The sequence below is a fragment of the Plutella xylostella genome, chromosome 6 (assembly GCF_932276165.1).
Source record: "Plutella xylostella chromosome 6, ilPluXylo3.1, whole genome shotgun sequence".
Taxonomy (NCBI): Eukaryota; Metazoa; Arthropoda; class Insecta; order Lepidoptera; family Plutellidae; genus Plutella; species Plutella xylostella.
Window position 1 is genome coordinate 4,962,126 of NC_063986.1, and position 70,430 is coordinate 5,032,555.

Consider the following 70,430-nt stretch of genomic DNA (forward strand, 5'->3'; position numbering starts at 1 on the left):
CCCCTTACAATCGCATTGTTTAGCGTTTAAGAGTTTATCTGGTTAACTCGTTAAAATACTTAATCATATTTTATTACATATTTAAAAAGTCTCAGTAGCTACATACAAAGCATGTTGTAATATATTTAAAATAATATTGATATTTCTTATGTAGATTTTCACCGACTGAATTAAAAGTGTTGCATGTTAAGGTTGAGTTTGCTGTATTGGAACAGATTGCGATGCCTTGCTTTTAAAATTTATGTGGTTATAAAATTAATATTTTCTGATCATCATTGCTGATGTGTAAATCATATGGTAGCGAATAATAATTTGACTAGCCATGACCGATTAAAGGTTAGCCTGACTGCTATGCCATATTTTGTCATTTATATTAATGTTATTTTTTGATATTATTAACTCTATGATTTGCATTTTCTTGTTGATCTATCTATAAAATCAAATACCTCATCTTCAGTGGTCCAGACATTAGCTAGTAAACATTACTGTCTATATCTACTTGTACCGATATATCGGCGGAATATTTTCTATTTATTTGAAAACAAACAATAAAAAACCTAGCTTGATTCATATTTATGATTTATTTTATATTTATTTTCGTTGATTGACTTCTTCACAATTAATTTTGAATCTTATGAGTTTTTTTTGTACATTCTGTACCAAATTGTACTCGTATTTAATTGTATATACTTACCTAATTCATATAGCATTGCCAAAGTTGTATTAAGTGCCAGATTCTGATTACACTTTTGTACTGCTATTGAATATAACTAGCGCAAAAGTGTAATTTAGTGGTTTAATTCGTTGCAAAGTATATTTAAGTTTTACAATTTTCAAACTAAATAGTCGCAAACCGGTTGAAAGAATGTTTGTTTGTGATGGAAAGAAAACGGATATAATATTGTTGTAACAATATGAATATATTTTGTGATATATACTTACATATAACTCTAATCGTTCTATTTTTGATAATGCCTACGAGACATATTGCTGTCCTAGTCGGATTTGTGTAGCTGGATACAAGTATTATCACTAGAATGTCCATTTAATTGCAGCTTCATTTCCTAGTGCCACTTGGTCTGTGTGCGAATCACATCATCGGTTGGCATCGTTGCATGAAACGTTGGTTGGTTCACACCCAGTGCGTGCACCTAGAGCTTAAACTATAGAGAAAGGTCAATTGTATTAAATCCATAATATTAAAAAACATAGTTAATAGCATACTTTATAGAAACTTAAATGAAACTTAAACTTATTATATTTCTTTCCTGAAATCTTAGAGTGCTACATAATTTTAAATCTAATATAAATTGCATAATATTGTAAAATTTGTCGTTTAAATATGTAAAAATAAATCTTTTGTCAGCAAGGTCCTAATGTGATAGAGATAGCTAGTGCCAATCAATGTTAAATTGTAAAATTACGTAAAATAGTTTACATTAATATATTATCAAGAATAAAAGCAATTTTAAACAGTATCATTATGTTAGTATTTGCATTTATGATCTTCAAAAACGAAAATTAGATTCATAAAAAACGAGTATAACTAAGGTTTGGTTTATTGATTAGAAAACCAGCATAGTTTTTTGACACTCAACTGTATTTTGTGAACTAAGTACCTATATACTTCTATAGTTTGATTAAATGAACTATAAATTACCATATTGGACTAATGAATGTTCACTTACTTACCAAGAGTTACAATCTTTGGATTAAGAATAAAGTATTGCGTAAAATGATTGTTTTTTTTCCATAAGTATACGTAGGTAGGGTAAAAGTACTAGTAACTGGCAGTTTAAGCGACTAGCAACACAAAAAAATATATTAAAAATAAAGTATTGGCCTGATTTAAGCACTGGTAGGCTTGAATTACTGGCAATAAGATGACGAACAATTATAGGCATAAATGGTAAAGATATATGATTAATATTCGATTTTAATGAAGATTTTATCCACTACCCCCAAAAAACCTAGTAACTGGCAGTAAAAATTAGTAACTGTCACATGATGTTTCAGTAACTGGCACCTTTTAAAAAATCATGCAATTAGGTCAATAAGTACTCTAAAATCAATAATATATTTGATATTAGGTAATGTACAATTACCTGTCTAGGTTCTGTACCGGTAAGACTCAAAATCACCGTTGTAATGGTCGACTTCTACGACAAAATGACAGTACAAGTATGCGACGAATCGTGGGTCCATATGAATGCAACAAATCGAGAAACCCTTGGATTTGGAAACGGAAATGGAGAAAGCAAATGCTTGTGGACCTTGATGTATTCATTCAGCAGCTTGGGAGAAGTGACCTGGCTAAGTTGAAGACTGCTGACGGTAGTATAGTTGCCTCTAAGCTGAAATTTCTTGCGGAAATTGAAGGTTTTTAGGGCTTTCAGCTTCACATGCTCTGGGTAAAGACAGAATTAGTACAGCTCTTCTGAAAGCTATTATTATCCTCGAACAGCTTCAGAAGCTCTTTAACCAATTTTGTTTATAAGTCATGTTTTCAAGCTGTTTTATAAGGTCATCACGAACCATGTTTCTATCAAGTTCTTCAAGGACTATAAGAAAGCCTTTGATTCCATTTAGACCTGGAATTCCCTCGTTGTAACATGCATAGCGGCTTTAATGCAGCAACAGTATATTATGTCTACCTTGGACAGTCTATTCGACTAGGCAGAAGGAACTTCGAAAACGAAGCTGTAAGGTGCATAAAACAAAAAATGTATTACTGGATTGGACTGCATAAGGGAAGATTTGACAAATTTTCACATAAATGCCTGAAGGCCTTCAGTCAATGCGTCTTACTGGTGATGACGTATGGATCATAGACGTGGACACTGACGGTTGGAATGGTCCACCGATTCAAAATCGATCAGGGGGCATTGGAAAGATTGGTGGTTCTTTGAAGGACCATATCAGAAATAAGGTAATCCGTAAGAGAACTTGAGTAACCGATATAGCTCTTAAATTTTGTATGCTCAAGTGGCATTAGGCAGGCCATAGCTGCCGAAGAACCGATGACCAGTGGAGCCAACGAGCTCTAGAGTGGAGACCACGAACAGGCAAGGGTAGCGGCAGATACCTTAGGGCCAGCTGGACCAACGACCTTATAAAGCTGACCGGTAGTGGCTGGATGAGGAAGGTCGAGAACAGAGTGCAGTGTCACTGCTGGCGAGAAGTCCAGCAGTGGACAATTACAGACTACTGTAGATTGCCTTGATTTTAGTGATTTTTCTTAAAAGAAACATGAAAGAAATGTTTACCGCACCAGTAAGTGCCAGTTATTGGTGCGTAAAAAAATGTATGCAGATTAGTAACTGGCAGCCCCGTGCCAGTTATTGAAACAAAGCTGCCTAGACACTGGGGGTTTTTACAGTGCACTTTAAATCGTATTTTCTGTCGATAGAAGGTATAAAATAGCTTAAAATCACAAAACCCAAAATTTTAGTAACTGGCAGGGGGGTGCCAGTTACTAAGTGAAGATATAAATTACATTTCAGTAACTAGCACCCTCAAATATAACTCAAAAGCAACTAAAATCACAGTGAATCGGGCTATTATGATATTGTTTAGACCTTCCCCTACTTCCTTGTTATTGTCACACTATCAAAAACTTATTTATTTTCGCGAAAACAGGCCATACAAATTTTGGTGTCTCCTTAAGAAAAACTTAACGCACGTGCATTTTTTTGGCGATCTTCGCCGCTTTGACTGAGATAATTTCCAGCGCCGGAAAATACCCACCTAGCGCCGTAAAATTAAACTATAATATCAATGAATAATTGGAGATTTCTGTAAACACATCAAAGATGGTCTTACTATATCCAAAAGCTTAATATATTTAGTTTTATAGTCAAAGTGCCAGTTACTGACACATGCCAGTTATACCACGATTTACCCTATAACAAACTTGGAAGTTTATCACAGCAATCGATAGAATTTTAGTCAAAATTAAAGTCTTTTTGATTAGTGTACAAAAGAAACATTTTTTTTCGATGTTGGCTGTACTTACTAAAATAGAATGACCTACCAAGCATTCTGAGTTCACTGTAGACAACAACGAAAGGTCACCAAGTAATCATCGTCATACAATTTCTCCCAAATTACTTTTTCTCTCAATTAATTGAATAGCGCTGGAGACACCCGTGGCGAACAAAATTGAGCTCAGTGACGTCGAGTTTTTTTTTCTTGTTTAATGCGTAAATTTCGTAGAGGCGCTCCGTTCCGCCCACTGATAAAGTCGAGGCGGCGTTGCGGTGGCGTCGCATCGGAAATTATGTCTCATTTAACAATGTCAAGTTCTTGCCTGCACCTCGCCTGCGCCGCGACTCCACCTCGACTTATTCAAAAAGAAAAAATAGAGAAGGCGCACCTCTTTGACGCCGCCACGGTGACGCCGCGCCGCCTCGGCTCTTGTGGAGTGAGCGGAGCGCCTTAAATGAATTTTGCCCTAGACATTGGTCTTCCTCGTCAAGCCACTATTCAAGTAAAACCTATGACTATGGCAATTATATTCTTAGTGTTTCAGACTTAAGCTCTAAGTAGAGCTATACTAGAATTTTTCACCGTCGCGTCGTGAAAGGATTAGCCTGTTCAGATTAACATCAGTCAGAATTATACCTAGTTACTATATTTTTTTTGTTATATTCATTCAAGTTCTTATATAAATAAACATATTGAAGCTAAATCAAAGTAAAGTAAAGTAACACATTGGCGTTACACACTACATTAAACAGCGCCGACAAGGGTTGTCCATTAGCTTTAGCCTCAATTTTTCCGCACTTTTAGTCTCGCCTAGAAAACTTACTTTATTTTATCAAAGGCTCCCAGTATTAACAGTCTTAGGTACTAAGTAAGTTTATGGACGTTTTCGTAATATAAGGGTACCTACACTCTGAACTAGGTTCTCCTTCAAATTCAAAATGTCTCTTGTATAGGTTCTCTTTCATATTTTTCAATTACTTTGGTATTATTAACTTAGGAAACTGAGCTTAATAAAATTAGAAGTAACTACAATAGAATCATACGTTATTGATTTTGTTAGAGAGATGGTAGACATCGAAAACACGTAATTATTACATTCAAATTCCTTTGTCTTCAAACTCTCGCTTATCCCGAAAGCACGTTTTACTTAGATAGGCCTCTGTAACTCACTAATATCGTCTCTTTGTATGCTAATTACTATGATGATATGACGTTCGTAACTGAGACGAATATTATCTCTCCAGAGAGTCGGGGCTGTATAGTTCATTAGGGAAAGGGTGGGATGAATAATAAACTTTACGTAACAAGTTGTTAATCAGATTTTTATGAAGACTTGAAGGGAAAAGTTTATATACGACTTATAAAGGACATACTTTTGATAGAGTAGCTCTACCACTGGATGACCCTATGCATCTCCATAAGGTACTATTCACTATGAAAAAATACATGTACCTAGTCTTAATTAATTTTATTACAATATTTACAATCAGGAAAAATAAAGAGCCATTGTTACATAGTAAACACCAGTAGATTATTATCACCAATAAAATTACTTTTCTTAGACACATACTAAATCATTTCAGGGCGAGGCCGAGGGTGCTTCCGAATTATTTCTATTACGTCCAACATATAACACGAAACTGATGGCCGAATGTCCAGAATCCGAGAACAGCTTACACTGCACCACTAGAGACATGCCTAGAGTAAACTTGGTGAACTGCACGGCGATCAGCTGTGCGTGTGACGTCATGTTGGCCGGGTACCGGGCCGGGTCGAACCCGGGCGGGCGCGGGTGGTACTGCAACACCCCCACATGCTGTCTGTCCCATGGGTAGTACCCGCTGCAATACAGCCACAGCTTACGATCCCTTGACGCCCAATCCTGAACCTCTTTCGGCGCTTCTTTAAACGTAGAACTCTCTGGCGTCAAAGGTTTGGGGTCCCAGCCGAGCTGCTTGTTTATTCTTACTATAACGCATGGCTCTTTGCCGTAGCCGAAAGGCGGCACCCCGCAGGGCCCCAGCTCGGCGCCCCGCGTGTCCCGCCGGCCGCGGGGCGCCGGGCCCCCGGGCGCCGCGCCCACCAGGCGGCTCAGGCTCCTCACATAAGGCTCGTAGGCCTCCGCGTCGCCCTCCGTGTAGCTGATGAGAGGGTACGCACCCAGCGCAGTCGGCACGGCTGACAGACCGATCCCAGACTCCTCAAATACTGACAGGAAACCTTTCTCCAAATACCCTGGACCGTTCTTTTTCACAATCAACAACGTAATGTACAGAAAGAAGAGCATGTACGTGATAAGGAACATGAGATATATGACGGAGTAGCTGATGATCTTGAGCCAGCCCTTCCATGTTCGGCCCAGGAACTTCTTGGTTTGTTTGTCGTAAATGTATGAGAAGCACTTCTTCTTCGGTGGTTCGTCGGTGTTTGGAAGGGACACCCTGTGTTTGGGGCGGCGGCGGCGGAACCAGCGGCGGGGCGCTGCGGGGGCGGCGAGGGCCGGGGGCGCGGCGGGGGCCGGGGGCGCCGCGGTCGACGGGCCTGGCGAGCTCATACCTGGCACATCCCCAGTCCTCAATATTTCCAATTACACTCCTATTATTTCCAAGATTTGAAAGCATTCATGAAATTTTATAATAAACTTTGCAAAGTGACATGACAATGCGAGTAACGTCAGTGATCTTGATCTATGTGGTTGGGGACGAGACCTCAGAATAACGAATTTGCGATGAGAAGTTTAGGACGACCGAATGGCGTAGTGGTTAGTGACCCTGACCACTGAGCCGACGGTCCCGGGTTCGATTCCCGGCTGGGGCAGATATTTGTTTAAACACAGATATTTGTTCTCAGGTCTTGGATGTGCCCGTAAAATGGCAATAGGCCCGCCCCCTATTACATTGGGACTAACATAACACTCTGGCGAAAAGTGGGTGCAGCAATGCACCTCTGCCTACCCCGCAAGGGAGTACAATAGTACAAGGCGTGAGTGCGTGTTTTTTTTTTAAGTTTTCTGATTTCAGACGATACGATCCAATAACGGATCCGAGTCCACGTTGCGTGAACGCTTCTCGTTATTTTATGTTCCTTTCGTGGACGGGTGTGGACAACGACGACAAAGAGAGGCTTTGCGCTATTTATTGTATTTATAACTAGCTTTTGCGAGTTAAAATGCCATAATTTCCACGGGATTCAATGTATGACCTTGTGGTCATGGCCAAACTGGTCATGACCACAAGGTCATACAAAAATGATATTATCCAGAAGTAGGTAAAATAGGTGCTTGACCAATGACTTTTCTTCTAAATTTTGCGTATTTTGGTTAATTTAACGGTGGCTATAAAACTGAACAAAGATTTAACAACAAAGCAAATTGGTCTTAATATACGTGATGGCTTAGAATTCACATCTTATAAAAGCACATTTTACGATCAATAAAATAAGATTGAGTTCAGTCAGAACAGAAGCAAACGGTTTCTCACAAAATAAATGTTCTGCCATTGAATAAGTAAATGGTGTTATAAATTTAATGGTTATAAAACAATTTTTATCGTTGTCTTATTTTATTATGCCTATTCTACCTATAGGTATTCTATTGATCGACAATATCAACATTCAAAACATTAAATTATACTCTTAAGGGCAGTTCACACTACCAGCTAGCGAGAGCGCAAGCAAGCTCACGGTGTTTTTCATATATTTTTTCATTAAATAAAAGCATTTTTGGCCACTTGCTTGGTAGCTATTGATATAACCTGCGCTTTATGCTAACTATAGGTCGATCTTGGCCACTACTAGAATATCCCCAGGCAATAAGTTACTTGAGGCTGACTGGACAATATATTTTGATGGATTTTTTTACGATGACGGACGTCTGCCTCTTTATTGCTAACTTAACCATGCTGGTTCCTAACCATGTTTACAAATTGGTGGTTTACGCTGAAGATGATATCGATCCCAAGAGATGTTATTATATTATGTTTGTACCTAATAAATCCAAGAAGTAGACAGACTTAACTAGGTTCATACTAGCCTTTTATACACTAGCGAAGTGGGTCGGTCATGTAGTGTTCAAAAACCTAAGCTTGTGTAGAGTACTATTGTGCTAAGCAGTTCAACAATCGCACACTTTCTTCCATTCCTCTCTAACAAGAAACTACCTACATCACATCAACCAAGTTCGATGAGTATTTGTAAAAAATTGAGATGAATATTTCACAGTGTCCCAAACAAAAGTTTTCATTTCCATGTCCGTGTTTTTTACAAGCGTGATGAATTTCAGCATTCATAACCGAATAGCGGTCGAGTCGAGTGCGGTAAACATCTGTAGCGCGCAGAAAACATACATCACATTTTCGTTTAACCCTTTCAGAAACATGTACTAGCTTCGCTTCGCCTTTAAAAAAATAAGAAATAACCTGAACCTACCTTTTCATGAAAATCCGTTGAGTAGTTCTTACGTGAAAGAGTAGGTATACGTACCTATAGCACTTGGAAACTTCAAAGTTTTTCGTGCGAAACGTTCAAACTTTAGCGTTTATAATAATGGTTGGATCTTCTTTGCATTTACTATGATTTTTTCTATTAGTACCTGTATATACCTTCATCGATGTATTATATTCTTTGTATACCTATATTTTACTAACTAACATTGCGAATTGATATTTCACAAACTTGAGCTTTTTTTCATTACCTATTGACCGTTATTATTCCTGTTTATTTAATCCCATCAAAAACAATACTTGTCAAAAAAAACCAAGTCTCGTAACTCAGTTGTTCTACGGTAAAAAGTTGTGAGATCCATGTAATACCAAGTCTTATCCACGCACGCATCTCAATCTTAAAAATATTTAATGTTTCATATAAATATATTGACTCGGCCATCGCATGGAAACACGTTTTAATTAAATTATTTAGTGCGATAATTTAATTAAAACGTGTTTCCATGCGATGTCCCCACCAACTCGAGTAAAATTTTAGTAAATATTTTAGTTTTTCCTTGGTTCATACACCAAACACTACTTATATTCCAAATTTGAAGCTTCTAGGTCTGCTAGATGTAATTTGTCCGTAGGTAGGTAATCCATCCTTTGCGGATTTAATTTGCATGACGCGAATCTTTTGCTCGATTTGGCAGGGGCACTACCGTGCGCCTATATTTACTTGGTGGGGGCACTGCCGTGCCCCCTGATATGTGATTATGAAATTATTTAAGCAGTTTTGTACCTATCTAGAAAAAGGGACCAAAATTGAAAAATTTTACTCGAGTTGGTGGGGGCACTACATTTTAGTTTTTCATTGGTTCATACACCAAACACTACTTATATTCCAAATTTGAAGCTTCTAGGTCTGCTAGAAGTGCCTTAGAATTTTTATGATCGGTGAGTGAAGTCAGTGACAAAATTAAGAAACTTTGACCCGTTAAAATTTATAAACTACTGGTTCAAATTGAATGAAATTTTAAATATACCGTGTAGGGCGTGCAAAACCGAAAGTTTTTCAAAACCGGTTTTGAATTTTCGGTTTTCAGCCTCAAAACCGGTTAACCGGTTTTTCACCGGTTTTGATATTACTTATATATTTTTTGTCATACAGTACTAATTAAACAAGGGACCCATATTCTTAGATAGAGATATCCACAAAACATACGAATAAAACATTTTTTATGATATAATTATCTGTTTTTAATCAACCATATGACAAATTAATAATTTAGTGAACAGGAAAAAAAGTTAAATAAGAATTATCATAGTACTTACTGTTATCACATCTACAAAAAGTGTGTGGCACCTTAATGATGTTTTTATATCGTTCTGTTATCATCAATAATTGTATATTTTAAACATACAGGCAGATTTTGAAAAAAAAAACATTTATCGTCTGATTCTTACGACCACTCTATAGTAGCAGTAAGATGATGAATGTTTTTTTGATGTATTACAGATTTGTTCATATCAACGCAACGAAAGAAAGCCTAACTCATTGATGGACACGACTGCATTTGATTTGACGTCCTCAACACTTCATGAAAAAAGTCCATAACGTCGAATGCAGTCCCCGCACTTGGCCTAATTATATTTTCAACAACGGTCAATGCAGTCCTGTTTTACCTAGAGTTTGTATGAAGACCACCTTGTTGTGCTTTATTGGGCAAGATTTCAACGTTATAATTATGTGCACCCAGAGTACCTTTTTTTCACACAGCAATAAGTTTTCATACAGCAAAAAGTGTGAACTCACACGCACACATGGGTCACTGACGTCGTGTTTGCTTTACTGCGCCTAGGCAGAGTGCCGGCATGTGCACCAGAAAATCGTCACTCAATTTCCATACAATAATTTAGATTTTAGTGCTTTTTTATGAGTTTCACCATTAATCTAGTGTCCATCAGTGTGCCAACTGATATACAAATTCTTTTATTTTTAGAGTTTATGGGTTCAGCTTCTAATGTATGTAAAAAAAAATAATTTAAAAAAATAAAAAACCGACTTCAAAAAACCACTAAAATGTAAGAAATAATTTAAGGTTTACACAAATTCTACTCGTATGTGACAGTACAAATATACCTAAGGAGGAACTGTTCTTTTTTGATGTTGGTGCGGTGACAAAGTAATCTGAAGAAATATGGCACCAACTTCAAAAAAGAACAGTTCCTCCTTAGGTATATTTGTACTGTCACATACGAGTAGAATTTGTGTAAACCTTAAATTATTTCTTACATTTTAGTGGTTTTTTGAAGTCGGTTTTTTTATTTTTTTTTATTATTATTTTATTTTATAGTTTTTAGTTTATTTGCAATAATTTTCAATCAAAAGTAAGGTGCAAATGATACCAAAAAGTCCTACTAATGAATACGAATCATTCAAGCCTAAACACGAAGTAGTTGCTATATACTGTTGAGGAGTTCCCCTGACTGCCTTCCGTTACCATCCTCAGATCAGCTCAAGGTCACCATCATATGTTTTTGTTATAAGAACTATATTTACGTTCTTCATTTCATTAGAATCGGTTAACATGTGCCCAAAATGGAAATTCATACCCTGTTTTTACCCCTTTACCCACCCTTGGGGTTGAGATAAAATTCTGAAAAAAAAAATGGGACCACCTGGGAGCTCAATGCAATACAACAAAAAAAGAATTTTCAAAATCGGTCCATAAACGGCGGAGTAATCGGTGAACATACATAAAAAAATATATAAAAAAAAAGATCCCGACGAATTGAGAACCTCCTCCTTTTTTTGAAGTCGGTTAAAAAAGTATATAAAAATACGATCAAAACCGGTGAAAACCCGGTTTTCGGTTTCCGGTTTTGAACTCTCAAAACCGGTTATGAAAAACCGTGAAATATTGTCCGGTTAACCGGTTTTCAGAAAACCGGTTAACCGGTTTTGCACGCCCTAATACCGTGTCTTTACAATGCCTGCATGGTTAGTGAAAATTCAGTCTTCTAGTTTTATCCACAACGAAGTTACAGGGGGTCGAAAATGGCCTGAATTGCTTCGAGAAAAGGATGGTACGACCGTGCCGCTTTTTTGCTCGACTTGGTGGGGGTACTGCCGTGCCCCCAGATAATTCATAATAACTTAGTAAACTTCAGGCATAGTTTCAGGCTTCAGCGAATTTATTAACGTTTCCGCGCGGCCTGCCTGAAAGCATTCACTAAAATAGGGCGTAAATGGGAAACTAATTTTAAACTATGTCCTTGTACGTTACTTAATATTTTACCAAACTATTATGAGTACCGATTAGTCAATTGAATATATTGCCATTTTAGCAGTTATCCACATAATAAAATAGGTATATTTATTTACCCGTTTGTTAACCCTTACTAAAAATTATATTAAAGCAAACTACTTAAATGTCGTTTACATGACTGTTTGAAGTAAAGCTAAAGTACTTACTTACTATCCTGAAGCTAAACTTAATGAACACTAGTGATTAGAAGTCTGCAATAAGTAATTATGAATAATGGACACTATCACGGGACGCACTTAAAATTTATCTGTATAGGAAAACAAGTAAAACTAAAAACAAAGCTAAATAAGTAATAGTAATAAGTAGTAAATAGCTACTTGTACTGTTGATGTAGGATTTCTTACGGAAATAAGACTGCACTGCTGAATAAGTAACCGACAATTTCCATTAAATTATATTACTTAATGTAAGAAAGCATACATTTTCAAACTGGTCGGATTGGAGTCGGATAAAACCATCAATTAATAATATCAATTAATTACGCAATTTATTAAACGAGTGGTAAACGCACTTTGGGAGGTCACAACATTTCTCCCGTATTCAGAATCCCTTCAGGATTCAGCTTCAGTCGTGTTTCAGCAGTCGTGGAGAGATGACGTCTTTCGATTATCTAGATCGAAAATTATTCTCGTGCTTTTAACTTCTCGATGTTTTTTAAGACTTTTTATTATTAATTTAGTTGAATTTAATCGGTTTCTTGGTGACCTAGTTCCAGTGTCAGTGAAAGAGTGCTGTAAATAATTATAAAATGTAAAATAATTTGAAAGTTCTTCAATGCCTGGTAAGTTAAAGTAAATTAAGCTGAATTAAGACAGTTTACGTTTTTTTTTTTTTTTTTTTTTTTATACAAAACATTGTGTAACATAGTTTATCCAAAGTATTGATGGAAAAATATAAATTGCAAGTGGGTATGTATATTATTGTGATGATGATGATTATAATTGCCTAAAAATAAACACAAATTATCGAAAAGGTCAAAAGCCTGTAGTTATAGTAAGGAATATAGTAAGGAATATAATATGTATAGTAAGGAAGATTCTTTGCATTTTTTAAAATAATATAATAATATAACGAGAAGGCCATCCTTGTATTGTTTTTTTTCAGTTATTTGGCTTGGGTACTTATATGCTCTATTCTACAGGTTGTTGCAAAAGTGTTATTTATAGTGTGTCAGGCGAATGGGGGGAGGACTCAGGGGCTTATTTCAGGCAGCTTTTGGTAGGTAATTCACGTTTTAAGTATTTGCCTCTCCTTAAAATATAAAAAAAAATTGTTTTCAGACTTACATTTTTTAGGCTAAATATTTTTTTACGTATTTCCCTGAATTATATCTTTCTTACTTGCACAACTATTTTGCAATACGCGTTGTACCCATACACGTTTCCTTGAACCACAAAAAAGCAATAAGGGTTACTGTTTTTGCGTAACGCTTCCCATAAGACGGATGACCGACATGACTGGAGAGGGGTCAGCCAGGGTCGGCTGCTCGTGCCCGTCCAACCGTACTAATCTTCATTATTCGAACATCAAGAAACAGCTATGATCGGCCTTCTACGTCCTAAGAAAACTTAGTTTTGTCTTACCGGATTCCAAAGATAAACTTCTATTAAGTACTAGACGACTGAAATATTTAATGGTTCTACCTTTTTTGGCATAAGATTAATTCGCCTAATCTTGTATTGCATAGTAACGTTTGGTCAAAGTCTCGTTTCGCCGAAAATCGTATGGCATAAATCTCGTTTAGTAAAATGTTATTTCGCATAGTATTGTTTAGCCTAATAATGGCATGGCTAAATCTTGATTATTCTAATAATGCTATGACATAGTAGGTTATATAAAGTAATAATATTAGGGATTTAACTTGTATGTGGGGCGTCTTAGCGCAACTGGTGCCTTGTATTGTTTGCTTTGTATGTAGAAAACGCTCCGGTCCGCTTCGCTGCGCTCCGCTTTGCTTGTGACAAAAATGTACAGCTAACACGCTCCTCCTCGCTTTGCTCGTCGCCGCGCCTATCTTTAGGTTTCAATCCCATGGGGTTTAATGGCGTTTGTAATAATTGTAATGGTAATTAACTTTCGATATTTTGATATAGTGATTTTCGGGATATACTTAATATATTATTTATTAAGATAATATTAGGAGAAATAAGATTATACATATACGAACCATTAGAGCAAACGAGACTTACGTGTTTCAAGATTGTGCCAAAAGAGTTTTAGGCGAAACGAGCCTTATGCCACGTAAGACTTGGCAAAGTGATGATTCGACCAAAAAAGTTTAGACCTTGCGAGTTATGCGCAACGAGTTTTGGGCAATAAAGATTAGGCGAGATGAGGGGAATGGGGGGGGGTATGGTAAACACCACCGCAGATAATACAAAAAAAGAATAAATAACTGCAGCACATACCTAAAGAACCGATATTTTAAGCATAGACCGAATAAAACGAATGTGTATGGCTCTATGAATATTTTCTTTAAAATCGTATTAATAAAGCCTCAATAAAGCTAATTCAACACAGATAAAAATGGGTTCACTGCACAGCACGCGAGTGTTAGTTACGTTCGTTATGTAAGATTGTTTTACAAGAGTGTAGACACAACTCACAACGTTGTTTTCAGTATCGTGACGTGCATTAGAAATGCACCGTTGAGCACACAAGCGCGGCTTCACGCTCTCGTTGACATTATTCCAATAACCAGCGGCGGGGGGACAAGTATCGTGTTTCCACCCCCTTTGTAATGTAAAATAGGAGAAATACGCATTAGGGCGTGCAAAACCGGTTAACCGGTTTTCTGAAAACCGGTTAACCGGACAATATTTCACGGTTTTTCATAACCGGTTTTGAGAGTTCAAAACCGGAAACCGAAAACCGGGTTTTCACCGGTTTTGATCGTATTTTTATATACTTTTTTAACCGACTTCAAAAAAAGGAGGAGGTTCTCAATTCGTCGGGATCTTTTTTTTTATATATTTTTTTATGTATGTTCACCGATTACTCCGCCGTTTATGGACCGATTTTGAAAATTCTTTTTTTGTTGTATTGCATTGAGCTCCCAGGTGGTCCCATTTTTTTTTTCAGAATTTTATCTCAACCCCAAGGGTGGGTAAAGGGGTAAAAACAGGGTATGAATTTCCATTTTGGGCACATGTTAACCGATTCTAATGAAATGAAGAACGTAAATATAGTTCTTATAACAAAAACATATGATGGTGACCTTGAGCTGATCTGAGGATGGTAACGGAAGGCAGTCAGGGGAACTCCTCAACAGTATATAGCAACTACTTCGTGTTTAGGCTTGAATGATTCGTATTCATTAGTAGGACTTTTTGGTATCATTTGCACCTTACTTTTGATTGAAAATTATTGCAAATAAACTAAAAACTATAAAATAAAATAATAATAAAAAAAAATAAAAAAACCGACTTCAAAAAACCACTAAAATGTAAGAAATAATTTAAGGTTTACACAAATTCTACTCGTATGTGACAGTACAAATATACCTAAGGAGGAACTGTTCTTTTTTGAAGTTGGTGCCATATTTCTTCAGATTACTTTGTCACCGCACCAACATCAAAAAAGAACAGTTCCTCCTTAGGTATATTTGTACTGTCACATACGAGTAGAATTTGTGTAAACCTTAAATTATTTCTTACATTTTAGTGGTTTTTTGAAGTCGGTTTTTTATTTTTTTAAATTATTTTTTTTTACATACATTAGAAGCTGAACCCATAAACTCTAAAAATAAAAGAATTTGTATATCAGTTGGCACACTGATGGACACTAGATTAATGGTGAAACTCATAAAAAAGCACTAAAATCTAAATTATTGTATGGAAATTGAGTGACGATTTTCTGGTGCACATGCCGGCACTCTGCCTAGGCGCAGTAAAGCAAACACGACGTCAGTGACCCATGTGTGCGTGTGAGTTCACACTTTTTGCTGTATGAAAACTTATTGCTGTGTGAAAAAAAGGTACTCTGGGTGCACATAATTATAACGTTGAAATCTTGCCCAATAAAGCACAACAAGGTGGTCTTCATACAAACTCTAGGTAAAACAGGACTGCATTGACCGTTGTTGAAAATATAATTAGGCCAAGTGCGGGGACTGCATTCGACGTTATGGACTTTTTTCATGAAGTGTTGAGGACGTCAAATCAAATGCAGTCGTGTCCATCAATGAGTTAGGCTTTCTTTCGTTGCGTTGATATGAACAAATCTGTAATACATCAAAAAAACATTCATCATCTTACTGCTACTATAGAGTGGTCGTAAGAATCAGACGATAAATGTTTTTTTTTTCAAAATCTGCCTGTATGTTTAAAATATACAATTATTGATGATAACAGAACGATATAAAAACATCATTAAGGTGCCACACACTTTTTGTAGATGTGATAACAGTAAGTACTATGATAATTCTTATTTAACTTTTTTTCCTGTTCACTAAATTATTAATTTGTCATATGGTTGATTAAAAACAGATAATTATATCATAAAAAATGTTTTATTCGTATGTTTTGTGGATATCTCTATCTAAGAATATGGGTCCCTTGTTTAATTAGTACTGTATGACAAAAAATATATAAGTAATATCAAAACCGGTGAAAAACCGGTTAACCGGTTTTGAGGCTGAAAACCGAAAATTCAAAACCGGTTTTGAAAAACTTTCGGTTTTGCACGCCCTAATACGCATAATATATAGGTACTTAATTGTCAAGCAAAACATACCTACAGAATGTCATTATTATCTATGTATACAGTGTGTAATGTAGCCAAACTTGCAAAAGTAGCATTGTAACCGAAAGCGAAAAGATATTACGAGTAGCAATGTATATTTAAATTTTCTGCAACTCTTTTGCATGATCTATAGAAGGTAGGTTCAGTCTACTACAGGGCCAAAAAACACGTATTTTCTGAAATTCATTCATGCATATTACGGGGCGGAAAAGACCGGCTGCCACCCGTATCGTGTACCCATGGGGGGGTCACTTTATATAACGAAAAACTAAGTTTCGGAGCGCTGCGACGAGAGCCACGACTCTCGCTCGTTTTAAATGTGCGGTTGCACCACAACACAACGGACGACCGAATGGCGTAGTGGTTAGTGACCCTGATTACTGAACCGAAGGTCCCGGGTTCGATTCCCGGCTGGGGCAGATATTTGTTTAAAGGCAAATATTTGTACTCGGGTCTTGGGTGTTGATATTTATATTTAGTATCTATGTATTTCTGTATATATATCAGCTGTCCGACACCCATAACACAGGTTCTGCCTAGCTTGGGGTCGGATGGCCGTGTGTGAGATGTCCACACATATTTATTATTATATTTATTTATTTGTTTAACTCTCGTTCTTTTGTTTTTCGTTAGTATAGAGTAACCCCCCTGTTGTATCGACGTCGACACGCAGGCATTCAGTTGCACTGCGCCCAGCCATCAAACAGAGACCATATTTCAGGCTTTATACTGCAGCGTGTGCAAATAAAATTCAAGAAATAGTATCCACTGCTCGCTTTTGCTGACTTGGAAAATTAGTAGGTTCTGTGTTTGAGTATTTTATTTTTTATCAATATCTATCTACTTGATTGTACAGCAACAGAAAACACAATACCTACATATTTTCGACACAGTTCATATTTCTGCAGGCATGGCAAAACCATTCAAAATGGGTCCACTCTATCAATGTCACTCACATACAGATGTGTATAAATCTTCTGTATAGTGGTTTTCTGGTCTATAGCTGTCAACCAATGCATAAAAAACCACTATTGTTTAAGATTTAAGTAGGTAGTAATGTAATAATGTGCGCACAGTAAATTAAATGAAGCAGGGTTGATTGATGAGGTTACATACAGGGTGGAAATAAATTGCGTGACATTTTACATAATGCACGGTGCACAGTCGGTCAGGTGGGCGGGTTCAACATAATTTAAACTAATTGCGTCCCTAGGCTGCCACATTTAAACTTAATTTACTGTGAATTCACTTTCCTCTAAATATAATTCATAAAAGTTGTCTGAAAAAGCTACAATGTAAATAAGTGGGTGCTAATAAGATAAAAAAACTATTTTTTAAAATAAATAGGTATCGTATATGTATGTTTAACAAGCAGAGTAAGTTATTATGAATGATTATAAAACCATATTATTATAACTTAGTTAATTTAAAACCAATTAGTAAGTAATCAAACAGAGGTAAATACAGAAGATGACACACGTAACAAATATTATCAAAGTTACTTTCGAAATAAAATTAGTTTTCAGATGAAATTATAAATTCTGCGCACAAATACACCCGACTGGGATTTCTGGGAATAACAAAACTTTGATTTTGTTAGTATAGCACCTATAAGTAGAAGTTAATTTTGTACTTCATACAATATGAGTTTTAGCTATCTTTGAATAAATCATTTATAATTAGGTAGCTATACCACCGGGTATTGCAAAAATTGTACAGTAATAAAGGGTATTCAGGGGTAATCTTAAATAAGGCAACAACTTATAAAAAATCGAAAATTTTAAAATTCGTAGATCAGAATGACCCTCTGAGTCACCTTCTTAAGCCCCCCCTTTTTGTACCACCCTGTATTTCACAACACCCCTGGTTGCAGTGCTGCACGCGAAGGATGCGATGTGGTCGCGCAAGCAGTCGGTGAGCAGCGCGGTGAGCGGCGCCTCCCGCGGCGAAGACCCGGGTTCGGATCCCAAGCTGTACCCCTTCGCCGTGGCGCTAAGGGTCAGGGTGCTGCAGGTAAACGTCATAATTATCCACTCAAAAACATAAATGTGAAATGAGAGCCAAGTTCAATCCTAATTAATATTATGCATTTCAAAGCCATTTCATATTTTTCGCATATTATGATAGTATGTAGTACCATAAGAGTTATAAGAGTTTTGATCTATACGTGAGTGAGTCAGTCAATGTTAAAAATTAGGTTTTTGGACATTAATATCTAAATAACCATTTGAGATACGCTCATTAAATTTAGAACACATATGTATCTGGTAAGTCTCAATATACTCGCCAAATTTGATACGTTTATATTAAATAGTTTTTTTATTTATGAGGGGGTCAAAAGTGCCTCGAAATGGTTCGTGTAATATCACACACGGTGCGGATCGCCAGTTCTGTTTCTCGAACTTGGCTTGACACGCTACCGCGTGTCTAGATTCAGCTAATTATAGGGCTTGTACACAAAACTGTGTTTTGATGTCGCATCGCAAAAACCTGCGACAGTAATCAAGCATTTACCCTGAAAAACTGTCAAAACAGTCGCAGATTTTATACAAGCCCATATGGTCATCGTCATTATCATCGGCCCGTAACTGCCCACTGTATCAGTGTACAGTTTTCGGTTCAATCAACTTAGAAGTTCTGAAGTTGGCAGCGAATGCTATTTATTTTTTCAAAGATTGACAAAGCACAAAAGTGAAATCGCGACCAACTTCAGGAACGATCAAGTTGTTTGGACCGAACTGTACACATATGCATGTCCTATATGTAAGAGCGCCGCAACACATTGTCCTCGGCCTTCCTCATTCATCCTCCAAAGGAATGATGAGATCGTCTGAAAACTTCCGTCACAAAAATGAATGGTATCCTCAACGCAACGCATAGGTACATAGTGCCTATGAATAAAACCCCGATTTCAAATTGAACGTTTTGTTTGAAAACCATAATACCTACATTTTGAGCTCGTCTATTTCCCAGCCGCAAATTGTTTGATGTGAAAGCTCAGTGATTGGTTGGCCGGCCTCTAGCAAGATTAGCCATTGTTGTGTTTGACTTCATGAGATTCACAGTAAAGCAATATTCACTTTGATCCGTTATTTATTGAATCGATAGGTAGTTTTGTGAAGAAATCATAATGTTTATTCAAAGTTCTAATGTAAATTACTTACCAGCTACTATTGAGCATCTTCATAATAAATTATAATCTAGGAAGGTAATTTAAGCGAATAGCTTCGTCATTAACCTATATAACAAATGTTATCAGCAATATGCCTCGTCAAAAATCACTCAAAAAGGCCACCCCGAATCGTACCTGGCCCAAAGGTACCCATTATACTCGCAGCATTACCGCGTTGTATAGCGAGTGATATCCTTTGAGCGAGGTACGAACCGGAGCGGCGGTCATAACCTCTGATAACTATACGTCGTCCAAGGCCTTTTAAAAAAGACCTTGCCTCAGACCCCCATACTCCACTTGTCTCAAATGCTACAGGAATAAATGTGTAGCAGTTCTTCAAGGCAGCGTATTTCAAATGTTTGGATCTAGCTGCGCTCTCCGCCGCCGACCCGGCTGTACGTGTGGTCCCTGGAAGGTGAGAGGCAGCAAATGTGCTCACGCAAGTCGCGTCCCACAGCAGGCTACGTCCACGCTCCCAAGGGACCAAGGTTAAGCCATCAGGGCGTTTACCGTCACTGCGGCTTAAACCAGGAGGTTCTAAAACACAGGGAATGTTGGCGGTGACCATTGCCCTGCGAATGATTTCATTCAAGGCGTGATGGCGAGGAAATCTTCCTGCGCATCTCTGGCAACTCAATCCATGATGTCCTCTTGTGTCTACCTGTGCTCCACAGATGCACACATGCTGTTCACAAATATTACACCCCAGCCTCAAAGCTACAGCTATCCTTAATGTGTCATTATCCAGCAATGTACCCATTTGTGGTGAAGGCAAGGCATGGAGCCAAGCACCTGACTCTGATGCAGATGCAGCTCTAAGTCTGGCCAAGTCCACACCTGAACTGGTCTCGATGAGGCTATCTAATATTGCCATCGAGTTAATCTCATCCCAGTTCCTTTGCATCTCAGGATTATCGGGAGTAACCTGTCCCGGACGCTGAGCCTCCCATTCTGCTAAAGCCTCGTTCACAAAGGGCAAGCGGAACCCGTCACCATCAACTGAGAGAATACGAGTGACCAGTTCCGCTGCCCCATGAGCCGAGGCCAAAAAAGCCGAAAGACTAGTGTCTTGTACCCGACGAATCCCGAGGCCACCATGTCTTATGGGCAATGCAGCCTGTTGCCATTGGACATCATCAAGGCTAACATTGAGCAAATCTTCAAGCGTACACTTAATGGCATCGTCGATTCCTTGCGTTTTATCGGGATACAGCCAAATCGGGGAAGTTCTCACTGTGTATGTTAGCTTGGGCATTGACAAGCAGCTGCGAAAAATAGTCAATGCCACATGAGCCGACAGGTTTTTCAAACGTTCCCGCGACTTAACGATACCATCCTTTTTAGCATCCAGAATTGATGGTAGAGCCTCTGGAAAGATAGGTGCTCCTAAAAGTGTGAAGTTTGCTTTATCCAATATTTTCAGACCTGGAACCACTGCTGTTAAGGTTGAGATGTCTTCGTTCGGGTTGCAACAAAATACCTCACACTTATTGGAGTTTAACTCAAGACCCAATTCCTTCAACGCTTCGACAATTTTCTGCACATCATTCACAACTGTATTAACACTGCCACCAATTGTTCCATCATCCAGATACCATATATTTAATAGGGACTGCAAGTGCTTGACAGTGTCATGTATTGCCAAGCTGAAAATCATTGGTCCTAGTGGGTCTCCCTGTTGCGCTCCAACCTGAGATAATATTGGCACTGGACCATGGAACAACTGGCTTGGTTTTGAGTAGCATTGGTTCAGAAACGGAAAAAGAGTCGGAGTGTGATCCTGTATTTTCGACAGAATTATGTCCCTTTCTAAATTGTTAAATGCATTTCTTATGTCAAGCTTAACAATTATGTCACGCAAATTGTTTCCACAGCCAGCTGTAGCAAAACTGCGAGTGGCATGAATCGCCGCCTCACAGCCTAACGCTGTGCCAAACCCCAATTGATGCGGTTGTAAGTATGCCGATACATCTGACTTGACGGCTTTACACCCAAGCTTGGCCACCAACCGTCGAAACACAGATCCAACAGCAATTGGTCTAATTCCTCCTCCGCTCTTTGTGAGTGCACAAAGGGAAGCGCCATACAGATACGGGCAGATCTCTATATTTAGCAATCCCTTTAACAGGAAATTGCTAAGTTTAGTTAAAGACTCTAAGAGACGCTGCCCGTTATCACCCGCGGACACAGAAGTAAGCTCCTTCAGGTGCTGCGGCCGAAGTCCATCCAACCCGGCAGCTGAACCGCTGTAAAAAGAGCTTACAGCCTCCGCGACATCGGCTACAACGACAGACAGCGCTGGAGAAGAAAGGTTTGGCTCAGGTGGAAAATTTAGTGAGCGTGACGGCGATGGGTGTTTTTCCTGTAAGCCTGTCAACGTATCACTGTTATTGGGAACCAAAGAGTTGTCAGAAGTCAGCAACCGCACAGCACCTCGCAAATCACCATCGTAAACCTTTGCCTCTATCGTTCTGTATACTGATCTGTGCCCCTGATCGAAGGGATAAACAGTGACCAAAGGTTCAGTGAAAGAATTTATATTTTCTTTGACTTTGGCTGTAAGAGATCGTGGATCATCAGTGCTGGGGGCCCGCAGAGCAATATTTATTTATTTATTTATTTATTTACACATCATACATAACATTACAGGCTAGAGACCTATGGCGTTACATATGGGTATTTCTAAAACACAAACTACAAATTGTAAACTTATCATTATACTTATATCTTAACATCATTTACTATACCTAACTATATTACTTAAGTACGTTTACATAATGGACGAACCTTTCATTCCGATCTCTGCCATACTTTTACACGCTCTCAACACGGTGTTGAGTGAGTCGGCAAACAAGTCGACACCGGGCTGAGCGGCGAGCAGCCGGGCTAGCAGGCGCCGGCCGCGCGGCACCGGAGACTCCCGGTACAAGTTGGTGCGCGAGGGTGCCTCTGCCAAAAGCATGTGTCTCCTTGCTCTCATAAAATTGTTAGGTACAAAAAGCACTAGGATATTGTGGAGCAAGTCCAAGCAGTCTACCTTGTTCCTTATGATACTCAGAATAAACTTTGCCAGTGCCATGTTTCTTCTGAGTTCTAGCGAGTCATACCCTAAGTAACCTTCCAGAAAACGCGTTGGGTACATAAATGGGTAGTAAGTGTACTTTTTCTTGTACAGTGACCTCAAGAATCGTTTCTGGACTTGTTCCATCGCTAAAATGTATTTGTCCTGATGGGGACTCCAGGCCACCGCCGCATTTTCCAGGATACTACGGACCAGTGACTTGTATATGGTTTCCGTCGCTGCATAAGTGAGAGGGGCTGAGTTACGCAGCACGAATCCCAGCCGCTGGAAAGCCGACTACGAATATAACTGAAAGTCAGCAACTCATACCATTCCTGGCTACCATTGGTCTGAAGGCAGGTGTCAATCAGCTGTGCAAGTTTGCCTGCAGCTAGGCACCTGGCGCCCTTAGGTATATGCTTGAGGACTCGAACAGTGTTTTTTAACTGCGCTATGTGAGTAAAGTCTGGAGTGTTGGAAATCACAGAATCTGTTGTAGCAACAGATATTGGCGGTTGAGAGTGAGACGGTGCATTTTTATGCACCCGACCAATGTGAACATTAAGTCCACGAGGAACAATGAACTGCCTTGAAGAACTTGGACAATGTGGGCATGTAGACCTCTGTTGGCTCATAGTGAGTCAACATACCTATACAGTACATTTATCATTTGTAAGTGCTTATGTCAAATAAATAAATAACATATATGTCAAATATATAAATATTAATAAGATTGTGATTATTAGGTAACACTGCACTTCTCAGCTCAGCACTAAAAGTTCACTTTACACTAGGTTGATCTCCAATCTCCATAGTTAGATAAATAAGGTACACAATCCCTGCAATAAGCAGCAACATTCACTTCACCAAAGAAAACTTTTCTCTTCATTTATTGCGGTTAATTCACAGATTTTCATGTGTATAACATTTTCACTACATCATTACACAGTGACAAATTCAAATACGTGTTGTTTTTTAGTTAAAGATAGGCCGATATATTTTATTTACAATTTTGTTTGTTTATTTATAAAATTTTCGCTGTTTGCGATTTGAGCATCTAAGTTATAATAATAAATAAGTTAACGAACTATAATAGTCTGAAATTTGTTTAGTTTGACATAAAGCACGATTAGGTAGGCTTATCTGGGTATATTACGTGTTTATGTTTTCTTATATTGTGTCTCATTGTTTTCTTCACACTTGAATATATACATTATTTATGTATACTATGTTTAGTCATAAATTAACATAGATGCACAGTATGTTGGTAGGATAGTACACCAGTAGATACCTACATGCTGCTTCCGCAGAAACTTCCGCTTTTATACTACGAGTAATTAATTACATTTCGTTTAGGTATAAATAGTCTTCCGCTTATTTTCTAGTACCATAAGAAGTGCAATACACTTGATAGGAGACAGGAGGCATTTTAATAACTGTATTTCCATAAACCTTCGAAGGCATTGAAACAAGGAGGCGAGGTAACCCAAAGTTTTCAAAGGGTAACGGATAGAATCACTTATAGGTAGTACCTACCACTGAGTATTATGGTCGGTAGCATGTAAAATGTTAGCTGCAAAACCAAAACAAACCTAACCTAATTTTATAAGTTGTCAAACCAAACTTCATCTTACCTTTTGCGTCCGTCCCGAAGTCGCGATATCGCGTCTGACGACAATTTAGAGACTTCTATTGTATCTGATTTGAAGGGATTCAAGCGGGTTTTTAAAAAGTACCTACAGAAGTGTATGCATACGTGTTCATATTCATATCTTTGACTATACAATCTGTACCTACATTGTACCTACATATCGGTAGATGTGTTGGTTTCCGCGTGCGGTGGACACGTTCAAATTATCGGCGGTCGCGCTGCCCCTGACGTCCGCTCCACTGCACACTGCAGGCGAGTGTTCCGGCCAAATATGTATACCTATACAAATTGCGATACTGCAGCGATATTTACCATAGCAGATACAGTATACATAATTTGCTCAAAAAAATAATTACAAAACATGAACGGTTCAAAAAGGTGGTCTTATTTTTTATAGCAATCTCTACCAGAAAACCTTTGGAGAAGAGTTGAAAATTGAGGCTGTTAGATTAGGGGGTGGAGGCAGATTATGACGAGATAGCATTGGTCTGCTGTCCACCAGTTTTATATTGTTCGTTTATGTGAGAGCGTTATAGAAAATGTATAAATATAATTATCATTAGTATCCGGCAGCCGCAACTATAGGATCCAAATTAGTTAATTATGCAGATGATACATATAATTTCACTAATCCCATTAACTGAGTATTATAATGAGATTTAAGTACTTACTTTTAGTTATAAATGAATAAATAAACTTCACGAGCATAATATTTATGCTAAACAATGAACCCTACAATTTGGGTGTGTGTGTGCACTGAGGGACCACATGTTTTTTTGTAGGTTTGGTAACTAAAACATTTAGTAAAAGTTGTAACTTAATTTGTAAAACGAATGCTGGAATTTGTAAAGAATTTATTCAAAAGTTATTCGACATTATTATGGTCCCTCAGCACAAAAAAAAATTTTCAAATTCTCGAAAAGTATTAAGTTTTGAGGAATCCTTTGTTACTTCATAATTAGTAAAAATCATTTAAAGCTGTACACCTCGATCAAAAACATAAATTTACTTTGATTATATCGTATTCCAGTAGTTTTTATTTGTCTCTGAGGGACCACTTTTTATTGGCTTATAAAATACTAATTATGACATTAAACAACATAAGATTTTTGCACGATTTAGTAAAAGTTACAAGAAACGTTATAACAGTGAAATAAGTAGATAATTAAGTGTAAATTTCATAAATTTCCTATTAATTTGTGGTCCCTCAGTTCACACACTATAGAATTATAAATTCATCAAAATATCAAAAAATCCAAGGAAATCTGCTATGTTGCACTTATTACAAATTATAAAAGTGGTTTTACTAAAGGAAAATAATCATTTATCATGGATTAATCACTCATTCAACAAGTTATTAAAAATTTTCCAACTCCCCTATATTCCAATTTTAGGTTATGTTATTTATTAGGGTGACCGCACACTAAAAAAAGTCTCAATGAGTTTGTTAAAAAAAAATACATTATTGGAGAAACAGATGGCGTTGTCTGAGTTGTACTAAACTGTCAAACCCTCAGAACACAGATTTTGTGTCAGCTCACATCTTATTTCCACAGAGGAAATTCTATATCTGCCTCATATCTGCCCTCATTCATTATCTACTTGTAGTACTTGTACTTGTAAATTAGACTAAATAGAAGTACTATTAAAAGTAGTGAGTTCTTATTCCGAGTTTAATACTTCAACCTCTTTGCTCTGTGTGCAATATTTGACAGTTCTGTACACTATGTTGTCACGACATCTATCGGCTTGTAAAATCTCATAAATCTGTCATAATTTGTATGAATTAGGGCCAGCGCGCAAGTGCAATTTTCTTTTGACAAACGTTCTGACGGCCGTATCCTTCCTTTTGAAATAATTGAAGAATACAAATACAAATACAAATAAGTTTATTTACCAAAAAACACAGTTACATTATTTGGATAATTAAATAAAACAGCATAATGAGGGTACTTTGAATTATTAACTCCAATGTTACCGGTAAACTCTGCACTAGGCGAGCCTGTATCGCAGAGATCGTGAGCAATTTGATTGCCAGAGACGGAGCGGGCGGTATGAGCGGGAGCGGATTAATGGGAACGGATTAAGAAAACGATATACTTACGTTTACGACGACAAATATTAGTAGGTACAAATATTTGTAGGTACGTAATGCATAGATCATGTGTAACTATCACAGCAAATACCGCTAATGTCAAAACGTGGTACAGAGCACACATCAACGTGACATGAAATATAATAAAATCATGTTTCTGGAAATTCGATAAGAAAAAAACAACCTATAGTAAAAGTCACGTGACCAAATTACAACTTGACGTGAACAAATAATATATGCCTATTTTATCATGTGAAATATATGCATTTATTATGAATGTATGTATATTCAAATAAAGGCTGGAAATAAACTCGAAATGTATACTGTATTATGCACCACTTGGATTTTAATTTTATGAAAAATTACATTTTAAATGTCAAATAATACCTAACTACTTACTAATACTTTGTACAGAAGTGAGTTCAAGCTGCAATGCATACTCGCACTTTGCATAGGCACAAAGGAAATCTTCACTGTTTTACAAGAAAAATTAAAACCTTTACTTGCTTGCTTGCGCTTGTAAAACGTTGTCAGGGGGGGGACAGTGCCTTAATGGCTGAACTTTTAGTACAAGGTAGCGCCATCTCTTTATATTACTCTTATTACCAAAAAAGATGTAAGATGGCGTTATGAACAAGACCATAGAACAGTAACAAGACACATAGATAAGTAGTATTTGAATGTCAACATTGTCATGATCTATGGCTATTATGAAGAAATTGCGTGTCAGTGTCAGTACTGTCAGTTCAGTTGTCTTACAATGTCTCGCAAATAACATGTTTAATTTTTGTAAATAGACGCATTTTTCCTGAAATAAAAATGACATATTATGTATCTAGCCTATCTGAAACCTAGTCAAACATTGTGAGATATGGCGTTTCGACTTTCTCCGTGTTCGGCATCATAAGGGTCACAGTGACGGTTAAATAAAGTCAATTTTTCTCTCCACCTTTAATTTGCAAGGTGCGGGTGCCTATATAAATAGAGTGAGTCGCCCGCGCGCCTCAGTTGTAATATCACCATGCAGAAATGACTAGGTTTCAGATAGGCTAGATACATAATATGTCATTTTTATTTCAGGAAAAATGCGTCTATTATGTAGTCTGAGCCTATCTGAAACCTAGTCAAACATTGTGAGATGTGTTTATTATCGCATGGTGGAGAGAAAACCAACTGTGACCCATAAGCTACTGATGAGTATATCAGTAGATAAATATTTGAATCTATATAAATTTATAATGCATAGATTTCTAGGTAGAAGATATACTAAAAAGAAAGGTATAAGTATACATAAGACTTAAGTACTTCCTTATTATTCCTGACTTGTCAGAAAGTTATAGAAGGTATACATGTACCTATACATATAGGTAGGTATTATACATATGGATACACACAGTGCCTCTTCGAAAGCAATACTTATAAGTAATTATTGATCAAAATCTTGTTATTGTCAAGGCAATATTTTTAACATACACTAGCCGAATGGATGGAACCAGTGAAATATTTTGCAACAATATTTAAAAGCTGTAAAATGTAGAATATCGATCCAGGCCGCTGGGGCTCAGGTCAGCACATGCTGACTAGGGTATGTAATTCTGGACTGACCTCAGAAATGCAGCAGCCGACCCTGGAGCCTCAAGGCCCTGCTCTGTCAGCCCCGTACGACGACACGGCCTGCAACACCTGGCGCGGCATCTAGTCCTTGGAACGAGGAGTGGTGCTTGAAGGGAAGATAATTTTACTAAATATCTCAGCCTCATCAGCTACTGGAAAAGATTAGATGAAGGCTGTGACACTGGCGGATAACTAAGTATTCAGTTTTTCAAAACATGATGCAGGTCACTATATTCATATTCTAGATTGACAAGTAACACACAGTCTAATTTTGTATTCTAACTAACTCGGCGGTTAACGAGTTCCTGTGCAGTCCTACTAGGAAGGAAAGTTATTTTATAAGCCTTTGCACCGATTTTGTGGGCTACTATCATTCTGTATCATCATGTGTGAATATTATGAGCTCTGGCAGCATTCCTTGGTAGATGACATCAATTAATAAATATTGATTAACACAACAATACCAATTATAATAGTTGATAAATGAAACCCGGCTAACATGTCTTAACTGGGTAAGTAAATGATCAGTCATGCCACCAGGATAAGTAAAATGTTCAGTACTTCATATGAAAAACATTAACAAGGTCACCTTTAGGTATGTTCGTCAACACTACGGGCAGGTCTCGGCCAAAACCTTAAGGCTTCGCCTTGTTGCAACTTCAAAGGTACGTAGGTAGGTACCTACTTACATTGTTGTAGGTTCGATTTTGAAACCATTAAGTCAACCTAGCTAAAACAAAATAAAATAGCTCGATTAAATAAAGATGGTACGTAAAGATGTTAGTTGTACCTGATCAGACCTGATGCAACGACGACCTACCTACGTAGTTCCTACAAAATTGGGTATGCTAGCAAAATAACAGGTTTCCGAGTCAAGTCCCGCCATCGATTTACCTCTTTTCCAAACATTTATTAGGTATTATGATTTATTATTGGTACATACCTCTAGGGCTTTAGTCACTGGCAGGATCGCCACTTGTACAGGATCGATTGGTACCAATAAAACACAGATTTATATTTTGAACGTGCTCCTCGTGCAACGGTTCTGCGGAGAGTGGCGCGGGGAGCGCCTGCGCCCCGCGCCCCGCTCCGCCGCCCGCGTCACCAGCAACTCATTCATTTATTATACATTACATTCGCCAACAGCAGATAGCTTGCGGCTATCTATAGGTAAACTTAGGTAGTTAGCTATACCCAAGAAAAAGTCCTTGGACATCGATATGACAGTGGAACGGCGAATAACTGTGACATTCTTTACTTGTTGTTGTTGTTGTCCAGCTAAGGAAGGTTACCTACTTCAGCGACCTGGTATTGCATTCTGAAAGAACTGCGAAGAGTTAATATTATGACTAATAATTATTACTTGAGGAATTATAAAAATTTATAACAACGGATGAAAATGTTATGTTTTTATTTTTTGGTGTTGTAATATATTTTGAGTAAATGAAATAACACCGCTATAATCTATAGTTATTAAAATCTATTGTGTAATTACGGTATTATTAGTAATTATTTAATAAAATGAAAAAAATGTGACGGTTAGTATGAATTAATTTCTGTTTTGTTACCATTCTTGGGGCCTAAATAATTAATTAAACTTTAGGTATTCTTTCAATTTAATGTATTTAAAGGAAAGCTACAGTCTTCTTAAATGACATTATCAAGGGAAAAAAGTCGTATATTCTTTAGAAATCAGTTAAAAATTCAATAATGTCTCAGTTTTGTTACCACAGTCAACAAATCAAGGATTATTTTTAATGCCTGAGGCGTAATTTAAACAACAACACATTAATAACTTTTACATAGGTTGGGGAATAACTAATATTAAATAATTAGAACCAAATAAATTATAAAAGTAAAGAGTTTTAAACAAAATAGTACAAAATCTTCGAACAAAATGCAGGGACAGCTACAAAACGGACGGTAACAAAATAGTTGGGCTTGGTTTACATGGCACCAGCACAAAATTTGAACATGATGAATCTAAAACATGGGCCCAATTTTACATGAAATTCACTTCAAATATCTTCATAATAGGTTTAACTCTAAATTGGGTTATATCGCTCGAAAAAACACATTTATAACAAAAAATAACAATAAATAAACAGTCATAGCAATCCGACTTCCGTTATTAAAGTCGCCATGTAAACCTGTCGATTTTGTTACTTTTTCGTTCCAACTATATGTTACCGTACCCTCAGTAACAAAACCGAAGTAACAAAACACGCCCACCTAACCTTTGAAAAAATATATTAGCCGTTCAGTTACTAGCAGTGATAAACCAAATACCTCAATTTGTTTAGCATTAACCATGCCTTTATATATTAATTTATCGAAAGAAATGTGTTAAAAAATAATTGATTAAGGTAGTAACAAATCTGACGACAAATTTGGTCACAGTTCGACCGGTAATAGAGACAGTCTCACTGAGCTACCCACGGAGGCCTTTTTCATTTTTTTAAGCCGGCAATCCCTAATATATTAGTATTGCCATATTTTAAAAACGAAAAATAAGCATTTGGTAAATTTTCTATAGGAAAAAATGCGGTAACAAAACCGACATTTTCGGAAGTATCAAAATTAGGGCCGCAATTGTTTTCGATTTAAAAATATAAAACTGCTATTATTCGCACTTTTAATGATGTCAAACGATAATTATTTAGTAGATCTTCCATAAAAACCACTCCAAAAGTTCGGCTACTTAGAAAAATTTTGAATAAATTGAGCTTAAAGTTTCATTTTATGCTGGGGACAGGGCAAAATCGTGGGTCACGACTTGCTAAAATATTTTTGTAAAATTCAGTTTAAGCAGGATTTAATTACATTTTAGTTTGAAATATAGTCAATAAGTTATATTTTCAGTTAAAAGGCATTTTTTACCAATATCAGGAAAGAAATCCCTGCAAATAAATAAAGAAGTTGAGGGACATGCCAAAATGGCCGTTGTTATAAAATTTTATAATTCCTCACTTACTTATTTAGAAAGTTTTCAGCAAACTCTAATAAATCAAGCAGCTACCATGTCACCGCTGCCCGGTTATAACTCTGTACTAGCTTAGTAGATATATATACCAGTTCTAGCCTTCAGCTAGAGGCCAGAGAGCTCCTAAATGAGATGCGAGTACGAGCATGACACAAGTAATTTTTTACTTGGTAACTAGTTAGTTTTTTCTCTATGAACGTTGTACTCAACAGGACTGCATATTTTTTTAGCCGGCATGGATTCCTGTTCTTTCAGCCAATAAAAAAAACCCAATGTACGTGAATTCAACCATATGCGATATCTAGCTGTTATATTATGCATAATATTAATTGTTACAGTGCGACAAACTTATGATGATGATGATGATATATTGATATAGATTAGATGGGTTTATTAAAACCACAAGAGCGAATTACCACTAACTTCTCTTCTTGGAAAACTTAAAATCTTATAGAATGAATAAATATTAGACATTTACGTGAGTTGTCACCGGAACAGATAAGTTTGTGGCACTGTAACTTTGTGGCTTTACTTATATGATGTCTTTCGTTCCCTCAGAAGAATGCAGCTCGTATAAAACGACAGGCCCGTGGCCATCTATCGGACGATTTTGAAACTTTTAAACTGTCAAGGAAAATCTCCCATTCACTTTCATTCACTTCATAGACATAGAGAAAATAACACTACGTTTTATTCATAAATTTTTATAGGTAGATGGGTGCAATATTTTTGTGTGTATGATCTTGGAGGCGTGGGGAAACTTAATCATCTACACAAAAAATTACTGTAGTTCAAATATAGGGTCACTCTATATAAATCACATATTGAAATCTTTTTTAGTGTGCGGTCACCCTAATAAATAACATAACCTAAAATTGGAATATAGGGGAGTTGGAAAATTTTTAATAACTTGTTGAATGAGTGAATAATCCGTGATAAATGACTATTTTCCTTTAGTAAAACCATTTTTATAATTTGTAATAAGTGCAACATAGCAGATTTCCTTGGATTTTTTGATATTTTGATGAATTTATAATTCTATAGTGTGTGAACTGAGGGACCACAAATTAATAGGAAATTTATGAAATTTACACTTAATTATCTAATTATTTCACTGTTATAACGTTTCTTGTAACTTTTACTAAATCGTGCAAAAATCTTATGTTGTTTAATGTCATAATTAGTATTTTATAAGCCAATAAAAAGTGGTCCCTCAGAGACAAATAAAAACTACTGGAATACGATATAATCAAAGTAAATTTATGTTTTTGATCGAGGTGTACAGCTTTAAATGATTTTTTACTAATTATGAAGTAACAAAAGATTCCTCAAAACTTAATACTTTTCGAGAATTTGAAAAAAATTTTTTGTGCTGAGGGACCATAATAATGTCGAATAACTTTTGAATAAATTCTTTACAAATTCCAGCATTCGTTTTACAAATTAAGTTACAACTTTTACTAAATGTTTTAGTTACCAAACCTACAAAAAAACATGTGGTCCCTCAGTGCACACACACACCAATTTGGCACAACTCCAATCATTCGGATACTTTACGTTCGTCAAGTATCTTGAATATATATACCTACTTAGTTTAAGAACATCAAGAGTGGAAGAAGAAATTAGGTATATTTTCACAAATAAGTACTTACGTACCTCTCAATATACGTTCTTATATATAATTATTAAATTTATTTACTTATGGCGGACTTATGGTATTTATCGCGACAGAAATAATAATAGACGCGACCAGAATGCATCAGGAATTTAACTCCTGCAGCCACCGAAGTACAAGCTTTAAAATACAGTCAAAGGCAAAGTAAAAAAATGTAACTGAAAGTAGAAAAATAGGGCCACAAAGGAAAGGTTTTTAACTAGGTAGAGTTTGATACAGTATTTATCTAATGAATAAAGTCAATTTGATTACTTTATAATAATATTACTGAATCAAAGCATTTCTCTCTGTTCATATAATATGGTAAGAAGCCGACAGATTCGTGACTTGACTGACAAGAATAGCATTGTTTCAATTTGAATTAAGTGTACTGCTTTTCGGATTAAGTAGAAGAGACAATATTGGATACGCATCATATAGGTTCAACCTTTCATTTTATTATTATGTACATTTCCCAAAGTCGGTGAATCAAAGTTTTTTTTTAAACCTTGTCGCCCACTTTTGGCTTACTATGCCACTTTCGCAACACCCTGTATTACAATTCGGTGTTACAGTTCCGATGAAAATCAAAATTTCGTATTATGATTTAAGTATGACGATATCATCAGTCATCACTGCAATGAGTGTGAACCATCTAATTATTTAAAATGGCAAATGTGGCAATGATCAAACAGTAACCACGCCATGTTACTTCATGAAATGGTAATGAAACGACAATAGTTGATTGCCAATTTGCTAATAGAATCCACACCAACTTATAGCTTTGTATAGATCGTAGTTACAAAACTGGGAAGCTCTCGCAAATCATTAATATTTGTAATAGATTATGAATTATAGGTGGTAACTACATGTTTCTAAATCGTTTCTAAATTGTAGTGTTTTAATTTTGTTTTTGGGTAAAACACTGAATTGAAAAACTCATGACAAAATTAGTACTTAAATATACCTAAGTGGGTACTTTCAAACAACATAATCCGAATCCCTTGTAAATGCCATACCTATATGCCTGTGTGTACTGTATGTGTGTGTGTCGTTCAAGCACCAGAAAGGACCGCATTCATAGGCATGTCGCAGCTACTAGGGGTTTGAATGCACGTGCGTCACTGCACCTACAGGGCTGGGTGGTGCCCTAGTTTCATTAATAGCACCGCTTAGGTCCCTACCATAGTCTCACAGCGTATCATACAATCATACAATACACTTTGGGAATTCTAGTCCAGTTGTGGTAAGTAATTCCAAGTAATTAGCGTGGAGTATCGTGTTCAGAGCGCCAACAAGATCTCCGGAACAGACAGTTAAATTGTAAGCAGATATTAAGTACTACCATTATTCGTAACTTGAATAGACCTTTCCTGGTTGATGGCAATTACTTTATATTATTATAGTGATGCTAACTTAAATGGGAATTGATGGTCGGTCGCCTTACATAAAGGCAACATTATTTATATAGGTATATGATTACATTTTTTATGCGTTGCAGAGATTTTTAATACAATTTCATCGGAATAAAGCAGAAAAAACATCCGCATTTTAAGGGATGGTGTATTTAAAACGGCAAACATTTTATTTAAAACCACACCGGGCTTGTGCATATTTGGTCGGGACCACGAGCCATACTCAGCTGTACTGCAATGTGGTCTAAAGGGTGCGGGGCCGTTGCGAATTTCAATTAATTTTCCGTTCGTACATGTATGTAACTTACGAGTACTTCGTATGGAGTACTACATAAGGGTAAAAGTTCAAGTTTTTTATAATTTCATCACTATACTTCCTCCGGTGGTTGTATATAACCAACCAACAGCATAAATATTAAATTATAAAAAGCTGCCACGATTTCTTTGAATTACAACTTTTGGGATTACAGTCGTGAGCATTATATTATGTCACCAAATTCAGAACAATCTTACAAAAACCTCTCTATCGGCCTCGGGCGCAATACCCTTTTGCTTCCAATTACTTCTTTCTAATAGGCCCTATCCCCCTTATTATAAACCGTATAGACCAAAGATGGTTCTGGTTTAAACCCGAGATTAGACTCATGATTTGTATGAAATCTCTGGACTATAACCGGTTCTAAACCTTTTCTACAGAAGTTTTATAATAAGGTGGTATATACCTACATTTACATGTTTTTTTGTTTACAGATAGTGTGCGGCATTGGTGGGCTGGTGGTGGGCGCGGTGGGCTGGCTGGAGGAGCGTGAGCGGCCGGCGCTGGGCCTCGGCGTGCCCACCGGCGTCGTCACCATCCTCGCTGCAGGTATAGCATATGTAGAGCAGTATATTTTATTATTATTAATCAGCCAATAGGATCGTCAGACGGTCAGTGGCTTACAACTGGGGGCCACTCAATCGAAGAATGGACGAACAAGGATTGTCACACCATCAGAAATAGAGCCGTGGTTACCGTAGCGCTCCGAAGCTTAGGCCTAATTTCACACCATTCGGTTAGGTTAAAAATACCTCGGTTTGGTTACATGTTGCACCGTTAAGGTTAGTGAGTGTCCCACCATGCTAAATCACGGGGTTAACTTCCTTGATCGGGTGATAAACTTGATTGCTGCTGTGGGGTTCCGCTAAGACTTGGTTAAGACCGGTAACTAGGCAACGGGTTGTTTACTTGTCACTCATTCTGACAATATTCAAGATGGAAAAATGAACAGAGCCTTTGATAAACAATATACGAACTAGATGTTGTGTGACATAAAAAATGAAGCGAAATACTGTCTGGGTTTTATATAATGTCAAACCGAGATAAAAGTTTAAATTTAATGTCCTATTGATGGCTCTACCTGGAAATCAAACCCGGGATCCCTGGGTGATGAAGCTGAGCTTCTACCACTAGACCACAGAGGTAGATTCAAGAAGTTAAACCTAATGACTTAATGAGAACTATTGAATTAAGTGAAAAATCTTCTAACAAAATATTTTAAAATAAGACCTTACTTAGAAATTGATATGTTATTTCCCGAGAAGTTTCTTTTGCACTGACACTCCATCTTGTTCGTTGTATTGTTTTTCAAAGGGCATGGCGTAATAATATTATTTTCAATGACGGATGTCAAAAAACAACCTCGGTAGAAATAGTAACCATGGCAACCTCAAAACCAAAAAGTTTGGTTGTTTGAGGTTGTTTGAAATCACAGAGACATAGACAACAAATTTCAATGAATATGACAGAATATTGAGTGAAGTGTGAGGAAAATGAGTGAATGATACACATAATGCTGGATTTATGAATGGTCGGTTAGATTTTCGTCGTGGGACTCATCCAGTTAACAAGGGTAATAATCCTTAAACGCGTCGTCAGCAAATCCGTTATTGAGACTGTAACTAACAGAATCATGAGAAACCAGGTCTTAGGAAAAGCAAAACTGCAGCCGCTAATCACGATTACATTGTGCCGATTGCTTCGTTTGTTTGCCTACTAAGAGTGACCCCCCTGGTCTCACTGGTTAATCCTCTGCCTACGATGAAAACCCTAGTTCAGTTCTAGTGATTGTCAGCACCAACGCCACGATACTATGCTGATTGGTTGTAGATTTTTCAGATTTTTTGTAAGTATAGATAGGTCGATATTGTTACAGGTAGGTAAAAAGCACTCGTCATGCACCGTTCAGGAAATTGTGAGGTGAAATTTCTCATTTCGTATTCAAGCTGGCTTCGGCTCAGACTCGATTCAGGTTTTATTGAACAATGACGATATGAGACATTTACCCGTGACTATGAATGCCTTTACTTCTTTGTTCACTGCGGGACTACAGGGTGGAATTTTTATTAGTGACGTTCCTGTTGCCACCAGGAAAAGGCAAAGAAAGATAAAATTGCTCCCTTTACAAACGTAAATAATACAGGAATTTTGCTATCTTCTTTGCCTGCAGATTGCGCGAGCATACTAAATTGGATTGGAGATTAAAAAGAGTTATTTATCTAAAGTGATTCCATCTTTACCGTAGACTTGCAATTGATATGTTTATAATACCTAATGATTTTGAAGTAAAGTTTGTAGGTATGTTTTGAACCTAGGCAGCCGTCCTTTTCCTCATAATCATAATGCTTATTCTTATTCTAAACAACTTAGCATTATCATATATTAAATATCGTTGTAAGTGCCCCGTCGCTATAATTATGTATTGCATACATGCTATGTAGCGTTATATTAAATTGAATAATACGCCTAAATAGAGTAAGAAGAATATAGTATAACTCACCAAAATTACCCAAAAAAACCTTCTACATTCATCCCCCCAGCCACATCAGTCTACTACAGCCGCGGCTTCGGCGGCTGGGTGTCCGCCCGGGCCAAGAGCAGCGGGGCGTGGGGCGCCCCCTGGCGCGCGCTGGGCCCGTCCCCGTGCGCCGCGGTGCCGCTGACCGCGTTGTGGGCGGCTGCTGCGGCTGCGCATGTCGCCATGATCACGTTTTGTGTACGATCGTTGTTGAATATTGGGTAAGCTACTAGAACATTTGTACACCTTCCTCATTAATTATTTTTACTAGTCATGCCTTCACCCAAAGGTTGCCTGGAACAGATCGCTTTTAGTGATATGGCCGCCTATTGAGTTATCGACTGTATAAATTGTTATTTGTGTTCTGTTTAGTCAATAGAGTAGTATTCTTTTCTATTTTAAGTATAGTCCACCAACATGCACTAGGCCAGCGTGGTGGAGGCCTATTTTATTTTTATTTTATTTTATTCGGGAAAACAAACAATTGTACAATGTTTAATACTAAAGAAACAAAGAACTTATTAAAATATATGGTAATTGTACAACCAGCACCGCTTTCCACAGGTTAACAGTTAAATTAAATTGGTTTTAGGCTGCTTTCACAAGAATACCAAAAAACAAAAATATATATATAAGGATTTGTAGTTACAAATAAATAACTATGAACGCACACTTAGATCACATATAATATTGAGACATGAGGTTCTATATCTAGCTGCAGACAAGGTAAATATGTCTACTTCCAGGAACAAATTATTGTAACTGTGCATCAATCTCCACAAGGGTGCTCTTTGGCCTGCATTTGTTCTGCATAGTTTGGTAAGGAACAGTCGATGCGGATATGTATCTCTGATACGCTGAGAACCACTCGGTATTCTGTAGCAAATATTATTTGTAATCGAACTACAGTCAAACCTGTTATGCACAATGTTATACAGTAGCATGGTATCCAAAAGTATCCTTCTGTCACTTAGAGAAAGTAAACTGTACTTAACTAGTGATTTTTGGTAAGATAGTTTAGATCGTAGACATCTGTAATTCACCGATCGAACAAACTTACGCTGCACCGATTCAACACATTCACTATACTTATTATAGTGGGGGTTCCAGATGGGAGTGGCATATTCTAGTTGTGACCTTATTAAGGATTTAAATAACAATAGATAAGTTTCTGGGCGTTTAAAATTATTACATGTGCGCATTACAAAACCGTAAAGCTGGAAGGCCTTGTTGGTAATGGTATTTATGTGTGTATCTAGGTTTAATTTATCGTCGAGAATTATACCGAGATCTCTTATTTCTGCAACCTTATGAAGTGGTGTGTTTTGGAGGTTATAGGTGAATTCTACGACATTTATTTTCTTTGTGAAGGTTATACTTTTGCATTTGGGTATGCTCAACTGCAATTTGTTCTCCGTACAATACACAGACAAACGGTCCAAATCTTGTTGCAACAATAGTGAGTCCTTAGATGAAAAAACTTGGCGGTACATTTTGAGATCGTCGGCATAAAGAAGGAACTTACAATGCGTAAAACACTTGCCTATATTGTTAATAAATATAGTGAAGAGAAGTGGACCCAGAATAGACCCCTGGGGGACTCCGGACGAGACAGTAATGATGGAAGAGGTGAAACCATTTATAATAACCTTTTGAGTTCTATTGGTAATATAAGAATAGAACCAACGCAGCAAATTGCCCCGTATACCATTATAAGCAATCTTACGCATGAGCAAAACATGGTCCACCTTGTCAAAAGCCTTGCAGAAGTCTGTATACACTGCGTCTACTTGAACTCGATTATCCATGCTTTCGAATAAAAAGTTAGTATAAACAATAAGATTACTAATCGTTGACCTGTTTTTAACGAAGCCATGTTGCTCAGGTATGATGATAGGATGCAAAATTGGATAAATGGCATCATGAACAAGCCTTTCTAGAACTTTTGACAAGGTAGACAACAATGAGATGGGACGGTAGTTTTCTACACTGTGTTTGCTACCATTTTTATAAACGGGAACAACGTTGGCTGTTTTCCACACTTGAGGTAGAATGCCTTCCTGAATACATCTGTTGTATATGATAGTTAAGGGGTAGGAGATTATATCAGCAGTGTGTTTAAGGAACAGTGGCGGAATACCGTCAGGGCCATAACCCTTAGTAACGTCAAGAGATTTCAGCGCTTTAATAACTTTATCCTGGGTAAATGTCAGATCAGAAACAATATCAGCGCACGGTATGTCATGTGAGAATCTCATATCAACATTATGCCCTGATGTAGTGCTACCTTCGTAAACCGAACCAAAGTACTGTAGAAATAAATCACATACTTCTTCTGGCTTATTACTGCTGATATCTCCAAAAGTTACAGTGTTAGGTATACCACATTTACCTTTTTTATTTTTAATGTAAGACCAAAATAGTCTAACATCATTACGTAGACCATCTTCTATTGAATTTATATATTTGTCAAAACATAGCTTACTGTTTTTTTTAAAACGTCTACGATATAGTGAGTATATTTCATAGTCAGATTCAAGTTTGTAAGTTTTCCACTTTAACCACGCCCTATTTTTATTTTTAAAAAGATGAACAAGAGGGCGAGAAAACCAAATAGGAAACTCACCTGATTGAACCGGCCGGCTAGGTACATGCTCTCTTATTATTTTATACAAATTTTCGTAAAATATGTTTATCGCGTCTTCTGTTGACAAACCATTTAATATAGTGTTCCAATGAATTGACTTAAGGTCATTATTGATTTTCACGTAATCTGCCTCGATAAACCTATACCGGGGGGCTTTGTGACTTGTCATGGGCTTAGTCACAGAGTACATTAATTATTCTGAGAATAGAGCTATCAGTCACACGATGATATCAGCGCCAGCTGTAGATGTGCCCAGGAACTAAATTTCATATATGTATATATAGCACTAATGGTAATACATAGGTATTTTGATTTATTTCTAGCTATTTGTATCTATTAAATACCTACGTGAATAAAATAACGGGGATAAATTAATACATCAGGATAAGGTTTTCGACATTTATTTCTTTTTTTATAATACTCCACACAGGCTTTCTTAATATGGTCTGGGCTATTAACTTCCGTACTCGTCCCATTTAATATTTTATTAACATCGCGACACCAATTATTAATAAAAAATCTGGAACACAGCTCAAAAATGAATTCTATCAATTGTTTTTTATGTACTGGGCAGGTCAAGAAGGCAAAATCTGTATTTATATAATATAATGTTTTTAAGTAACTAGTAATTTCTTTGACATCACTTTTATTTTCTAAAATATACGTTGAGACGTCTTGTATCGTCGAAAACAACTTTATCACACTCATGGAAGGGTAGGTAAGTGATGACCGAGTGGTGGAAAATTCCCGAATTTTTATGTATTCATTCGGTTCGTTGCCACAAACATCCTTTTTACAAATATTACAATTTTTATATATATTTTTTGCTCTTTTGAGTATATAACCGGCTACGTAGCTAAGCTGACTAAATATTACTGTGTTTGAGGCTTTTTCTCGAAAATCTTCTATTTTGCACTCTATATCACACATATCCACTTCAGTGATATTATTTTCTTTTACATCTTCTTTATTTAAAAGAGATTTCATTGATTGAAATATTCTGCATTTGTCCTCCTGGCAGTTCGACCCAACAGAATGGTTGCTATTTAAGTTATTAATCAATAGGCTTGTAAATGCCGACTCAAAGCCTAGTGCTGTTGGTGAAATATTTCTGCAGCCATGAGAACGGATGCAACCAAAAAAATTTTCTAGTGGGTCTTGGTTAAAGTGTCGCATCCAAATAGACTTAATTTTGTGTTCGTCAATTAATTGATTTTTCAATAGTTCTACATTGTTCAGTGTACGTAGCCAGTTTGTAATAGAAGGCACACTACCTTCCCTTCCTTGATTTGTAACAAACTTCATTGTTTTTAAAACCTTTTTTGCCCTTGCCCATACCTTACTGTGTTCCGATTTAGGTGTTACAGCTTTTAATAATATTTTTCCACATCTTTTCTTAGAATTGTCATAGCTCCCATTTAGGGAATCGAATAATTCATCAAAAAATAATAATATGTCTGCAGTATCTTTACATTCTATTGGAAGTATTCCTTTATCTGAAAAAAAAGGTATAAGGTTTAGTATAATTATATATGTACTTATATAACTTTTTTAAATTCTATATAATGAATGGGGAAGCCGTGAATTGTAGTAGTTTTTAATGAATATGTATTTCAAAGCTGCGGTTGCGCGAGATTAATTTGAAGTGCCACCTAATATTATTATCATTCTTGAAAAGCCCCGTATGAAGGAGCCTATTATGAAGCTTTGATCATGCTGCACTGATTTAATTATCTTGAATAACATGTTAACACACTTTTATAAGTTACAATGTTATAAAAAAACATTTGAGAATAAATAAAATAAATAATAAAAACGAAAATGCAGGTCAGGATTACATAATATCAAACGATAATTAATGTTGTAGGAGAACAGATGAAAGAAGCAGATATTTAAAATTGGTGAAAATTCTCACCTGCCAGATATCCCATATTAGTGCCAACAGTTTTGCTAAAAACTTGAGTAGCCATCTTCACTTTCATTTTTCGAAGTTTTTTTGGATCAACATGGGCTTCTGTCAGATTTTTTATAAGTTTGATGCCTTTGTACGCAGGATTTTCTTGATGTAATTTAATTATATGTTCCCATTTAGCTATTTTGATTTTTTCATCGATTTGACATTTAAGATTTTTTGTCATTAAATTGTTACGGATCCCCTTTATTAAATGAGGTGTGTCAAATAGGGGGATTATTTGTTGTCCATTTATTTCAAATATATCATTTTTTAATACTTCGCCTTGCCGCAAATACATTATTCGTGTATCTTCAATCAACGCATTAATCATGCTACTATTTGTAGCTCCCTGATCACAAACTGTTGCTAAAACTTTCAGGCCACACTCCTGCAATTCTGTGATTCTATTTTTTAATTGATTCTTCAAATCATATTTTTGTGTTGCTCCTGCACAGAAACTATAGGCAAGAGGCTGCTTATAATTTTTAAAAACTCCACGCAACATAAATACAAGTGCATGGTCTGCAATTTTTCTCTTGCGTTCTGTGCCATTGTTTACAAATCCTGTTATTTCATCCCTCTTTCTATTAAGTTCGAAATGTGGGGTTATTGAAATTTCATCGAACAACACCATGCATAATTTGTCGTTTTCTGACATGCGTTCTACTCTCTTTTTCAATAGTAGGAATATTTTTTTATTTATCCCTGGCCTTAATCCCACAACTGAAATCAGTCTGCTTAAAGTGACAGGAGATGGCAGTATAAATATTTTTCTTAGCCATCTGTATGCTTTTGGGCCCTGCTTATACAGACTGAGTGCCATGATCTTCTCATTTCTTGAAAATCTCCTCCCCATTTTTGGTTTGCTTATTTCTCGAAACTGCATAATCGTAAATATGGCTGCGAGCGACGTGAATTTATTTAAAAAATTCTTAAATGTTTCGTTTTCTGAAAGCTTCATAGCTTTTTTCAGTCTGGTCACGTAACTATCCTTCTTGCATCGTAATGTCTGGATCTTCTTTTCCAAGTAGTTCCTTGTTGCTAAGGGTACTGAAAATGTAAAAATATATTGTTGGATTTTAGTACTGTATGTTGTTTAGTACATTCCAAACTACAATTATCACCACTAGTTTGTGGAAAAAAAATCACCTTTTTCATTTCTTGCAGAGTATCGCTTTTTAGGTACAGCTGTTGAAGTACTCGCAGTTACTGCTGGTTCTGTTGAAATCAATAAAGCTGCAAATCAAAACAATGAAACACAGGTTGTTATTTTTAACTTTGTTGGTCACGTGACTATTTACTATGGAAAATATATTTTTTTTCGCGAATTACCAAATTCTGATTTCAGTTTCGGGCTTAGATGCTGCACATGTAGGTTTCGGCTTAGTATACCAATTTTGCAACACCCTGTATATAATATATATTTTATTGCAGGGATCAGAAGTAGATTGCAGTCTACTACTAGTTAGCTTGTCCACCCACTACAGAAACAAGATTGTCTAATCTTGGACCAACAGAGCGCCTATATCAGCTATTACAGCACCCAGGCTTGCTGCTCCAGTTTATTCGGGAGCTAGGCTGGCTGAAATTAAGGGGACATGTACAAAGGTACAGGAACTTCGCCCCCTCTCAGAATAGAATAGAATAGAATAGTATACTTGCAGTAACTAGGTACTTTACTTAAACTTACCTTCAGATGTGGACGGTGCAGTATTGTCTGTAGCAAAATTGTTAATGTCTGACAATGGTCTTTTACGTGTCGAAACTGAAAAATAACAGAATTAGACTTTATTATAACTTATATATACCCATGCAATCATTTATGAGCAATAACCTTGAATTTCTAGTTGTCATTTATTTTATAATAACATACATTTTTGCAGATAGTTGTATGGAATGCTTTCAAGGTCTGTGCTTATAAAATGGGTTCCGCTCATCTGGCATAATCTTTATTGACCAAAACTCATTTCGCATAACTCGTATGGTCTAAACTTTTTTGGCCGAACCATCACTTTGCCAAGACTTATGTGGCATAAGGCTCGTTTCGTCTAAAACTCTTTAGGCACAATCTTTAAACACCTAAGTTTCGTTTGCTCAAATTTATGTTCGTCTATACCTATGTATAATCTTGTTTCTCCTAATGTTATCTTATTAAATAATAATATGTTAAGTATATGTAGTAAATGTACAAATTGTGGTATTTTTCTCCTACATCCCGAAAATCACGATATTGTATGATCAAAAAATCGAAAGTTAACGACCAATATAATTATTACAAACCCCATGGGATCGAAACCTAAAAATAGGTGCGACGACGAGCAAAGCGAGGAGGAGCGTGTTAGGTGCACATGTTCATCAAAACCAAAGCGGAGCGCAGCGAAGCGGAGCGGAGCGTTTTCCAAACAGCGGAAACAATACAAGGCACCAGTTTGCGCTATGTAGGGAGACGCTCCGTCAAAGTTAAAGCCCAACGAATATTATTACTTTGTATAAACCTATGCCATAGCATTATTAGGCTATTCAAGATTTGGCCATACCATTATTAGGCTAAGCAATGTTATGCGAAATAACTTTTTACTAAACGAGATTTATGCCATACGATTTTAGGCGTAACGAGACTTTGACCAAACGTTACTATGCAATACGAGATTAGGCAACAAAATATTATGCCAAAAAAGGTAGAACCTTATATAATATTGTGCAATTTATACCTATGATGAAGAATGTAAGTACATAATCAAGTAAAATACTATGTATCAAGTAAAAACCCCGGTACTCAAAGGTTGGCTGGAAGAAATTGCTCTTTGGCAATAAGTCCTCCTTTGTATGCATTAACTTTTATTTTATTATTAAGGTGCAGGTGGGTAATGCCGAATTTCGGGTAATTCCGATGTTTGCCGATTTCTTCGCCAACTTTTAAAAAAAACGGGTCTTTGATTTATACATTATTTTAGGCGATTCCGCACAAAACTGCATTGTCAGAATATCAAAAAACCGCTTAGAAACGAAAATAAAATTTCTAAAAACCTAGTTACTCCACCCTGCGAAATCAAAAATGCCACGAAAACCATTTCAAAACATAGTAAGAGCCACCAACCATTTTAAAACACAGTAAGTGAAAATGACTTACTAGGTTTTAAAATGGTCAATGGCGCTTACTAGGTTTTGAAATGGTCAGCAAAGAACAATTTTCGTCCGTTAATTTTAGTAAGTCACAAATGGCATACATTATTACTAACACTTTTTTCGAACAAAATATCAGACATTTCAGAACCTGTATCTTTGCACCAATGAAACCTAGAGAGTTGAATTAAAAGTAGAACATAAGTAAATTTTGTCTTCTTTATAAAAGCTATTGAGACCTTTCTCGTTAGAACCTTTCTACTAGCCCTATTTTGCATAAACAAAAAAAAAACAAGTTATAAAACTGATTTTTAGATAGAAATTTAGGAAATATTGTCTAATTGAAGGCAGTCATAAATAATTTTCATGTTAGAGCCTTCTGAATATGGCTATTTAATTCATTTACATAAAACAAAAAAAACAAACATAAAAATATGCCCGTATTTCAGCTATTACTTATAGTGCCGTCGTGTAAAAGTGCTGCAAAATTGGATTTATAATATGTGAAGGATCCCAAACATATAAAAAATGAAATTATTACGCAATTATTGCAATTTCAATATACTTAACTTGTCTTAAATGACACAATAATGGCCCTTACTAGGTTATGAAATGGTCAGTGAGGGCGGTTTTAGGGTGAGAAAACCATATAAAACCTAGTAAGTGTTTTCTTTTGTGCATTACAGCAACAATTTTAGTCATATTTAAATGAAATAGTATTGTATATAAAGCCTAGGTTCTGCCGCTTCTTTTAAGCTTACATTTGTTCAGATATCTATCATAGTTTTACCAGGGCATTGAAATGAAGGTACAAAAACGTTTTTTGGCTCTCCTGAACATTTTGTCTCATGGCTGTTACTGTGTTTTAAAATGGGACAGCCGCATTCACCTTGAAGGCAACTTAATCTTCTACCTCGCTTGGGTTGACTCAGGACGCTAGGACCGAGCGTGCGTGTTAAAACGTAAAATTAGTAAAAAAAGTGCAAATTTCCGCATTTTTGAATTTACGGAATTACCCGCACATTGGTAATTAAGAAATGAGTTAAGTTATTTGATTGATTGTTTTTTCAATCAAAAGATTGTCGTTTTTGTTCACTACGTTCGGAGTTTAAAAACCCTAGCTCTAATTTTTTTGGATTTTCCGGAATTAGCCGACTGTAATTCCGAATATTAGAACATTTTATTATGAAATTCTGTGGATGGGTTATTCCGAATTATTAATATCATATAAATGTGTATAAGTACTTTTGGGCAGTTCGAGGCAATATTTCGAAATAAGTTTATAGCTGATCGAAAAATACATATGGTTGTTTAGCTCAAATTACCTAAAAGTTATTTTAAATGTTATTCGGAATAACCCATTTGTGGCGTCACTATCAATTCGCCACACTTGGACCAACTCCTTACAATTCCGAGAATCGCCATAATATCCGCTCCGCTTATGAAGCTTGCGCCAACGCGCCAATACGGTCTAGACCCTGGGAAAGAACATAGGCTACTTTTTATCCCGGAATTCCCACGGGAAAACTTTTTAAGGCGAAGCGAATCGCGCGGGATCAGCTAGTATTTAATATTTATCTATCTATGTATTTGTGTAGATATATCAGCTGTCCGATACCCATAACACAGGCTCTGCCTAGCTTGGGGTCGGATGGCCGTGTGTGAGATGTCCCCACATATTATTATATTATTATTATTATTAATAATTTCATGTGAGTAAGTATTTTATTATGTAGGTAATTACCTACCTAGTAACGAGTTAGTAGGTAAGTACATAAAATGGATTTTTGATTATTGGAAAATAGACCTTTTGCCGGTACTTGGACTATCATTTTGTATGCAAGGTTATTTAGATCTATATATGCAGTGAATCTAAAAAACATTATTATGATAGTTTTGTAAAAATATAAGTTTATAAGTACCTACTAACAAAGTTTCGGGGCTGTTTATAATAGAATAGAATAGAATAATTATTTATTCAAAGAAAACAACTTATGCTATTACATACATCCCACAAAACCAAATTTTAATATGGTTTGACTGTGGGTAAGGAGTATAAAAAAAAATAATATATATATATATATGATTATATTATATATATATATATATATGATTATATATATATATATATATATTATATGATATATGATTGATATATATATATAAATGTTGAGTTGTCTTAGTATTTATTTCTTTTAGCATGAGAAGCAAAAGCAAGGAGTCTAAACTTTCAAGCGAGACACTCGAGCTTATGAGGCAGAGACGCGAATTTCCGTCGGCAGGTGACACTTCGTCAGAACTACGGGTACTCAACAAGCGTATAAAGAAGCTGATACGAAGAGATCTCCGTCGCTCCAACACACGCGCCATAGAAGCAGCAATTGAGCAAAATCGGGGGTCAAAAGTCTTCGTTCAGCAACTTGGGAGAGGCCACTTGACGAAGTTGAGGTCTGCAGATGGTAATATCGTTGTCTCTAAGCCGGAGGTTCTTGCCGAAATCGAAGGTTTTTACGGACAACTTTATGCTTCACATGCGCAGAAGTCTGTGGCTCAGCTCACCGATTCCAGAGCGCCACTAATACGCCACTACACTGACGACATCCCTGACGTCGACATAGGCGAGATTAGGATAGCCCTTGAGCAGCTTAAAAACAACAAGGCTCCGGGTGAAGACGGAATTACTACAGAGCTTCTGAAAGCTGGAGGTATTGCAACCCTCGAACAGCTCCAGAGGCTCTTCAATTCGGTTCTTCACAATGGCATTACACCGGAGGCATGGTCTGAGAGCGTCGTGGTATTGTTCTTTAAGAAGGGTGACAAAACCCTTCTGAAGAACTATAGACCGATCTCGCTTTTAAGCCATGTATACAAGCTGTTCTCAAGGGTTATCACGAACCGTCTTGTCCAATAGTTAGACGAGTTTCAGCCCCCAGAGCAGGCTGGGTTTCGAAAAGGCTTTAGTACAATAGACCACATCCACACAGTAAGGCAGATTATACAGAAGACTGAAGAGTATAATCAGCCTTTGTGGACTATGAAAAAGCCTTCGACTCCATCGAGACCTGGGCAGTTTTGGAATCCTTGCAGAGATGCCAAATCGATTGGCGCTATATCGAGGTGTTGAGATGTCTGTACAATGCCGCTACTATGACTGTCCAAGTACAGGACCACAAGACAAGACCTATCCAACTGCAACGTGGAGTGAGACAGGGGGATGTGATATCTCCGAAACTGTTCACCAATGCGTTGGAAGATGTCTTTAAGACGTTGGACTGGAAAGGACATGGCAAATGTATAAATGGCGAGTACATGTCACACCTCCGCTTCGCGGACGACATCGTTATTATGGCAGAATCTCTGCAGGAACTCAGCTGGATGCTAAGTGGCCTAAATGCTGCGTCATGTACAATGCTCACATCAAACCGGAGCCGGTCGCCGTTGGTGAGGCAACAATCGAAGTTGTGCAAGAATATGTCTACCTCGGGCAGACACTGAGGAACACAACTTCGACAAGGAGGCTGCAAGGCGCATCCAACTGGGTTGGGCTGCATTCGGGAAACTTCGTCACATATTCTTCTCGGCCATTCCTCAGAGCCTGAAGACAAAAGTCTTCAACCAGTGCGTCCTGCCAGTGATGACGTATGGTGCAGAGACGTGGACACTGACGGTAGGACTGGTCCACCGTTTTAAAGTCGCTCAGCGTGCTATGGAGAGAGCTATGCTTGGGGTTTCTCTGATGGATCGTATCAGAAATGAGGTTTTCCGTCAGAGGACTAAGGTTACCGACATACTCGTAGCTGTCAAAATATGCAAGCTGAAGTGGCAGTGGGCTGGTCATATCTGCCGAAGAACCGATAACCGTTGGGGTAGACGAGTTCTCGAGTGGAGACCACGAACAGGCAAACGCAGCGTGGGACGCCCTCCTGCCCGCTGGACTGACGACCTTAGGCGGGTGGCGGGTAGTGGTTGGATGAGGAAGGCCGAGGACCGAGTGTTGTGGCGCTCCTTGGGAGAGGCCTATGTCCAGCAGTGGATGATTATTGGCTGATGATGTCTTAGTATACTTACCTAAGTAATTATATCATAGAATACATTTTATTATTCGCTTTTGTGGCCTCAAGTCAATTTATAGTAAGTAAGTAAGTATTATATTTTTATGTAAGTAACTATGTTAGTTTAGATGTAAGTAAATAAAATTTCCTAAGTAACCTAATCCATGTTGAGTGAGGATTAAATATAATATAGTCACTATTCATTTTTTTGCTTGAAAACCTACTAGTACTTTAAACTTTTCCTATTCACATCTTTTTATATACAGGGTGTCCCAAATTAAAGTGCACATCCAAATTATAGTGACTTAATTTGTTATTCTAAACAACTTTTGTTTTACGACTTTTGTAAATTCGTGAAAAAAAATCTACTGTCTATAGTCAGTCAGTTTCTATGAATTAGCAATAATAAAATTCGCAAACAATCAAAAGTCTTAAAACAAAAAACAAAAGATGTTTAGAATGACGAGTTGTGTCACTATGATTCGGATGTGCAATTTAACATGGGACATCCTGTATATCTATAGATATCGATAACGCAGGCGGGATCCCATCTCTACTATCGACTTCACTATGGACATCCCTATCGTACGTGTGCTTTGCTTCCCCCCCCGACCCTCAATCGTGCGATAGAGAGCACTGCAGCTCGGGACTGACAATAGGTACTTTTCTTGATGAAATTCTGGTTTTGGGAGAAAACGTTTTACACTAACTAAATATCAACCAATTTCTTTGATTTTAGTGTCAATCGCTTCAGCTTAATATATTCTAGGTTTATAGGTTTCGCTTTTTAAAAAAAAATACGTTGTTATTGATCCACAAACGGCTTAATTCAACAAAGTCGCAATCACAAAAAAAACATTATTTGAGGTGCCTATAAGTTTGAATCTATAGAAAATTTTGAAAAAAGGAAAACCTATAAACCTAGTTATTCCTTGTGTCAATAACATATTAAAAAATCATGAAGATTGGATAATATTTAGGGGTAGTAAAACGTTTTCTCTTTTTGTATGGACGAGCAAGTGCTATACTCTACTCTTAAACAGAGTTTTAGGTAGTGTATTCAAGTATACAAAGCGTCCTTACATTAATCAAAATGACCCAACCAGTCCTCATAAATTGACAAAATACGAACATGTATCCAACTCACCCAAAAACCTTTCGGCATTACCCACCTGCACCTTACTTTATATTGTTAAAACTATGATTTGTGTACTATAAAGTGTTTATAAATCAATACTGAAAGTAAAGTGTATCCTAGTTTGTGAGACGGGAAACACTAGGTACTAATCTGTGTTTACCATAAGATATACAAAGGAGGCTGTTATTTACGTGATTTTGAATAAGATTTAATATTTTTCATTCGCTTATCAAAAATAATTGGTTTACCTTTGAGTAATAAAGTTGGGACTGCGTCAATAGTGAGTCTTGAACTCCAGGTATGATATTTGGATTCAAAATGTTGGTGACAAACTCTGGCATTTTTAAAAATATAATTGTCATCAAGCATAACTAAGTTTCCACCAATAGCATTGATCCATTTTCTGAATCTTCCAGCATCCTTATCAGGATTGGGGAACCTATGTAAGGTACTGGTGGTTTCACCTGCAATAAAAACATTTATATTTAACCAGCATGACGGAGAGCCGTGGTGGCGTAATGGATAAGGCCTCCTCCTCTCATTCGAGAGGCTGTGGGTTCAAATCCTGGCCTGTACCAATGATATGGAGTTCATAGTTTAATGCCGCGCGGGATACTGGTTTCTACTCTTGGTTTCGCTTGAGCGTCGATGAACTACGAACGCGATCCATTACGGTATCGCCGAGTTGCTATGAATACGGTATCAGGTCCATTCTTTTGGCAACCGAGTTGTACATAGCTTGATAAGCCGCCACTAAGCACCAATCCTTCAGCTAGATTACATCAAACTTAATTTTACGACGGTAGACACAACACTCGTCCAAAGTCGGAACATTAATTAGTGAATATAGGTACTTACGTTTTTCATTCTGGTCACAACCAGGAATAAAACACTTATGTTTCGACGCCATAGTACAAAATCCAAATCAAGGTCAATTATAGTACTCGCAAAGGTCAGAAGGTGAGGAGGCAAATCAGAGTCCACGAAAAAGCTAGAGTTGTCGATAAAATCACAAAAATCCGAAAAAGTTATTTGTATTTTGGCGGCCGTAATAACAAATAACGTTCCGTATCATGCACACATTGCGTGAATGACATACACACACTAAAATATGTTGTAGTATGCAAATTCTATATTTTTTAAACATATTGATGTCAGTATTAGTAATATAAATATATATGTAATGTTTTATTTTATTAAATTTTCGTGAATGACTAGATACTAAAATATTTAATAACTATTATAGCAGTTGAATTTGACGTAATATTTTGACTGTAAAGAAACGTACCATTGCCGGAGTTTTAATAATTACCAGTATTAAAAATAAATAATAGTAAAATAATGTTGCCAGATATTATTTGGACTCAATTATCATTATTATAATTCTCATTACAGCGCTATCTATAGATGTGCCCACAAACAAAAAATTAGAGCTTGAAAAATAAGAGTGACATTTTGTATTAGCTGAAAAGCCCATGGCGCAGCCGAGGCGGCCACATATCTTATATAGTCTGTCATAATTTGAGTGCGACCCACATGAGATCATTGATCCTGAGACCATTAGTCTTAGGATGCGTGTTGAGGCCTTTTTAATATTATCATTATATTATTATTAGGTATCTATAATTCGTCAACAAAATAACGTTAAAAACAACAAATCGTATAATGTCTCAATATAGGGGCTTATTGTAGAACAGCGTACAGAATCAGTCATGCTACGCGGCTAAAGGTTGGTACTGCGCAGTCAGATACGAAAAAGTAAACAACAAAGACGAAGAGTCCATATGACAGTGACAGTGCGTCAGTTGTCAGTTCTTGTAACTAGGAAAGCAACCAAAATTTATGTGATCTAATGAAAGTAATTAATGAGCAAAACACAGAAAAAAATTACAAAATTGATGAAATTTTGAAAGAAAATGGTCATATCGTGCTTCGCCTACCCCCATACCACCCGGAATTAAATCCTATTGAACTTGTGTGGCGGTACGTGAAAGGCGAGCTCGCAAGAACGTCGATTGACTCTAACTAAGATAAAGAGATAAAAGACTTAGAGTTGCTTTTCTCTAATTATTCGCCTGAAAAGTGGAGAAATTGTGACGACCATGTCATAAAAAATTAAGACGAATATTATAAATCTGATAGAGTATTTGACGATGTATTGGACAGGTATGTTATTGTTTATTTATAATTTAATGTAAATTAAACATAAAATATTATAGGTGTACACTGAACTAATATGACTAGCGTACTCTAGTACATTATACTTCAAAGTAGGTGGAGTGGATATAGAGTTTTTTGGTTTTTGTCTTTTTTTTTTTTAATCTTTATTTATTAAAGAGACTTAGGTCACTTACAATAAACTGTGACCATGTCAGTCTCATCGAGAAGATTTATCATTGAAGTTAATGAAAACGATGATGAAGATGAGGATGACGACGACGATGAACAAGTTCAAACAGAGAGTGAACATGAAAGTGACATGGAAATTGATTTATAAAATAAAACACTTTTACATAAATTCAAATTGGTAGATATTCTGAAGCTAAACATCCAAATTTTAATGCTGTCAAAAACTATAAATTTTAAGCTAAATATGACATTTACGGGAACACTCATAGAATAAAATTTTACTTACGTCAGAAATAGTTACAAGCTATCGCGAGATTAATCCGGGCACACTTTTCTACGTGTGTAGCATGTCGTGCTACCTCGCCCCCGCCACTTCTTTCACCCCGCAAGGAGGGTCGCCAAGTAACTTGCCGCATTATAGAGGGAAGTTCTACAGTGACGCAGTCTATGTTGACAGGCAGTGGCTCGGGTGCGGTGGGCGGCGGCCTCAGCGCAGCGCGGGTGGCCTGCAGGCCGCGCCGCACCGCCACTAGCACCCCGCCGCCGTCCTTCTTCCCCGTAGCCACACGGTCCCTATCACTCCTAAACACCGTGTAACGACTATCAATTAATAAATTATCGGTTATTGTAGGTATTAACCATGTCTCAGTTAAGATAATTATGTCATAACATTCAGACAAAACATTCATATACAGTGTGTTTAACTTTGTTCTAAGACCTTGACAGTTCTGATAATAAACAGAAATGTTTTCATCCATTGGTACTCACCATAGCGTAAACAAATGATTCCAGTTTAAGATAATACATTAGCGTGACGATTTGCATAAAACTAAATATTATAACATTTATGACGGTAAGGTTATAATATATTAAAATAGCATTTTCAAGCAATAAGGCAAAGCGACCTGTGAGGTGGATTATTAGGGTTCCGTAGCCAAAATGGCAAAAACGGAACCCTTATAGTTTCGTCATGTCCGTCTGTCCGTCTGTCCGTCTGTCCGTCTGTCACAGCCGATTTACTCGGAAACTATAAGTACTACAGTGATGAAATTTGATGGGAATATGTGTTGTATGAACCGCTACAAAAATATGACACTAAATAGTAAAAAAAAGAATTGGGGGTGGGGCCCCCCATACATGTAACTGAGGGATGAAATTTTTTTTTTCGATGTACATACCCGTGTGGGGTATCAATGGAAAGGTCTTTTAAAATGATATAAAGTTTTCTAAAAAACATTTTTCTTAAAGTGAACGGTTTTTGAGATATCAGCTCTCAAAGTCGTAAAAAGTATGTCCCCCCCCCTCTATTTTTATAACTACGGGGTATAAAATTCTAAAAAAAATAGAGGTGATGCATGCTAATTAACTCTTTCAACGATTTTTGGTTTGATCAAAGTATCTCTTATAGTTTTTGAGATAGGTTGATTTAACTGTAATATTATATTTGCTGCTACGGAACCCTTTGTGCGCGAGCCCGACTCGCACTTGGCCGGTTTTATATTATAAGTTAAGTATATGTTATTAGCCAAGAGTAGACGGAGACTATTAGAGTATATTATTGCAGATATGTATATTTGCCATTCATAGCAAGCGAACATTGCTATTAAGATGAATAAGTAGTATATGACCAGTCTATGCAGATAAAATAGTCGTAAGCAGTGAGCGCACATTTTAATCATTAATTTAAATGTAATTGTTTTGTAATAATTGTGTACATAATAAGCACATGCATAAGTTATTATTGAGATAAGACAGGTATCGTTAGGAAAGTGTATAAGTAGTGTAAAGAATCGGTACAGCAGTTTGGCTCCAAGCGTGCATAAACATAGATATAAATTAGCAAATAACATTATATAGTCAAGTAGAACGAGGTTTGAGTTTGGCAAGTTCCTCCTCACAGCGGACAGCGAACACAGGGGCGGTGTCCGCCGCGCGCACGAGCACGGTGCCGTGCTTGACCCACACATAGCGGTATCCGTTGGTCTTCGCAGTTTCTCGTACCTTTCGAAAAATTGTTTTATTTTTCAAAGTCAAGTGCTCGTTGACGTAGACCTTTTGCTGGGGACCAGGTATGTTTAGGGCCTCAGATGTGAGTTTGCCCTTGGCTTTACGCGCAGCAGAAACAAAGTTGTCCTTCAACTCTCGGGTAGCCATCTTGACGATGACATTTTTCGGCTGGGTACTTTTAGGGTTCGCTTGTGGAACTCTGTGTACCGACACCACATCCTGAGCAGTCAACGGGTGATTAATGGTATCACCCAATGTCTTCACAATAGTGAGTAGGTTTTCTCCTCTTTTTTCAGGGACATTACTAATCTCGACATTGTTTTGACGTGCCTGCTGTTCCATGTCATCAATTTTTCGCTCCAGTTGAGAGATGCGGGAGTTTTGTAGCTCGACCTGATCTGCCTAAAACTCTTCCTTCTTTGGAAGGAGACCCGTGCCCTAGCAGTGGGGACGTGATGGTTCGTGGTGGTTTTTTATAGTTATGTACATATATATATGTTGTGATGTGATGGTTTTTTTATAGTAAAGTGCATATAGCGTGTAAAAGGTCCGTTGCGAAACAGTTTTCAAAGTTTTTAGTACCTGTGTTAGATCTCAATGGTGTTTTATATTGGTTTTTGGCTACCATCCGTACGGTTTTTTCAAGCGAGAATTGTAGCGCGCAGAGACGAAAACGAAAAATACGCTAGTCTGAAAATTGTTATAACTTTAAGGCTTTTAACAAGATTAACTACAATGGACAACATTTCAAAAAACTAAAGCTGCTATAAATCGAAAACCATTTCGAGATTTAGCTCTAAAGGCCACAAAAAAAATGTCTTTGTATTTTTTGGATGTATAATTTTCGAGAAAATCATAAAATAGTAAAAAAGTGCTGATGACGTCATGCATCAGGTGCGATGGATTTTGATGATCAAAGCCTATAGATTTAAAAAAAGAGTAACTGTCACTTTCATTTTTGATTGACGTTGACGTTTTATCGTGACGTTGTTGTTTATTTGGGTCATTTTCATTAATTCTGTTCTGACACTTTCTGACTATTTTTTTTATTTATTATTAAGAGATGACCTCTATATAATATGTCCCAGAGCATGCCACCGCCTACACAGCTGAAAAAATGCTTCTGCTTATTTTTTTACATGATAAGTACCTACTTTCCATCATCAGAAATATCAAGGTCATTTGAAAATCACCCATTTGTTGGTTGGCATGTAAACAAAGTTTAAATGTCACTTGTCAGTGTCATTTATGTTTTTTTTCGAGACTCAGGCAATAGACAAAAATAAAAATTGAGCCTAATATGTGACGTCACTTCCGGTTTTAAAATAATTAACTTTAAAGTTAAAAATAACATGCAAAAATTTATGTATATACAAAATAAAAAAATACGGGTCCACTAATTTTGTATAAACTTTCCGAATAACTAGTAAGAATATAGGGTAAAGAAAATGAAATGTTGTCCATTGTTACGACACTGCTGCCCGCTGCGCTGCCCCGTGGTCCTTATAAAGTTTAATGAAATCCAGGTTTTCTTGATACTAAAATTTATGAAATAGGTTCCAAATAATGGAAGTGGATTCACTATCCCGTACTATAAATGTGATCAATCTATCTGTTACACCCTGTATAGCGTACATATTAGTAATTAGTATCACGCGTGTATGGAACAACAGGCTTAATTTCCCTGTTGAGTAAGATGTGTTGTGAACTTCAAAACTTCTCATTTGTTGGGTTTACAAAGTACAAAATTTACCCCAGAGCTAACAAGTTACTTACCCCAAGTAGAACCTTGTAATAATAAAACTTTATTTGCGTATACAAACATAATCCTTCCAGAGATTTCAGATAAAGTAGTCAACTCATGTTGTCGGTTTAGGGAGCGCTGTGTAAACTTATCTGCTCTTTCTGTTGGAAAAGAAAATACTAAAGATAAGGAAAAAGGGGTTACTCTACTTACTCTATACTGACGAAAAACGAACAAACGAGAGCTGTCGTGCAATCGGCACGTTTAATACAACGAGATAGAGTCGTTGCTCGTGCAGCAGTTCTCCTAAACTTCGTTTTTTGTCTTATAGAGTGAACCTCACAAGGTCACATAGCATACCGCTATCTTAATAATGTAATAAGGAGATGCGACGCCGGGAAATATAACATTTGACACTGAGCTTCGTGCTTGCGAAAGCTCCGTAACGTAATAAACGTAAAAGTTAATAAACTATAACTTTACTAGCTACTAGAGTAGGTGTTCTAGTAAGCTATATCAGGTTTAAGCTTCTGTAAAGAGACTGGCTTAGGTGTAAGGAAAAATGAAACAACGTCTTTTGTTTTGATAAATTAACTTTGTTGATAATTTATTGGCTTTTGTACCTAGATAAAATACATAACGCTCTACTTTAGTCACAAACTAAGATACCCTGTGTTGTGGATACTAGATTCTCCTAGATTTATTTATTTAACTCTTTATTGTACAAATATTACAAATAATAGATCGTTATACTTACAAATAAAAAATGACTTATATCCTATAGTACCAATGTATTGCAATATTTTCAAGGAGTACTTACTTATTTTTATTAGGCATAGCATAGCCCCATATTTTATCCCAAACTCCCATCTGTCAAGGTCAACGTCTGCTTCCGTTCAATACCTCACCAAGTAATTTTACAATCATCCATCCCTCTTCAGCAATCATCTCAACCCTACCCTCCCCAGTTGCGGCACCCAGACCTGCGTCGGAGTAGCCGGGGCGCAGCTCTGCCTGTCTCTCTCGACCCTGGCGGCGCAGGTGTTCATGCTACAGCTGGACCTCAGGCTGGACGCGGCCGTGTCCCCCCCGCGCCGGTCAGACGCGCACGCCACCGCTGTGTCTATGGTATGTCAGGAGATGCAGGTTAGATGTGCTTTTGTTTTTTTTATTATTTTGTAGAGAAGTAGGTAGCTTTGCAGTCGGAATTTATGACTCGTTTGGACGACGATGTCTGAATGGCACGGGGCGCATCAAAAGTTTTGCACCACGCTCACTCACATCGCGCAGCCTGAAGAGTGAGCGCAACGGATAACTTTTGACACGTCTTAATTGCGCCCTGTGCTACTCTTCTGGATGACGCATAATTTCACGCGCAATAGCAATTTACGAGACTTGTCTATAGACAGGTAAGTGTCATAAGTACCACAAAGCGTAGAATTGCCTTTGCTTTATCAGCGCGCTGGTGGCTAAGTAGGTAAGTTGCGTGGTGGCTGCCATATCTACATTGAACGGAGAATAATGATACCTTTTCTATCGCTATCACATCAGTCTCCTCGCCTGGCTGCTCTGATTAAACCTGCCCCTAGGCAGTCTCTCTACCTTACAAAAACCTAAGTTTAATGTACTTACTGCACTAATTATCTGACTCAATCTCGACTCATTAAACGTACCGATTGCATGGCCGCTAACTTTTTTTTAGGTTTTTAAGGTAGAGTAACCCTCCTGAAATATAATCCCGCGGCAACCAGTATTGATTGCGCTAAACTGAACCGCATTGATAACTTTTTAATTAAAATGTCGAACTAAATGCTTGTAGGTACAGTCAACTTCAAAAGTAGAACAATATTTTTTTATTAGAAAAAAGTATTGCTACGATTGAAGCAATGCTCGACCCGGTTTGATTGTAGTCATGGTGTGGTTGTGGTCTTGTGGTACGTGGGGATAGGCCCTTAACACCTCAACCACCCCATTAAACCATGTTAATTACTTAGTCATACCCATGCATTGAAACCTAACGTTTCGACAGAACTAAATTAAAAGTTATTAGTTATTAATTGTAATAGATTTTTCAATATCCGACTGCCCCCAGGTGCCCCTGACGTCAGTGGGCGTCAGCAGCGGCGGCAGCAGCGAGCCGGAGGGCGGGGTCACCCCGCAGGGCCGGGAGAAGAGCCCACAGCCCCCGCCCGAGCCCACCTGAAGCCAGGGTAGAAGGGCTAGCATGGGGCGCAATTAAGACGTGACAAAAGTTTTGCATCGCGCTCACTCACAACGCGCAGCCTCAAGAGCGAGCGCGACGGAGAACTTTTGTCTTAAATGCGCCCTATGCTACTACTAGCCCAGGGGGGAGTGTAGTGATAAGCGAATGTGGACCGAATCTATAGGTTTAACTTGTAAGTTGTAAGTGATGTGCTAAGTGGAGTGGGATATGATGTACAGCTAAGTTTAAATAAAAATACTAAAGTCTTACTTTTTATGGTCATTCCCCTAATGTTACTACGGTATTTTTTATATTTGACTACCTATTCGTAGTGTAAATCTGTTGTGACTACTAAAACTTTACTGTTGCAGGATTTAAGCTCAAATCAGTGATTCAAAAGTGGTTTTGTCGCTTGCAGTGATATTTTCTAGACAACCACATTCATTAACTATACTTATATGAATAGGTTGGTTTGGTACTTATATTTATTAGAGTACACAGCGAATCTAATCTACCATCGTAGGTTCCTGGGTACGTTTAGTTAAAATATAAATACTTACCTGATCAAAATAGTCCAATATTTAATTTATTTAAATAAATACAGGTGTATGTTTTACGGAATGGAAATTCTATGTTACGCTAAAGTTCGCGACCATATTTAAACTAAACTAAACAAATACAGGTACAGTCTGCTTCATTAGTAGTTATACAATTTATACAATATGTGGGGACAACTCACACACGGCCATCCGACCCCAAGCTAGGCAGAACCTGTGTTATGGGTATCAGACAGCTGATATATCTACACAAATAAATAAAAAATAATAAATAGATAAATATTAAATATGAATATCAACACCCAAGACCCGAGTACAAATATCTGTCTTTAAACAAATATCTGCCCCAGCCGGGAATCGAACCCGGGACGTTCGGCATAGCAGTCAGAGTCACTAACCACTACGCCATTCGACCGTCCTTTCGTTTATACCTTGTCACCATTGTCACTCACAAAGTGCTCATTCTTTCAAACATTGACTGACCGTTCATTTACAAAATGTGATTGTTCCCCCCTGTCACATTTCAGTAACAGCCGTGTGTGAAATGTTATGAAAGGTAGACTGGGCGGAAATCAAATCGGAAATTAAAGGATATTGGACATGTTGAAAATGTACATGTCGAAAACTGCGTTGGAATAGACAGTAATTTAAAAAGTAAAGGAATTTTATTTATGGATTTACATTGGTTAAAAAAAAAGCTTTCTATTATTTCAATCTTATTTTTTTAAAATACACATTATAAGAGCAGCCTCTGTGGTTTATTGCCAACCAATATCTGCCAGAAACAATAATTATCACTTTGAAGCTCATAAACACAATAGGAATCTACTGTAGTTTGTATGTAAGAATAGGTGATGGTAAAATATGAGACCCTTCTGATTTCGCTCGTATCTATTTAGCAATCTTTACTTTCGCTCCCCCAACATTTACTAGCACTCGACTTATATATTAAGTGTAACATTGTAAGTAACTCAGAAGGGCTAGTACGCGGCGCATTTAAGACGTGACAAGAGTTTTGCATCGCGCTCACTCCCATCGCGCAACCTCAAGAGCGAGCGCGACGGCGAACTCTTGTCACGTCTTAATAGCGCCCTGTGCTACATGACCAGGAGATATGTCGTGTCGTGTGATGAGATGATGGCGAGTGAGCGAAAATTTCCTGACCTTCCTCAGATGGGTGACATTATTTTTTAAGCTTTGGCTATCGACAAGTAATTGTAAAATTCTACGTCGAATAAACCATATTTCATTTCATTTCTTTTTCACCTTGTATTTTTATCGTATTATTCCGGCCCGGCTGATACCTGCACAAACAATCGTCACAAAAACATGTTAAGGGGCAGTTCATTTATTTTAATGGTCGCCGTTTCCAGGCGAAAACTTGAAGGAAAATAATAAGCTCTCTCTTATCTTTATAATGAACCTTTTGACAATTTGTTTCTTTTACACGTCCTGTTGTTAGTCCCTATTGTTTATTACAAAAAGGGAAAACATGCGTTTACTTGAAACTTTTCGGGGTTGCTTACGTTATTAGCCCTATTTAGACTATTTGAAACTTAACATATTTGTTCGCGAATGTAGTTACTTTTCAAAAGGTAACCATTATCCAGACATTGTGAAACAGGTCCGTATCATTAACTTATGCACAAGTACCTATACCTACCTGCATCAATACACTATCTGTGCTCTTTTGTGTCGCAAATCTAGTTAACATACCTTTACATCGGAAACGTCGGGCATGAAGTCATGAATATTCAGATGTGAAAAATTGTGCCAGGGGGTCTACCTTTGCTTGACGAAGAACGAAGTTTGGGAGCCCTTCGGGAAGGTCACTCTAGCACATTTATGGAACGAAGATTTGGAGTGACTTAACCACGACTCGTTGTATTAAACGTATCGATTGACAGAATAAGTGCCAATTTCTCCATAGTCGGTTATCTTACTTAGACGTCATCTCCGTATAAAATTCATGACAGATGTGTCAAAAGTCAACCACTACTCCCTGGTTATGTTATAACCGACTATAGAGAAATTGGCACTTAACCTCCTGAGACCGATGCACTGAAGATATTATGAATTCCTATCGCCACTTTATAGTTTCATCCGGTAATATTAATGTAAGGAATATTACTGTGAACTTTAGATACAACATACTTACGTACATAAATGTATCACTTACACATTCACTTACCCCAAAACTCATAGAGCTTTTTGACACTTTACAATAGGTTTACGGTCTTATTCATAAAAAAACCTTAAAGTAGGTTTACTGAGCTCAATAGTTACGGAACACATTAAGCCTATTTGAGGTTTCGTAAAAATCTCTATTCATAATAGTTCCGTAGACCTTCAATAACTATAGTGATGCTAATAGATTTCACAGACCAAACATTTTGACATTTACCCTATTAAGTTGCCGGTCCGACGAAACCATAAACAAAAATAGCGAAAACTTTCATTCATTTATCAATCTCTATTATCTATGTTAGCCACGGCGCGGCACTTAAAAAAGTTTACGTTGGCTTAAAGGCGCAGTTGGCCAAGCCAAAACCCACAAAAAAAATAATTAAATTTTTACGTTACCATGGCAACTTATTTTCAGCAAATATTAACTCACAACAAATGTCAAATCGTCAATAAAGCAGAACAGCTGTTGACCGGCCGCCATGTTTTTGTACAAGAGGAGGTTTACGGAAGGTGTCTAGTAGGGTCCAGCCAACTTTAGCATATCAAGGTTTTACGAATCAGTTGGAGAGTTCTTTAGCGCTATTGATCGTTTATGAATAAAGTTTTTTTGACATTTGCTTATAGCAGGCCTATAGGTCTCCCGTAACTTTTTATGAATAAGACCGTTAAAATTTACGTTGTGATATACGAATTTCAACTTTTTCACTGACGTAAATAATCGAAAATCGTGTGTTTTAAGGGCCCGTACAGGGTGACGTGCCGCGCCAATTTTGGGTTTTCAATGCTCTTCACACAGCACACGCAGTGACACGCACACATGTAAGTTTGCACAGTGGGTCGATAAACTTTTACTCGCCAACTTTAGTGACAATTATGTTCAAGTACATTTTGGGTGATTTTAGGGTAAGTAAGTATAATTCTTACTTACACTGGTAGGCACCAGGAAAGAGTAGAAATTAATAGGGGTGCCACTTTACTCTATACTCGGAACCCGATTAGCTTTCTCAAACAAATGTGGTATTTACTTGTAGAAAGGTAACTACAAGTATTAAAGTGTAGATAATAAGTTTCGGGCATCCTCCAGCCAACTGAACCCCGACGACAAAGCAAAGTAAATACATAGTGTCGCAAAGGGGCTATACTAAGCCAAAAGGGGTCATTCTGAACAACTTTTGTTCTACGCGATTTCGCGAAAAAAAATATTCGTTTTCCATGGTAAAAAGTCCCATGTCCAACAAAGTTTCTATGAAAAAGGTTTTTTTTTGTTAATTTCCAAAACTCGTAGAGCAAAAGTTCAGAATGACCCCCTGTCTTACTCCTTTTTACCCGACTGCCGAAGGAGGAGGGTAATGTTTTTTGATTGTATGTATGTATGTTTGTCTGTTTCTTTGTTCCCTCCTGTAGCCTAAACAGCTTGATAGATTTTGATGTATGAGGTATTGTTAGAAGCGTATTGATGGCGCGATGGTTATAGGCTATGTGACGTTCCATTAAAATGTACATAGCGCCCTCTAGAGGACATAACGTGATGATCGAAAAAATAATAATTCAACTTTGCCGTGTAAGGTATCAAATGAATAAAAAAAACGAAAAAAAACGTTTATTGTTCAATTATATCAATCATAAAAGTTGCAAGGGCCCCTGTACTAGGTGACAAACCTGTGTTACTGGGTACCCCGCCCATCCCTACATGACAACCATTTTATAATTGAACATTTTTACATAGGTACTTATTTCTAATTAAATGGTGTAAAGTACAGTACAGTATTACAAAGTTAGTAGGTATACTTAACCCGCCAGTGCTCGCGTCAAATTTCGTGACACAAACCGTCGCATGTGGGTCTTTTAGACCCGAAAGTAAATTGCTCTATTTTCGCGAAAAAAAAAGAAAATTTAGATATTATTGTACATCAAACGTAAGGTTAGTAATAAATCTATATTCAAATCAAAATTATTTATGAATTTATGGATAAAAAAATATGTTTTGACAGTTTCAAAAGTACTATGCTTCATGTTCTTATTTATCTACATAGGAACATAAATTACAGCTTATTTCTATTAATTTTATATTTATCAATAAAAAAAACTTAGTTTTATCTAAACTAATAACCATTCTTCTCAGTAACAAAAAAATAATTAACTTTTTATATACAAAAATAACCAACAATCAGCCTTCAAAGTTAACATAAATTTACATATAAAATTACTTCTTCCTTGTATTATATAATTAGGTATTTTCTTCGGTATTTTCACATATTCGGATTACAATTAATGCATAAAAATGCAGTGTGATCTCTACAAAGATCGTCTAAAAGGTTACGTGACATTTCTGAAAAGAAAAAATAATAAAATAAAAAAAATATCAAAAAAATTATACTGACACAAAGCGTCGCCCATGGGTCGAAAAGACCCATACTCACTTTGAATGTCCATCCTGTCCAAGTGCCGCGGGCAATCTGGTCGGGGTGGGGAGTGCGGCTAGCCTATATGGTAACTTAAAGGTACTAGGCACGCCAATTAGTAATATCAAATATTTTAAAAGTTATCGAGGTATAAATAGAGTGCTGGGTCTTTTCGACCCACGCGCAACTATCCGCGGGTTAAACAAACAAAGGCTGCAAGCAAATAATGACACATTTACAGGTAGGTATTATTATGTTCTTAATAAGTAAGTTAGAAAATTAAGTAGGGTCACAACTATATTATTGAAATAGAGTTAACATGTATTTTATTTTATTATAAATAGCTGTTCCCGCGCGCTTCGCTTCGCCTTAAAAAGTTTTCCCGTGGGAATTCCGGGATAAAAAGTAGCCTATGTTCTTTCCCAGGGTCTAGACCGTATGTATACCAAATTACATTCAAATCCGAGATTTCACAAAAATATGCATACTGAAGTTATTTAAATAACAACACCAAAATTATTGAAATAAAAAATGATCATGAACTACTGACGTAAAATTTCATAAAATAAAAACAACTAAAAAGTTACAAATAAAAAAAATACAATTATAAACAAACGAAAAACCCGACTGTACACTAAAAACATGAAAACAAGTCCCAATGTTAATGGAAAGTATCGCAGGCGGGGACCAACTTGACCGCCACTCAAGGCCGTTTTCTAAGTAACATTCAGCTAAATGGTGAACCCTCTGCTGGTCCCCGCCTACGATACTTTCCATTAACATTGGGACTTGTTTTCATCTTTTTAGCGTGCAGTCGGGTTTTTTGTTTGTTTATAATTTGTTTAGTACTATATACCGCTTTTTCAATACCTGTAAGTACATTTTTTGGTAGCAGCATAATATTTTTACTTAATTTTAGGGTTTCGAACGTCAAAAGAAAAAAAGCAACCGTTATAGGATCTCTTTGTTGTCCGTCTGTCTGACTGACTGTCTGTCACCGCCCTTTTTCTCAGAAACGGGTAAAGATATCAAGCTGATATTTCGCATAGATGGGGAGTACCCCAAAAAAAATATTATGGTACTCCCTGTCCCACACAAGTAAATTGGGGCTTATATTTTTTCCACTTAATTTGATGTGTATCCTTTTTTTTCTTTGTTGTTTTGTATAAGTATGTGTTTCTTTTCTTTAAATCTGTATTTTTTTTGTTGTTGCTGTCTATGTGTCAAATAAATGTATCTTTATCTTCAAATCACGCCATCTATCGTTTGTTTTTTTTGTGGCTACTGTCTATAGAAGAAATTCCGTCATTGACAATTTTACGTTACGAATTTATTTTTATTTATTTTATTTTTATTTTCACATTTTCGTGGAGAACCAACAGCATTTTGTTAATAAATAATTATTACTTATGAACACATAACAACTTGATGCCATTAACAGAATGAACTTAGTAAACCCAGTAAACCTAACACATCCAGAGGAAAAATAAAATCTCTTTCTCTCTCTCTGAAAAACATACTTAATAGCCTAAACTCGATGCTTTTAGCTATTAACATCTTTGAAATAAAATTGAGCCACCACCGTGTTACTGCCCTCATCAGATCCTCACGAGACCATACCTCAACCAGCACCAAGAGACTGTATTTTTGATCCCTAACCTAATGTTCGTGCGTATTGTCATCACTTAGATCCATTCGCTATATTCCTGCTCCTCATCAGACCTTTACGAGACTGTAATGTCACGAGAATATTGCACACTATCTAATTTAATTTAATGTATTGAATATACTGGAAGAATTATGCTTCCTCAATTTCAAATCAAATTATGTTGGTGTCATAAAAGTTGAAAAAGTGCAATGACAACCAATGTGCAGTGATTTTGTATCTGTACACGATAAGATCGCGAGCTGTCAGTGCTGCCTAAACCGACGTGACCCTTCTTTGGAGGCCAGCGGCCAACTGAGTCAAACGTCACTTGTGTTTATGATTTTATAACACAGAAAGCCGCCATAGATATTTGTATGAAGATTTGAGGGAAAAAAATTGCTCAAGTTTGGGATTAATTTAAACAAAATAAGTGTGTGTTTATTAAAAAACAAGGTATTTAGCGCCTAGTCCAAGCCTTTAACTTTATAATATGATAAAAATCATATGAAAATTCTTAATAATTACGACACAGTTGTTACAATACGGGAGTGTGATTTTCTGGTTTTTCGTCATATTCTGAATTTTATTTACAGTTATCCATAATCATTTACTTGAATTCGAATCATTCAGCACCTAGCTAGACTCTTCGGCTACCTGTGTGATTTTTTTCAAGGCTGTAGAGCATCATTTACTACATAATTCTATGACAATGCCAACCCTCGATTACCTATTGCCGACCCTTAAAGTCAATTTTAACCTTGTTGTAAATTTACAATACGGTTATGAATTTGAGGGTTAGTTTATGCTCATTACATGCACAATTACTTATTAACATTTTTAATATAAAAAGGTAATATGCGTCTTGAGTTTTTGTGATTGAAGTTCTATAATTATAGATTTCTTCTTATCACAAAATCTTTCTTGTACTTATCATAAAAACTCAAGCTTTCTTGTCCTTATATACTTACTACGGGAGCGGTATGTCCATTGTTCAAGACATTTATTTGTTCTCGCAGTGGCTATTTATCCCACGAGCACGAATCTCCAGTATTGATGGCCAGTGTTAATTGCTTTGGGCAGCGCCTTTCTGTGTCTTACAGCCAATATCCTTTGAATCTGGACGTGTTGTAGATAAATAATAAAGCTTATAGTAGATAACTACATAGATAATAGAATTAACTACCTAATAAATATGAAAACTACCTCTAGAAAATGAATTATAAGTGTTGTTTAAATTAATTCACTTATATTTAAAGTCAGTAACATAGGGCTAATTATTGATTACTCAGATAACTAAATAGGTCAACTAAATAGGTTAAATCAACTTTGATCGGACTACCAAAAATCTATCTTAAAAAATCGCTAAGCTTTAATGATAATGATGTAATAAATAGGTAATAAATGTAAATAGAAAACGAAGTATGATCTCCGATACCCAGCAGCTCTATCTGGGTTAACCATAAACCACTTCTCATTTTCCGAGTCATAAACTGCGCCACGTCTGGGGGGGGGTTACTCTAGCTTTAAATATTCCCGAAATATGAGTGGTTTCACGCAATAAGTATTTTTTAATATGTGAGGACATCTCACACACGGCCATCCGATCCCAAACTAGGCAGAGCCTGTGTTATACGGGGGTATCGGACAGCTGATATATCTACACAAATACATAGATAGATACATATATTTAAATATAAATATCAACACCCAAGACCCGAGTACAAATATTTGACTTTAAACAAATATCTGCCCCAGCCGGGAATCGAACCCGGGACCTTCGGCATAGCAGTTAGGGTCACTAACCCTGCAACGAAATACAGTCCTGGTTAGAGCAGCAGCGCTTCGAATTTTTTTATAAGCTGGAGCTGGAGTGACCCCAGGTCGAAATTTGTGCATGCTTCGTGAATTTATTACCTCCTGCATAAGAAGGTACTTGGCGGTGTCAGTGGGAAATGGAAGAGAAAATTCTTAGTTGTGGCATTCGACACCAACAAATTTATAGTTTGTTAATTATTTTGAGTCGAGGTTTTACTTATTTTAGGTCCACTTGCGCAGACCTGGGTTAGCGAATTAACTCGGAGATATTTGACATAAGGAGGGTTAGATTATTAATTTGTCTTGCATCGCTGAAATATGAGCGCTAACCTTGGGATAAACTCTTAAATATTTAACCCCCCAATATGGGAGGGTTAAGACGCTAACCCGGCTTACGTCAAAAGAAAATGTTTTTATCAATATTCTTGTATTCGTTGGAAATGTTTGATTATGATGATTAACTCATCATTCTTATATTTTTCCACTATCTAGCAAAGTAGCAAATGGTCCCACTTGTGAAATTAAGAGCACGATGGTGTGGTTACATACATATATGCTCACGACTATGATGTAGTTATTCAGAGGTGACTCACCCACTTTTCGCTGTACATTTTTGTACTCACGAGATAGGTCGCGAGCCGTATCGCCGTTTTTGAAAGAGTACAATGCACTTTAGGGTACACATCTAGATCACGATGTTTTTTTCACCGTAAGAGCTATGGTATACATTTTTGGAGATATTGCGTAGAGTAGGTAGAAAATAATACTCAGAGTGGACAGAATAATAATAATTTATTTACAAAAAATAAGCCTACTTATACGCGCGGTGCTAACTTAAATACTCGTGGCGTTGGGAATGCACGGGGACTCGTTCCTTTTCTGCGCTGTCGGAGGCTCTCCTCTCCGAGATGCCGCGGTGACGGTGGTGGTCGCTGCTGCTGCTTGCTTGAGCTTGCTGAACAGTTATTTTCGGAACTCCCTCTTTGTTTCCAGAAACAGCTCTTTTCAGGGCTATCTTTGCTGTTATCTCAAGCATAACTTGCAACCGCGATGTGTTCAATAAAATCAATACTTGCTGTTGTTATTGGTTGAGTATTGCTTGCTGGTACGGTTAGATTGAAGAGAGCTGCTTATGATAAGGTTCTTGAACGTTTTGTGGTAAGTAGAATGTGTGGTAGTAAGTTGCCACACATTGTACTTAAATTCCAAAGAACTCATTGGTATGTCTGCGCTAGGATCCAAACACGCATCTTTTGTGTGAGAAGCGAGCGCTTACCCGACTGAGCTACCGCCGCTTCTTTTCAATTTTTTATAATTTTCGTAATGTATATCTACAAGGAAATCACAAATATGACACTTTGTATTGACAAAATACAAATTACTGACAGATTGCGAAAGAGAGAGGGATAGTTTTATCCAAAGACGTGAGATAGAAGACAATGTTTTTTTACGGCAATAGAAACTTGGTCCCTTTCAGCCTGGAACGGGACATAGATTCACAGAGTGAAAAAAGAAACGTCAGGTTAGCTAACTCAGGGTTATTTTCCATTAGCGCAATCAAAAGTCCGGGTTAAAATTTTACAAAGTTAACCCTGAGTTAGTTATCTCTGAGTTTATATTTTTAACCCTGTGATCCACGCAAGTGGGCCTTATTGGATCAAAGTATATCATTGGAATCGCATTTGGTCCTTGCCAAATATCTTACCGTTAATAAAAATTGGATACCTTTAATAATCTTTCATGCACTGCACATGTCCTAGAGCAAACTAATATTATTGAACTAAAGTAAACTAATTCTGGCTGAGGGTTTTTAATGATTTATTAAAGATTCGTTAGAGAGTTATTTCGTATTTATAGATTCACTAGCTGTTCCCGCGCGCTTCGCTTCGCCTTAAGAAGTTTTCCCGTGGGAATTCCGGGATAAAAAGTAGCCTATGTTCTTTCCCAGGGTCTAGACCGTATGTATACCAAATTTCATTCAAATCCGTTCAGTAGTTTTGGCGTGAAAGAGTAACAGACAGACAGACAGACACAGTTACTTTCGCATTTATAATATTAAGTTAGGATAGGATTATTCATTTTCAATATACCAGTAAGTATATGCTACTGAGTCAGTGTAAGAAATGAATTCTATTAAACATCCATCAGTCAGTCAAGCCAATTTGTTTTCTTCACAAGACCTTACGCGTTCGCGCCATTACCAATGTTACAGAGGTTATAACTTGGGAATTTGTAATACGCATTGAACGCCGCAACTCGTCAAGACAAATTTGTGCTCGGTTAAGAGTGAAATTGGAATTCGGAACAAGATTGGGGTTTTGGGAAGCATATTTTAAGTGGGTTCCGCTCATCTGGCATAATCTTTATTGACCAAAACTCATTTCGCATAACTCGTATGGTCTAAACTTTTTTGGCCGAACCATCACTTTGCCAAGACTTATGTGGCATAAGGCTCGTTTCGTCTAAAACTCTTTAGGCACAATCTTTAAACACCTAAGTTTCGTTTGCTCAAATTTATGTTCGTCTATACCTATGTATAATCTTGTTTCTCCTATTGTTATCTTAATAAATAATATATTAAGTATGTAGTTAATGTACAAATTGTGGTATTTTTCTCCTACATCCCGAAAATCACGATATTGTATGATCAAAAAATCGAAAGTTATCGACCAATATAATTATTACAAACCCCATGAGATCGAAACCTAAAAATAGGTGCGACGACGAGCAAAGCGAGGAGGAGCGTGTTAGGTGCACATGTTCATCAAAACCAAAGCGGAGCGCAGCGAAGCGGAGCGGAGCGCAGCGAAGCGGAGCGGAGCGTTTTCCAAACAGCGGAAACAATACAAGGCACCAGTTTGCGCTATGTAGGGAGACGCTCCGTCAAAGTTAAAGCCAAACAAATATTATTACTTTGTATAAACTAAAATATTATTACGCAGTACATCTACAGCTCTTATTGATGTTGTCGACAATATGCTTGCCAAACAAGAAAAAGGCATGGCTACTCTTCTAACTCTATTGGATTTTTCTCGTGCCTTTGACACCGTTAATGTCTCGCTGCTTCTTGCTAAACTATCATATTATGGTTGTGACTCTAAAGTAGTAAAATGGTTTTATAGCTATCTGGACCAACGTACACAAATAGTCAAGCTGAGGAGAAGTGATGGTACTACAAGCTTGTCAGCAAAGTATCCAGTGACCAGAGGTGTGCCACAAGGATCCATCTTAGGGCCACTTCTATTCGTTATATACATCAGTGATATCACTACTGAAATACAGCACTGTAATTACCATCTGTATGCTGACGACCTTCAGATTTACCTGGCGGGTAGCCCCTCTGACGTTGCAGAAACATGTTGTTTTATTAACCAGGATTTAGAGCGTATTGCAGTGTGGTCTAAGAAAAATTCACTTAAACTTAATCCTACTAAATCTAAATTTATGATAATTGGCTCTAGGCAACAAGTTTTAGCAACAAAAGCTAATAATCCCACAATAGTAATGGATGGAGGGTCTATTGAACAGGTTACTGAGGCGCGTAATCTTGGTCTGGTTTTTGACAGCGGTCTGACTTTTGAGAAACACGTTTTGGATGTGGTAAGAAACTGCTTTTTCAGACTTAGGGTTTTGTACAGAATA

General features: G+C 37.0%; 4 protein-coding genes across 4 annotated transcripts; 1 reads left to right on the forward strand and 3 right to left on the reverse strand.

Moving 5' to 3' along the window:
- Positions 1-5,438: 5,438 nt before the first annotated feature.
- LOC105382071 (sodium/potassium-transporting ATPase subunit beta-1) lies at positions 5,439-6,647 on the reverse strand. The gene has a single exon (XM_011551895.3). It carries the CDS (start codon positions 6,539-6,541, stop codon positions 5,567-5,569), a length of 975 nt encoding a protein of 324 aa, XP_011550197.3. The 5' UTR covers positions 6,542-6,647; the 3' UTR covers positions 5,439-5,566.
- Positions 6,648-12,292: 5,645 nt separating this feature from the next.
- On the forward strand, positions 12,293-37,187 carry LOC119690347. Its single transcript, XM_048621819.1, has 4 exons — positions 12,293-12,521; positions 18,357-18,496; positions 34,879-34,993; positions 36,985-37,187. Exons 1-4 carry the CDS (start codon positions 12,515-12,517, stop codon positions 37,185-37,187), a joined length of 465 nt encoding a protein of 154 aa, XP_048477776.1. The 5' UTR covers positions 12,293-12,514.
- Positions 37,188-38,946: 1,759 nt separating this feature from the next.
- LOC119693658 lies at positions 38,947-41,956 on the reverse strand. Its single transcript, XM_048621820.1, has 3 exons — positions 41,525-41,956; positions 40,416-41,105; positions 38,947-39,032 (listed from the first exon to the last, which is right to left on the reverse strand). The coding sequence occupies exons 1-3, from the start codon at positions 41,892-41,894 to the stop codon at positions 38,947-38,949; spliced, it is 1,146 nt and encodes a 381-aa protein (XP_048477777.1). The 5' UTR covers positions 41,895-41,956.
- Positions 41,957-42,674: 718 nt separating this feature from the next.
- On the reverse strand, positions 42,675-51,350 carry LOC125488613. Its single transcript, XM_048621625.1, has 4 exons — positions 50,735-51,350; positions 50,125-50,340; positions 43,254-43,328; positions 42,675-42,799 (listed from the first exon to the last, which is right to left on the reverse strand). The coding sequence occupies exons 1-4, from the start codon at positions 50,784-50,786 to the stop codon at positions 42,690-42,692; spliced, it is 453 nt and encodes a 150-aa protein (XP_048477582.1). The 5' UTR covers positions 50,787-51,350; the 3' UTR covers positions 42,675-42,689.
- Between the last annotated feature and the right edge of the window lie 19,080 nt (positions 51,351-70,430).

Bases quoted from the DNA above. Each gene is read 5' to 3' on its own strand.
- LOC105382071 (XM_011551895.3), bottom strand. From the start codon at position 6,541: ATGAGCTCGCCAGGCCCGTCGACCGCGGCGCCCCCGGCCCCCGCCGCG.
- LOC119690347 (XM_048621819.1), top strand. The intron at 18,497-34,878 runs GTAAACGTCATA...TTTTGTTTACAG, and splicing joins TAAGGGTCAGGGTGCTGCAG to ATAGTGTGCGGCATTGGTGG. The intron at 34,994-36,984 runs GTATAGCATATG...TCATCCCCCCAG, and splicing joins CGTCACCATCCTCGCTGCAG to CCACATCAGTCTACTACAGC.
- LOC119693658 (XM_048621820.1), bottom strand. From the start codon at position 41,894: ATGATTAATGCGTTGATTGAAGATACACGAATAATGTATTTGCGGCAA. The intron at 41,106-41,524 runs GTGAGAATTTTC...CTTTTTTTTCAG, and splicing joins TAATATGGGATATCTGGCAG to ATAAAGGAATACTTCCAATA. The intron at 39,033-40,415 runs GTAATATTTGTA...CATATACAACAG, and splicing joins AAAAAATATATATAAAAATT to ATGTATTCAGGAAGGCATTC.
- LOC125488613 (XM_048621625.1), bottom strand. From the start codon at position 50,786: ATGGCGTCGAAACATAAGTGTTTTATTCCTGGTTGTGACCAGAATGAA. The intron at 50,341-50,734 runs GTAAGTACCTAT...TTTTTATTGCAG, and splicing joins TTGTGACCAGAATGAAAAAC to GTGAAACCACCAGTACCTTA. The intron at 43,329-50,124 runs GTAAACCAATTA...GTTATTTTTCAG, and splicing joins CCCAACTTTATTACTCAAAG to TTTCGACACGTAAAAGACCA.